We start from the raw sequence: 72089 nt of genomic DNA on the forward strand, positions 1-72089 counted from the left end.
AAAATTCTTTAGAGGTTCTTTTCATATGTTTGTCAAAAATCTTTTACAATATTCTTATCAAATTTGCATATCGAAGGTTATTAACATGCATGAATGTAAAAGTTATTAATATGAGTGGAACTTATTCAATTAGGTTTAAACACTGAGCTATCTGTGTGGGGTCCATCATGTTGTTCAATACAACCTATGTATCAAGTGATTCCCATCATGATGATGGAATTCCCGAAAAGTCAGGTCTATATAATCATTAGGCAAGTCAGATTGAAGAAAACAACAGACATCCTATTTGACTTTAAGTTGGATACATGACCTCATGGGTAGTGGTGGCTGGGATTAGATTGTGCCAGAGTCTAATGCGACTTGAATTGAATTGAATACATGACCTCGGGCATCGAAATAAATTAATGAATTCTGAATCTGAGAAGATCGACTATCTATCCAACCACTGATTGTGCAAAACTATGTGATTTGTGGGGAAATGTTAATCCTTTACAAAAGTTTCTTTTGTCTTAGAAACTAGGATTTTTTATTACAACGACAATAGTTGATATTGCTTATCAACAAAGCAATACTTACAAGAAAAATTATAAGGTAAAGTGCTGATTTTATCATTTTGAGAATAAGAATGCAGTACAATCAGCATATAAATAAATGAAGCAAAATAAAATTACCTACGATAGTTTGTACAGACAAAGCTACCGTGGGTGGTTGATGATTGTCTGAACTTGTATGGTTATAGTTTGGCCAACAGGTCATGGTCTAGTGAAATCACTAGAGACTTGCGAATTTGGGATCTAATGACATAGTCGTGGAGAAACTAATTCCGATTTACTACAAATGATGTGCAAGATAGAAGTTGATGAAACTAAACTAAAATTATGTTAATTAATTTAGACTTGTTACATCATTGTGTTGGATTGAGGTAGAAAAGCTAAACTAGAATACACTAGTCTAAGTTAAGCATTCATGTAAGATGAAAAGATAGGCAGGGTTAACTTAAATAAGAGAAGTGTTTTTATTTATTTATTTATTGGTAATAGTTCGATCTCTTCAGTTTCTATTACTTCTATAGAGTTAGATAGGTGGTGGGCTCACGTATAATTGCATTAGCTTGCAAGATTGATTGGTCGATAAATCAGTGATCTTGCCATATGTTATGCAAATGCCTTGCATTTTGCAGGTTACAGTCGACCGTAGATCACCATGATGTTCACAGTAGATCGTGACTCTCTATGATGATTCATGATCAAACATGAAATTCCACGGTCAATCGTGACTCCCTGTAATGGTTCACGATCGACCATGGGTGTGACCGTCGAGTTTCGCATGAAATAAGATATTTAAGCCCGATTTTCTTATTAGGGCTCAAGGTTAATAAAAAACTAATACAAGTGTTTTCTCAAGGGACTAGGATTGGTCAAGGGAGAGTTTTTACACTTGCAAAGGAACTTGAGAAGCATTTCTTAAGAAATATATAGCTTTTCTAGAGGTGTGCATTGCAAGGGGAGATCAAATACATCTATAATCGAATAAAGTGAGTCTATACAACTCTAAGGTTGATTATAGTGGATCTTTATTGCTTTGTGCCTTCATTTTTTTCTTGCAAGAGTTTTTCTATTTACATATTTGTGATTGTTTGCTTTTAGTTTTGTTATCCTACATTATTATATTGTTCTATTTTCGTTTATCATGCTTCCATAAAGCATACAATTTAGCGGTTGTATTAGATCCGAATTTCTAACACCTGGAGTTTGATATGAATTTGTTGTTGGTTTGGGTTTATATCATTGTGGTGTGACATAGAGTGGGTTCACTCACAACGCCATATTACAATTCTAATTCAAAATGAGGTCAGCTAATTAATTAGCATGTTGCCATATCTATTTATATTTATAATTTATAGCAACTTTCTTTTCTTAATATGCTACTTGTAAGTTTTGGAATGTGAGAGATTAATCATATCTGGTCATATGTCAGTGTGCAATACCATCTTAATGCTATGATAGGTTATACGTACTCTTTTAGAGTCTTTTTGTACACGTGGGATGTATTCTACAATCATGTGTCGATGGGAAGAATGATTGTCTTTAGAGTTTCGATCGTGCATATGTCCCTGAGTATGATAGAACTCCTGCCATGATATATCTCTATCAAATATGCCCTTTCGATCTCTCTTTGCCCCTCCACAAGCACTTTTTTGATATTTAGTACGATGGTGTTGACATAAGGCAGCATTCCATTAGACGTGTTTGGCCACCGGACAAGTATAAACACATTCACCTACCAACTTTCTTTTTCACATGGTGGCTCACATGATGGTTTGATTAGCCTTTTTCTCATATGTACTGCTTTCTCGGTAAGATGGCTGTTCTTACCGAGTTAAATTTGACATAGGTCCTACAAGTAGAATTGTACAATAAGCTTTTCTACAGATTTTGCAGACCGAAGGAAACTAGAAGGCAGAGAAAATAACCATTTAAGGGTTGGGAACATAAGCCATGTGGGTAGTTCTTTTTAATACTCTGGCTAAATGTGGCATCTTTACATGAATGCATGCACTTCAAAATCATCGACATGGACGGGTTGCTCAATTCAAACTGTCCAAGTCCTGGTTCACAGCCCATAAATCAGATTGATTGGACGTACTTAGGCTCTTATTTCAACTACTTTTTACTTTATTAATCAACCATTAGCTGTCCACCGATCAGCAAGTCATGACAAATATCAGTCTAATTATTAGTTCATCAGCCATATAACATGGGTCCCATCATTGGGACGGTGTAATTTGTATTGACCTAGTGCACGAGCATGAATCATCACTCTGTAATAGAGTACTTATTGAAGCTTTGAAGCTTTTCTTGATTTTCTATTTATTTTCACCATTAGGGTTTTTTTTTTTTTTTTTACACACCCACTCACGCTACACTGATTTTTCACCACATGAGTATTGGAACTCATGACCTTTAGTTCCGATTAAAATTATGTTTCTATTCTCATCACACCTAGAATGATCCATACAATATCTGAGCCACTGAAAATTTAGGCCCACCTTGAAGATCATTGGAACTAACATCAGGCCAATCTATATCCATCGGCTATCCATTGTTTTTCTATATACATCTGATGAGATGATCTGCCTGATTGTTCTGCTATATGATCTTCAAAATGGTAGGTACCTTCTGAACGGCCCAGATTTTCTATGAACATGACACGTTGGCCGCATGCAGTGAATGGATGGAAACTTTTCAGTCCATGGAGATGGATGTGAGGATTCCATCTATAAAAAATCCCTTATTAACAGCCGACCAACTTATCCAAAACAAGCTAAATGCATAAATAAGATCACTAATTAAAAGGGGGACCCATCTACCTGCCTCTAATGTGAAAATTCGCACACACGTGCAAGATCCAACCCGTCCATCAGGTGGGTCCAATCACATAGACGTCCTTGTACAAAAATCAGGCCGGTCCACTCAGCAAACGGCACAATATTAGAAAAGGATGACTTAAGCCCTAGGTTGTTTTATCCATCCAATATTGCATAAACTATTAGCTCACCTAATAAGCCGATTGACCCAAATTTTGAGTAAGGCCATGGGACCCATCTAATAGATAGATTGGATCTTTCACACGTGTGCCATGTAGGCACGTGTATTGGAGAGTAGATGGGCTCCCATACACGCGTGTGTAGCCTTAGGAAACATCATCAACGAATAATGACAATAAAACCTCCCCTACAATCAAAGGGCGGACCCATCCATTCATACGCTAACCCATATACATGGATTAGATTTCAAGCGTATAACGTGCAAGGCATGTTCCTTGGATTTAAATATTTTAAGCTAAGCCTAATGTCATTGTTCACCACAATTTTAACAAATTGTTGCATCTCATCCAATGTGTGGGTTTTTTTTTAGGTTATCCAATCGCATAGGATTCGGCCCGCTATCTGATAGGAATTTCGCTTCAAGGCGGCCTGCCCGACTCATCCGTTGCAGGAGCTTTTACCAACGACACGGGCCCATGGTGTTGAGGCCTCTACTGCTGGTCGACATATGGGCGGCGGGCGCATGCACCGCATCATCCAATGTGTGGTTTGGATGCATGCATATCTTCCAAATCCCTGGGCCCACTACGAACGGATCATAACCTTAAAATCTTTGTGATACAAGAATTTAGGAATATGATCATAATTACCATACATTTGAAGTTTGTGGCCCACCATGATATGTGATTGCCATCTAAAGGTCCATTGGCTAGGGCTGTAAACGGGCCAAAGATTTAGATGGTCCAAATTGCTTTTCATGTATGCGGGGCGTATATTACATGAGACACCATCGGTGGTGAACAATCACCATATTCTAAAATTATGAAACGTCAGACACGTATCTGCCTAGAGTAGACGGGCCGGGCTCGGGCCAGAATCAGACTTTTGAATAACCCGGCCCGACAAAGTTAAAAATCCAGGCCACGTCATCCGATAAGTATTTCCGGCATTCCAGATCGTTGGAAACTTCTGTTTGGTTTGTACCAACGGTTCTAAACGATTTGATTTACCACCATCAGAAAAATAAGGACTTGTACCATACACCGAAGAGTATGGTGGATCATACTCATGCACATTTCCTCTATGCATTTGGCATACGTGTAAATCAAACAAGGATAGTTTGAAATTTCTATCCGTCATGGATGGGGTATAGCAGAGAAGCCATACAAATTGGATGATCACAACCGTCCATTCACGCCTTCTGAATTTGAACTTTGGACAATTTCATTTGATTTGATGACCGTTGATCACACAGTTAGGACTGCCCCATTATTATAAATTTTGATCCATGCTCAATCCTCGGCGGTACAGATGGCTCGATGGGTGTGTGTGTCCATGTATAAGATGAATGCATGCATGTGTATGAACCAGCATACTCCAGAAAATATAGCAAGCTCCGTAGAAGATGCGGGGATTGAATACTACCCCACAACGACCCAGCTAGGGACGGACGATCCTGTCAGGTCCTCCATGGGGCCCAATGTGAAGTATGTGTTTCATCCACGCCGTCCATATATTTTTAAAAATCATTTTAAATGATAAGTCCAAAAATTAGGCCGATCTAATGGTCAAGTGAACCACACCACAGGAAATAGTGTGGATTGAATACCTACCGTTGAAAACCGCTTGGGGGCCACAGAAGTTTTGGATCAAGATGATATTTATTTTTTCCCTTCATCCAGTTCTATATCTAAAAAATGAACATCATGGTGGGCCTTAGCAAGGTTTCATTGGTGATAGTCATTGTCACCACTGCCTCCTGTGGTGTGGTCCACTTGAGTCTTCGATCTGCCTTATTTTTTGTCTCATTTCCTATAATGATCTTTCAAAAAGGATGGACGGATTTGATAAATAAATATATCAAGGTGGGCCCCACAGAACCCCTGACAGGACCGTCCGTCCCTAGCTAAGTCCTGGTGGGGGTAGTACCCAAACCGCGCTCCGATCGAGTTGCCTACTGATCATGGATGTTAGTGCCCCACAATTTCTTCGGTGCATATGTGTCTCAATTTGGAAAGATCCGAACCGTTCATTTACAAAGTAACGTCGTAAAAATACTATCTAATCAATAGGGTACAAATGGATCCTTAAAAAACAGAAAGAAAACAACCGTCACTCTCCTTGAAAAAAAAATTCCATTAGTTAGATGGTTAGGATATTTGAATCAGTATTAAATTTACTATTTTCCAAAATTTATTAGACCATATTTTTGGTTCAGATCATCATAAAAAATCCACGTGGACGGTATATAATATAGACTCGAGAAAATTCAGTACTCTGTAGGAGCACCAGATCTCTTCCAGCAGATAGAACCAGCTCTTTAAATAAAGTTCAAACTTCAAAAAGCAGAGAGAGAGAGAGAGAGAGAGAGAGAGAGTTGAAAAGAGTGCGTGCTACCACGAAGTAGACAAAAATAAGAGCGGCCCACGTTAGCATGAGCCATGTTAACGTGCACCAACTGGGCTTAGAATCCAAGATATGAAAAGACAGAGAGAAAGGAAGGTAAAGAGCTGTTTGGGTGTTTGTCATTTCCCATTCTAATGAGGAAACTCTGCCCAAATCTCGACCGTGAAGATGGTTTGGACACCGTTCTTGAAGTCCCCATTCCTGAAGAAATGTTCACATACGCCACTCATGCCAATTCCAAGCCATGGCAATGCATGAAGACTTGGATGCGCTCTCACGTCGACCGTTCATCATCGTCCACGCTCTTCGGTGGCCGTAACGCAGAACTCCAGCTTTTGCTCGGCGTCATCGGCGCTCCTCTCATTCCTCTTCCAATCCGCACCGACCACTCTCTCAATCACAACATAAAAGACCACCCCATTGTAAGATTTCCAATCTCATGAATGTTTTTGGCTAATATGGGAATCCCATCTCCCATTTGGAAGTCCAATTTCCAAATCCAATTTCAAATTACATGTTTAGATTCCCAACTGAATTGCATGGACGATGGAAATCAGCTTGTAATATCTTGGCTTCATGAAAATCTATGTACATAGACTTTAAGCGCATATGATTTTTAATTTAATTTTACATTCTTTTAATTTATTTAAACAAATTGGTAGGAATCTTCGATAGCGAAATACATAGTTCAACAATATATAGCTGCAACGGGCGGCGAGAAGTTGCTTGATTCGATTCATAGCATGTATGCAATGGGAAAGGTTACTATGGTCGCGACAGAATTTCGCACCGGCGATGCTAAATGCAACAACAACAACAGCAACAACAACAAGTTGGTGAAGGTTAAAAGAGCCCGGCATGGCGAGGGAGAGATCGGAGGGTTCGTGTTGTGGCAGAAGCGGCCTGATCTATGGTGCCTAGAGCTTGTGGTGTCTGGGTGCAAGATTAGCGCCGGCAGCGATGGTAAGGTGGCGTGGAGGCAGACCCCATGGCACCAATCACATGCTTCTAGGGGACCGCCGAGGCCCCTTCGCCGATTGTTACAGGTACTTTCCTTAATTTTTTTAAAGAGCTGCATCATGCTTATGGTCATTTCATTAATATCATTTCATGATCCTTGGAGATTCTACTAGAAATAAAAATCCAAAAATCACATCTTACTCTTATATTACATTTAATCATGTTTGTTCTTATAATTACAAAAAATTATTCATGAGTATCATTTCATGATCCTTAGATTCTATTAGAAGTAAAAATCCCAAAAATCACATCTTACCCTTATATTACATTTAATCATGCTTGTTCTTATAATTACAAGAAATTATTGTATGTATAGATCATACACCATTTTTGATGTACTGTCACGACCATGTGTGCAATGATGCATAGTTTATACACCTAATAATTCATTATACAATATTTACATACACCCACCTGATTGATTTGCTCAGACCATCGTTCATTTCAGGAGTTGAAATGGTACATTAATTTCTTAATATTTTCATTCCCAAAAATGAGAGAATGGGTGTGAGTAAATCAAAAAGGTGGGTGTGCTACCTACAAATTTTACCTAATTTACAGACAGAAAAACGCAAATTTCATCAGCATTTTCTCTCTCCTCCTGTTTTGGTTAGCATATACACATCTTCTTGGGTGTATGTCCGACCCCAATTCACCATAAGAAAAGCCAACAAACAGATTTTCTACTAAAATGGCTGATAATTGAGATATTTTATATTATGGTTTTAATAAATGCACCATTCCAATTCCAAAAAGTAGAAAAATGGGTGCAGTTTATCAAAAGCATGGGGTTTCAAAAGTATAACTTGTGCATTTTATTCCTAGTGTGGTGAAGGGGGTGTATGATTGACTTTTGCACTGATTCCTATGGTCCAACGGTCGTAGCCAGACCTACTGGGATTTTGATTGGTGGGGCCTTTTATTTTATTAAAGTTCCATGATCTAGTCAGTTTAATTTATGTATGCCTCCGTATCAAGTGTCATGCACAGCCAGAGTATCAGGTAACTTTGGAGGGTTTATTTGATACTCTGGCAGTGTATGAAGCTTGATATACAGGTACTTGGCGTATATTAACTCGAATAAACGGACTATATTGTGAAACCCATTGTCACGGATTCATAATTTCAAAATCAGATTTCTTGAACAATCTTAACCTTTGATTCATGGTCACCTGTTCATTGAAACAGGACCATTGAATACTTTTTCATTTTTAGTCCAATCAATGCCACCAATCTGATAACCATATAATTAAATAATGTTAATTTTTAGTTCATCACCCATCTAAAGTGGGACCATGATTTGGACAGTTTAATTCCAATTAGTCGTATGCCACGTATGCAATTTTAAAGGAATTTCTAAATGCCTGAAATAGATCCTGCCTTTAATCAAATTCTTAATTGGTTAAGGATTATTTTATACTCTGGCAGAGTGTAATGGTTGATGAGCAGGCAATCAAAAATTGTACATGTGTTATTAACTCAAATTGAACAGTGTATCAACCATCACACTCTGCCAGAGAAATGAAGCTTTCCTCATTGTATATGTATCTAAATCATGGGGTGTACATCCACAGGGCCTTGATCCAAGATCAACAGCCAACTTATTCTCCAATGCTGTTTGCATTGGGGAAAAGGCAATAAACGGTGAGGAATGCTTCTTGCTCAAGCTCGAAGCGGAGCCGGCGATGCTGAGGGCGAGAAGTAGCAACAATGTGGAGATAATTCGCCACACGGTGTGGGGCTACTTCAGCCAACGGACAGGCCTTCTCATCCAATTTGAAGACTCCCATCTTCTCCGAATAAAGGCCCCCGGCGACGGCGACGAGAGTGTCTATTGGGAGACAACAATGGAGTCGTCGATCGAAGACTATAGGCCAATCGATGGTGTTAACATTGCACATTCGGGCCGCACTGCAGTCTCATTGTTTAGGTTCGGCGATAACTCTGAAAACCATACTAGGACGCGAATGGAGGAAGCGTGGACCATCGAAGAGGTCGATTTTAACATATGGGGATTGTCCATGGATTGTTTCTTGCCGCCGGGGGACTTGAGGAAAGAACAAGGGTGCGATGTAATGGCGAAGGATAAGCGTCCTCCTTTCGTGCCTCTAGCCTCTAATAAGATCATCGGTTCGTCTAAGGTCGTGGCCATCAACATGGATGACTCATATTCAATCGGTGGTGATGATAAAGAAGAGAGATAAAAAAAATAATAATTGTTTTTTGTTTAATGTATATACGTCTATACTTTTTATACAATTTAAGTTCAATAGAAGCATATAGTTTCAAATTCCATTGAACTTCTAACATGTGCAATTTTATTTTATTTTTAATTTTAATAGCAAAGCTATAATAAGATCATACCATACAAAATGTTATATTAGTTAATGTGATGTACTTCCAAATTGTGGTTTGCCGAGCTTCCGAAGCATGCTTAAGGTTACATTTAGATGCAAAAGGAATTGAATTGCAAATATTCAGTTTAATCAGGTGGAAATGCAAATATAAATAGCGTTTTTTAGTATTCAAAACAAGCAAATAGACCTCAAATTATCGTTACGCTGCTTTCAGTCGAACTTGAAAGTATTGGGATTGTAATTTGGAAAGTATGAACGCTGAGGGCTATTTTGATAGACTTCCAAAAATTAGTTATCTCTTTTTAGTTAATCATAATCGTACATTAGAAATTGTATTTCTTTTTTACAAGGATTGAAAATAGTTTTAATAACCAACACTTTTAATTTCTAATATATAATTATGATTAACTAAAATGAGATGAACTCATTTATAGTTGTCTACCAAACAAGCCGGGAACTTATTATGTGAAATCCTACTTGTTAGTAGAAGTAATTTTCATGTTTGCATGAATTTTTTTATTTATTCTAGACATGCTCTAATAACATTACTTACATCAAGGACTTCTCATTCAAGTTATGAAATATTGTTCGAAATCAATAAATCTCGAGCATATTAGATTACTTACATCAAGGACTTCTCATTCACTTGTTATAATCCAATACTTGAGAGAAAGAGAGAGGTGTGTTTAAAAATGTTTCGTATCCTTTTTTTTTTTCTTTTAATTTTTATATTCATTCACATATCCCACGTAAACATTTACACCCATGACATTAATATTGAAACGTAGTGCATCTACCACTAAGTCATAAATTAAGAACTATAAATGCTTTGTAATTTGTTGTAAAGTACTTTACGAGATTTCAAGTTTTTTTTTTAAAAAAAAATTTACAAAAGAAAATTGGCATATCCATTTATAAGCTTTGAATGTCATTCCCGAACAATATATGATATCCAATACACCAATTTTAACGCTTGGTCCTATCAAACACTGCATCCAAATGAAGCTTAAAAGTGTTTTTGGACTACAAAATTAGAATAAATGCGAAGCCTATTTGTAATTTCTCATCAACCCTGCGAATTGGGATCATGGATTCCCAACTTACTTGAATAGTACCCAACTTGGCTGAGTCGACTCAGAGTCACAACTCAGCTTGAGCCCAAATGAGCCGGGGAGAGTTGCCGAGTTAAAAGACCCATGATTGGACTCACCTAAAGGTGAGATGGTACTGAAATATCTTGTCACATCAAGAGAAATTTGATGTCCATTTCAATAATTATTTTGTCCATCCTACTTCACGATTCAATCCCATAATGATTTTCCTTTGTTCACAAGGGAATCGTGTTACCTTCTTTACTTGCATAGCCAGAGAATTGCTCCTACAGGCACTTGTACCTCACTATTTATGGTATAGACCTTTTTCAGTCGTCCAATAAATTAAATGTTGAGTTTTGTATAATTGAGTTTTAAAATCCTTATTTGCCTCTCTGATTTAAATTTCCTATTAATTTTTGAAATCAAATGTTAAATCAAATTAAAGTTAAAATCTGTTTTTATCTTGACTCTATTTATACTGAATCTTATAACTGTTACAAGTAGTGAAGACAAAAAGAAAAAAAATAAAATAAAATCTTTTCACTATTTCTATGAACTCTAATTTGGATACCACTGGATAAGTTATTTTTTAACTTATATTAAGTTATTAAATTACTTTTTTACTTAAGTTAATTTAGTAAGCATTATTGTAAAAGTAACTATCGGATAAAAGTTAATCATCTTAATTAGTTTTTTTAGCGTTTTAACTTATCACTTTTTTTTCTTCATCTTATATCTCTCAGCATGTATCAAAGAAGTTTTCTCTCACCATCCATGTAAAAGGAGACCCCATATGATGGACTGTCCACATCGAAGGTGTTTACATCAAAGGTGGGGCTCATATGATTGATGAGTCGATGACCTTAGATTAATGTGGGCCTACATAATGGATAGTCCACATCAAAGGTTGGTGGCCTATACTGGTAAATAACCCACATCCAAAGGGAGAGTAGATTGTCTGTGAGTCTTTGACCCTATGCCCGGGGCCATATAGAGATATCCATTACAAATGCACTCCATTCATCAATTTTGAAAGATCAAATGACAGGACAAATTTAAAACTCATGTGAGTCTTAACACATGAAACAGTGAGGATTAAACATATCATTTGCATTTCTCTTTGCTATGGCCTACTAGAGTTTTGGATCAGGCCAAAAATTGAGCCTATGGAGTTTCAAGAGGTGACACATCATTGGACCATTAAGACACATGTTCGAAAGTGCTTAGATAAGCATTCTACTCTCTCTCTCTCTCTACACATACACACACGTGTGCAATTGCACACGTGTTATGAGCGTCTAATCTGAACGGTACATGTGATGCGGAATCCCATGAAACCCCAAAGGACAAATTTTCACCCTAATCTAAAATTTTGGTGGGCCATAGCAAAGAAAAATGCAAATCAAGGGAGGAAACCGTTTTTGTTTTTCATAGCCCACCAAAGTTTTGGATCAAAGTAAAAATTAGTCAAGGGTTTCATGAGGTGTTGCTTCAAGTGGACCGTTCAGATTTTGGAGTCATATTAGGTATGATGAGTTCTCCAAAAAGTTCGCACGAGTTCCATGCGAACTGGTGCGCAACTATATATATATACATATATGATAATTGACGACCGGTGGTTCAGCCTAGGTCTGTGTAGAGGAGTGCCCACATGCAGGGATGGTCCCTTGATCGGAGCCATCTGTCCTCTTGGTGTCGCCTTTTATTTCATGCGCTCCAATACTCGCATATTGACGGGCTCATAGAGCTGAATCAGGAACATTCAAACGTTTTCTTCTTTTTTTTTTGCCTTTCAGAGCTCCAAATTCAACTAGGCATATCAATTCTCAAATTCATCCATGCACACCATATGGGACCAATGGGCCCACTCTTGAGGAATTCAGGGTCGAGAATGGCTTTTAGATTATTATTATTTTTAAATGGGATTTGAGGCTTTTGAACTATGATGCATACCGAATGTTCGAGGAAATGACAAATGGAGACGTGTATACCATATGTTTGATGTGATAACTAACGGAAACCTAGATTTTTGTTGTTGTTTTGTGATCCATGTGATTCCAACTCCATGCTAAAGAAAGAACACTTGTCTAAAGTATGCTTACCATCACATGCCATGCTTGCATGCATTCGGATGCTCGATTGAACTAAATTTGTATGTTGTTTGTGACAATCCCAATGAGTGAAATAGCCTTGCTTGACACATTCCATCAACCGAGGGGCTTTTGGCATATTGGTTAGGTTCTATAAAGACAAATGGTCCATTTGAAGAGCCTACTTTTAATTCGTCCCACCCACTTTAGTTAATGTAGCTTTTTTTGCAAATAAAGATGAGATTCCTCTCTTTCCACATCTCCCAACATAACACATGGAAATATTTATACATGTGCATAAACATTGAGTGTTTTGTAAAATGATTAAGAAATGCAACTCCATTTTGCATATATCCATTTAGTACTAAAATTCATTGGGTGAGACCAAATTCGTAGTGGAAACCAATGTTACCTAAAACACTAAAACCTCCCATTTTTTCTTTTCCGGATCGAGCGATCCAGATCATTGTTTTTAGTGACCCAAAAGTATGGCTCTATGTTCTTACTATTGATTAAGTTAATGTAAATTTATATTAATAACAGGCATTGCTTCATATATAAAGTGCAATGTGAGTTCATATATAAAACTATATTGCATAAACAATGTATGTATTGGAAGGATGCACATGGCTTTATCCAAGTGTTGGCAATGCTTGGGGTATATAATAATAACATTCACTGCTCCATACACAATGTATTTATTTGAAAGGATTCATGTAGAATGGTAGGTTATAGTTGCAAAACTTCAATTGTCATTGCTTGGGGTTTTCATTGCTCGAGTTGTTTGTGTGTTTAATGTTGCTCACATACTCGTGTTGAGATTTCTCTTTCAACTTATTTTTATTTTTATATTCTCATTTGAGAGGAGAAAATTATTGACAGAGGGACAAAATTACGAAATTCTTCCGTAGTATTATTAATGTGCGGGTAAGAAGGAACAAGATTGGAAGTGTGGTGGTGGATGACGGAAGAGTTGAAGAGAAAGAGCAGGTATTTGATACACAGCAATTAACTACCACAAATCCCTCTTCATTGACAGTGGGTGGCCAAGAACTACTCTTGATGACCCAGAGTTTGAGTGCCTTTTTGATATTGATGCAGCTTCACTGAAGAAAATTAATCTTTTGATTTCATAAATAATTTCTTTTAACCTTCTGTAAGATAACTTAAAAAAAAAAGAAAAAAGAAAAGAAAAAAAAAAAAAGAGGCTGATTTACCTCGACGTACGGGGGTGAGGCACAACTCAACTTGAACCCAAACGAGTTAGGATGAGTTACCTAGTTAAAATATACATGATTGGGATGAAGAGTATTTTGATGTCCAATTCAACAGTATTTTGTCCTTCGTACCTCATGATTCAATTCAATAATGATGTTCCTTTGTTCACAAGGAAATCAATCATTTAACCTTCTCTACTTCCATAGCAAGAGAATTGCTCATACTATTTGTGGTATTTTTTAGTCTTTTAATAAATGAAATGTTGAGTTTTTTTCTTCAAAATTTCCTTCCTCAAGGGCTTTAAAATTGTGTAAATGGTGGGGTTCTTTGAAAGTAGTTCCATTATGAGTTTTGCCTTTGTCCCACATAGATAGGAACAAGCATTCTAAGCACTTTATGAGGAGAGATTGTTGCTAAGGGCCTTGAGTCTCTTAAAGAGACTATGCATCATGGGGCATTGGGGTGAGTGTGCTCTCTGTGCTCTCTGCAATTTTTCTCACATACCGAGCCAGCCAGTTCGACTTGGGTGCAGGTGGTCTGCTTATCTCTATGCATGGAACTATATTCATCTCTTAATTTCCTAAATAATTTCTATTAACCTTCTTTAATATACATTTTCAATCAAGCTTCAAAATGTTTCCAACTAGTATTCTACTAAACCTATGTAGCCCACTCTAGTAGCCACGCTAGCATTGTCTAGACCCAGTTTCAGGAGATCTCTTTTAAAGCTGACTACCCAACCTTCTTTAAGATACATTTTCAATCAAGCTTCAAAATGTTTCCAACTAGTATTCTACCAAACCTATATAGCCGACTCTAGTAGCCACGCTAGCATTGTCTGGACCCAGTTTCAGGAGATCTCTTTTAAAGCTGACTACTATCTTTATGCGCTCTCCATATGTCATTATCTCTGACATGGAACTTGCCTCGTTTCTTTGATGTCTAGACCAGGTTTTGATTTTGGCTTCGCCTCCTTTTGCTGGGCCTTTTTACCTTATATATATATATATATATATACACACGGAAACGCTTACCTGCGAACCAGTTCGTACTTACTACGTATGAACGTTTTTGAGAACCCATCCTACGTGATTTGGATCCAAAATCTGAACCGTTCATGTGAAGCAGCACCTCGTGAAACCCCCCAGGCCCAAGTTTTACTTTGATCTAAAACTTTGATGGCCCGTAAAAAATGAAAACATTTTCCTCCCTTGATTTGCATTTCTCTTTTCTATGGCCCAACAGAATTTTAGATCAGGGTGAAAATTTGTCACATGGGATTTCATGGAATTCCGCATCACATGGACCGTTCAGATTAGACACTCATGACACGTGTGCAAAGGTGCGCACGTGCGTAGGTGCGTAGGGGAGCATGACTCTCTCTCTCTCTCTCTCTCTCTCTCTCTCTCTCTCTCTCTCTCTCTCTATATATATATATATATATATATATATATATATATATATATATATGTCTGTGTGTGTGAGAGAGAGAGAGGCATGCTCACCTACGCCTATGTTAATGCGCACCATTACACACGTGCCATGGACGTCTAATCCGAATGGTCCATGTGATGCGGCATCCCATGAAACCCGAGGGACCAATTTTCACCCTGATCTAAAACTATGGTGGGCCATAGCAAAGAGAAATGCAAATCAAGGGAGGAAAACTGTTTTATTTTTTCATGGCCTACCAAGTTTTGGATCAAAGTATAAGTTGGGCGTTAGGAGTTTCATGGGGTACTGCATCACATGGACCGTTCAGATTTGGGACTTACATCACGTATGATGAGTTCTCAAAAAGTTTGCACGAGTTCCATGCAAATTAGTGCGCAGCTGAGCATTTTATATATTCTACTAAACCCATTTTATAGCTTCTTCTTTTATTTTAACATTATATTAGGGGTGAAAAAAAATAACTACTTTCATCTCTTCATTTCCAAACATGCTTTATACCGCCGACAATAATGTAGAAAATGCAATGTGTCAATAGTAACTCAAATGAGGAATCAACTATTGCATGTGAGGCTTACCATGGTGTGCGAATGACATCTCGAGTTAGGCATGGGACCACTCAGCTCGGTAGACTCGTACAAGCTTGACTCGATCCGAATCGAGTGGGTGAGTCTATTCAAATTGAGTAGACTTCGTCCAATCTGAACTTAAACCAAGTCAAGTTTAGGTTACCCAGTAACTTGACTTGACCCGAAATCCAACTCGGTATTGACTCAACTCGATTCGAAACCTGACTCGTGTGTGTGTGTGTGTGTGTGTGTGTGTGTGTGTGTAAAACTCCATATTTGACATTTCATATCTGAGATGCTGTGTAGTTGATGGAGAGACTGCAATTCCGGCATTGCAACTAGGTTTTGAGTTGTGATTTCAGCCCGTGGATACTCACTGTACCTGGCCCGACTTGATGCCAACTCGACTCGGTACTTGTGACTAGGTCAGACTCGGACCGAGTCAAGTATGCTAGACTTGTAATAAATTGGGTTGAGTTCAGGTCATGTCTATTTCAAAACCAGATTGAGTCGGGTCAGCCCTAACTCGATTCGACTCAACCCGATGCCTAGCTCTAATGACATCTAACTTGTTTGGGTTGTCCCAAAAAAAATGAGACTCCTAAAAATTCAAGCTCATTCAATCATCATGTCGGCCAACACATAAATTTGAGAACAAAGTTCTCAGGTTATCCCTATTGTATCCTACTTTATGATTATTGTCTTTTTGTAATAAAACTAAATTTCAAAAATAAAAGTTATTTTTAGAAAGTAAATAAATATATTAATTATTTAAACTTTTCATAAATTGTGTGTATAGTCAGTCGATAAGAGAAGGGGTTTTTGCTTTTTTTGCACCGTTTGCGCACGCGGCGAGTAGGCTATAAGGCTACTTGGGCACTTTATTAGACGCACTTCGCACATGGTTCAAATTTTTTGGCCATGGTGCAACTCAACTACCTTGAAGTATTATTAACCTTAGTGTTGATTGAGAGTGACTGTGACATGGTTGTACATGTGGCACATATGCCACATGTCACACATATGGCAACAGTTTTAAATTGTTGGATGACCTTTTTCTGTTTAAAAAGTTACAGAAATAACTACCATAGGATGAAGAACTTCATGAACATTCAATTGCTATAAATCCTAAATATTAATCCAGAATTGCATTCTTCTCTCTCTATTGTGCAGTACTCTCAAATCCAATCTCTTACTGTGTTTTTCCAATACATTAAAAAAGCATGTTGGTGTCAAAACTAGATATATGTTCAACACTTAAATGTATAAATTTTTGTGTTGAAATTCGGATTGAGAATTTATTGTATTCTAAATACAATTGCAAATTTCTTTCATTTATACTTACTGGAACTACTAGAAAAAGAATAGCAAATCTGTCTTTAGAAATTGATTATTCAAGTCGAACCTTGAACCCGATAGATCTGATTATCTCATTATATTTTTTCTATATTCTCTTTGTGTTCTATATTGTTATTTCTCTTACATGAATTAATCCTATTTTTTGGAGAATTCAATTTTCATCATAGGGTTGGATGCCATAAACCGGTCTACCTAGTTGCACAAAATTCTCATCTACAACGGGAAGAGGAACCAAACTTGTAAAATAAATAAATAAATAACCATCCATTGTAATGTCTAAAGACATCATGTGATGACCCGTAGAACTACCTATCTGGTGTAGATGAGGGCCCACTTGCGGAGATGGTCCCCAGATTGCAGCCATCTGTCCTCTTGGTGCTGCCTTTTATGACATGTGGTCTGATACTGGCAAATTTGTTCATGGAGCTGAATCTGGGCCGTTCAAAATTTTATTTATTTATTTAAGTTCCACATTCAACTAAGCATATCAATGGTCAAAATCATCCATGCTCCATATGGGCCCAGTGGGGCTAGTCTTCTGAAGATCTTGAGTGGGAACTTGAAACTCCTTCAACATGGAAATTTGGTTGGATGAAGAAGCAATGGCCTTATCATCAACGGTGGGATTCTATTTCAAAGGGATTGTATGATATCTGGCCCGCATCTTTGAACAGTATTCTTAGTCATTGAATTTAGATGGGTGGAGCCCATGTATCTTGTAATCCAGACCATTGGCTTGCTTCATCCTGTTATAGAGAGGATGCCCTTAAAATCTCCATGGAAGATCCCATCAACCACTAGTGCCTCTTTCAGCTGATGTGAACCGTTGTTTATGTCTCTTCCTAACCATCCAATAGTGGGTCACAAATCAAACCCATTGAGAAGGTCATCAAGTCATAGTCTATCTAGATCAGACGCATGAGAGCAAAGGTCCAGATCACTGAACTTGGCCCCCTTGAGATCGGATGTCAAACACACGCTTGAGATGTTGGCACGTGTAATGGAATGCACCTTAATCTTACTTCCAACTAACTGAACTGATGACTATTCCGTAAAACACTCAAGAGAAAAACTTTTGATACTCTGGTAGAGAGTGCTCAATGATACGCAGGAGTTAGAAATTAGTTAGGAAATTGAACGTTTAGCATGCAAGTAATTCAAATTTGTGTCGACCGTCGGATTGGTGGACATTTATTGGACTGCCAGGAATGAAAAGCATCCATGGTCCTATTTCAACTAACAATTTATATGACTCAGAGGTTAGAATAATTCAAAAAATTTTGAATTTTAGAGTTAATGTCTTCCATCTATTCAATTTCTGAGTTCCTGCGTATTAACTTTCATACTCTGGCAGAGTATCAAACCGTTCCGCAACAACACTCATCTATCCAGCTCGTGGGAAGGGGTTAACTGTCATTAAGAGAAAATAACATGGACAAATCGGTCTTTTCATCTAAGCCCCCGACTCTCTCTCATCTAAATCTGAGTAGCCTCTTCCTCCCTCAACTGAAACGGAAGGTAAAAAGGTAAGATTTTTTTATTTTTTATTTTTTTCTTTATCTGTAGTTTTGTTTTATGTAATTTTTTTTTCTTTAATTTTCTATGTTTTTGCTGTGTCAATATCAAATCTTGAGGAATTCAGGGTAGAGAATGGCTTTCAGTTCTGTTTTTGGATTTTTTTGAAAAAAATGGGAATTGAGGCTTTTGAATTGTGATGCATGCCGATTGTTCGACGAAATACCAAATGGAAACATGCACTGTTTGCCCCACATGCATACCAAATGCTTGATTTGATAACTAACAGAAAAAAAAAAAAAATATATATATATATATATATATATATATGCAATTTTTTATGTTGTTTTGTGTTCCGTGTGACTCCGAATCCATACCAAAGAAGGAACAATTGGCTAAAGTGTGCTTACCATCACATGCTATGTGTGCATGCATTCAGATGCTTGATTGAGCTAAATTTGTGTGTTGTTTGTTACAATCCCAGTAAGTTAAAGAGCCTTGCCAGACACGTTCCATCAGCCGCGGGGCTTTTGTCATTTGATTAGGTTCAATCAAAGCCAAATTGCCCATTTGAAGAGGCTACTTTTAATTCTTCCCACTCACTTTAGACAATTGAGCTTCTCTTTTTCTTTTTTCTTTTTTTTTTTCTATTAAAGATTCGATTGTTCCTCTCTTCCCACATCTCCCAACATAGCATGTGGAAATGTAGGGAAATATTTATACATGTACTTGGACACTCGAGTGTTTTGTAAAATGATTAAGAAATGCAAGGGCATTATTAACGCAGGGCATTTTCACATTGGGCTTGAGTGAGGTAGCTCGTGGGATGCAAGGACACACTTGGGGTGGGTGACCCGTGTGATTTGGGGCCCATAAGGGAGGTCTTGTATTCGAAACTCTTTATTGGGAGTTATTAATACGCATTTCGCACCGGGCTCGAGTGGGGTAGCCTGTGGGATGTAGGGACACACTCGGAGTAGGTGACCCATGTGATAAAAGGATTTGAAGCCCACAAGGTCCTAACTCATAAGATGTGGGGCCTGGGCTATGAGATAAATGGATTAATTCATCATGCCTAACAGTTCAAGCTTTTAAAGCAAATGGTTAATTGTCCTGTATCAATTATGCACATATGCATTTTGATACTATGAAGATAATTTGTGAATTTAGGTTATTCCCACTTAAATTCATTGGGTGAGACCAAATTGGTGGTTGAAGCCAATATAACCTAAAACACTGAATCCCCCACGTTTTTTATTCCAGATTGAGCGATCTAGATTACTATTTTGTATGATCTAAAATCATGGCTCTATACTCTTACTATTGATTTAGTTAATTCAAATTTATATTACCAATGTCGACGGTCATACTTTTATTGATTTAGCTATAATATAACACTAAGCATGTGGGGTCTATAATAATAGCATTCAATGCTTCATATATAAGGTGTAATGTGAATTCATATATAGAATTATACTGCACACACAATGTATGTATTGAAATACACATTGTTATTGACAGATGTCTTAAATCTGTATTTGTTGGTTCGATGACATCCAACCAGCTTCGATGTTATTGAAGGTTTATGTAGATTCGTTTGCGGAAATGCAAATTCTGCGATTTTTGTTTCCTATTTCGTTTCTACTTGTTTTTAAGTTTATAAATAAGGGTGGATACGAGACTAGGGTGTATTCTAAGAGGTTCTAAGTATTTCTAAAAGGGTTCTAGAGTTTCTAAAGGGACTCTAGGATTTCAAGGGGTGGAGAAAAGATGAAGTTTGAGGATTGCTCAAGCCAGGTAAGTCCTCTATCTTTGTAATTTGTGCTTTCATAATGGAATTTTGTATTGCTTTGTGCTATGATTTTTTTCCCGCAAGGGTTTTCCACGTTAAATCTCTATGTTTCTTGTGATTATTTGGTGCTCTTAGATTGCTATTCTAGATCCATATCTATGTGATTCTGCTGGCCAAAACCCCAACAAGCACACATGATCCTATCCAAGTGTACCATGTATTAGAGGAAGTAGCATAACATATAGCATTTCCCGTACCGTACACCAAAGCGACCCACGATCGAGATAACCTTGGTCAATGCGGACCATATAGTCTGTTTGTTTGTGTCCCCGTGTGTATGAGAGTAGACTAATTATGTGTTTAGACCACCTTGCTACTAAATTTTCTTGGCTATATAAAGTAGTTCCCACTAACCCCGAGTAACCATATGATATACATATGTGAGAGTCTGTAGAAAGTGAGCTATGTACTAATTTAGCCAACTAGTAAGCAAGTTTAGGTTATGATTTAAATGGAAATGTGTTGTAGATCCAGCCAATTGACAGACCAGGCTACTGTGATTTGCACCACACAAACGTACAACTGTGCAGCTGAAAACATGTTGCAGAACTGTTCTTGGGCATCAGAAATGCCCTTTTACTGGTGTTTTTTGTTTTTTTTAATAATCTCATTGTTTGAAGTTTTTGATTAACAAACAAGATAAAAGCTTGGAATTTGTACAGGAGATTAGGAAATGGTAGGAAAGAGAATGACAGAGATCAAGGTATTACATAATGGTATCGGTTGGCTTATCAGTTAGTTTGGAGGCTGATGTAATACAGATCCGTATCAGCCGATACAGCCCTGTAATTGCTGAATTTTTTTTACAGAAAGACTCTCAAAAAATATTTGTAGAAATTCTAAAATACACAAGGATCCCAATTTTTTTTATATATATATATATATATATATATATATATATATATATAGTTTCGTGAGTAGATAAAGATATAATATTGTTCTCGCCAATAACTAGAACTGCAAAAAAAATAGGAGAAAGATAAAGAAAACAGTTGAATTTTTCAATGAAACTTTAGAACATGCTTAAATACACAGATTTACATATTTAGAAATAAAACAATTACAAAAAAATTACATTACCTAATAAGTTTTCATTTAATAGGGCTTAAAAAGGATGCGTTGTTGTAAGAAATCACTTTAATAACAATTAAAATTAGTTTATATAATATAAATGCAGCCAATATATAATAATTATGACATGTAAAAGTTAAAAGAACTAAAAAAGTATGCATCTTTTAAACGTTGATGTTTATTTTTTTTTAAGGGATAAACATACATCAGATCTCATCAGTAGGGCCATCATATTTTCACTATGTATCATTGAATTATATCAAATAAATAAAACACGCAATTAAGCTAAATAAAGGTGTAAATTTATCTTAAAACTCTAAATTCAAGTTTTGTAACCCACATCAAAATTGAAATGTTCTTATGATTTTCGTGGCATCCATTCATCCTAGCTTTTCACGTCAATGAGTGGATTGGATTTCACATAAAAAGGATAGCAAACCCCCCATGATATTTGAACGATTTAATGCTTGGACTTACCGTCTCAACTGTTTCCGTTGGTGCAGCAAATCTAACTCTTGAATCAGCATGAATTTTTAGGTCCCAGTCTAAGCGAATGGTAGGTCACCTGATGGACGGGTTAGATCTCATATATATGAAGTCGTTCTGTACAGGTAAACAAAAGTGATGCCCACTGCAGTGTTAGTAGGCAATTCACGTCCGGGCATAGTTTGGGTGGAGGATCGGACGTCAATGGATCCCTGACTGTGGGGCCCACTGTTTATGTATGTGCCTTACATCCACACCGTCCATTAGATATGATAGATCATCTTTGGCCATGATCCGAAAAATGAACTAGATCCAAATCTTAAGTGGACCATACTACAGGAAACAGTTGTGATTGAATCCCCACCATTAAAAGCTTCATGGGGTCCACCTCAATGTTTATTTGTCATCCAACTTGTTGATAAGGTCACAAAGACCTGGAAGATACCACACAAATATCATAATAATCAAAAACTCTTGTGGGCCATGAGAAGTTGTTAATGGTTGATTACCATTGTTTCCCGTATTATGTTACACTTGATATTTGGATATGCCTATTTATTGGAGAATGCTCAAAAGTGAGTTTTTAAAACAGATGGACGTAGTGGATATGAGTCACATACATCACGGTGGGCCTCACGGTCAGGGATCCCACCCAACTCAACGTATCTGGTTGCACTTAAGCCGCTACCGAAATCCCACGAAATCAGAAGCGGATTATGCAAGACCCCAGACTCACTCAATACGGTACGGCCCATACCATGGGACCCACCTTGATTGACATATCATTTCACCCGTTATTTCAAAAAAATGAAGTAGATCCAAGTCTCAGATGTACCACACCATAGAAAACAATGTTGATTAAATGCTCACCACTAAAAACTTCCAAGTACCCACCGTAACGAGGATTTTCCATCCAACCCGTTGATAAGGTCAACCAGACCAGACGGTCCAGATCTGAATGGAGGGAAATATATAAATATTAATTTTTATGACCCACAAAATGTTCTTCATGATCATCCGCCATTGTTTCCAGTGGTATGATCCACCTGAGATTTTTATCTATTTAATATTTTATATTACTTCATTAAATGATCTGTAAAAGCTGATAGACGGTGTGGATATACAAAAAAACGTATCAAGGTGGGCCCCACACGGCAAGGATAACACCCATTAATAAGGAAACAGGTTGTGTACTGAGTATCTCAGTGCACTATAGTGTACTAAGTAGACTCTGTGGGGCACATCATGATCTATATGTTATATCCACGCCGTCAAAATAATTTGATAAATCATTTTAGGGCATGAGTCCAAAAATGAGGAAATCTAAGGCTCAAATGTACCCCCCCACATGAAGCAGTGAGGATTTAAAGCCCACCGTTAAAAACTTCTTAGGGCCACAGAAGTTTTGGATCAAGATGATATTTAAATTTTCCCTTCATACAGCTCCATGTGACCTTATGAATAGGTTGGATGGAAAATAAACATCATGGTGGGCCCTAGGAAGCTTTCAATGGTAGGAGTTCAATCTCCACTACTCCAGGTGGTGCGGTCCACTTGAACCTTCGATCTGCCTATTTATTTTGTTAAAGCCCTAAAATGATCTTTAAAAATGGATGGACGGAATGGATAAAAAATACAAATGACAGTGGGCCCCACAGAGCCTCTACCATGACTATACGTCTTTAGTTAGGTTGGTAGTACCCAATCCATGACATTCTCTTCGTGTCTACGATTTTTTTTAAAAAAAAATAGAATTTCGTTTGCTCGAGTTTCGCTGAAGAGGGGGGTTTTCGAATGAGGGTTTCAAAACCCTAAAGCCAGCCTAAATCGAGAAGAAATCCACCAAAATTACGGAATTTTCACTGAAATCTGCAACATCGATCTTCCAATTGAAGAAATAAAAGAAAATTTTGCAGTTTTTCTTCTTCCGAGTTCCGATCAACTAGGTATTACCTTTTTTCAGCCACGCCTTCCAATTTTTTTTTTTCTCCCGATTTTTAGGTATTTATCGGAAAAAGAGATAGTTAGCTACAGTATTCCCGTGTTGGTTGGTGGCCACAGTCGATATTCTCAGTGATAATCCATATTATTGACAATTATGGAAAATTTCGCCAATTTTTCGCCGATATTCCGTAGAGAAACGATAACTTGGGGTGTCGGTGTCGCCAGTGTAGCGACACCGATATTATGGGCGATAATGTCCCACACGTGTGGATATATACACACACACATAAGGAAAAGGTTCTATGCGGTCGAGCTCATGGGAACTTCCCATGAGGTCGAGCTGTGTGGGGCCTACCATGATACATGTCGAACATCTACCCCATCAGCAAGATGCACCATTCCATGGTGGGCCTAGGGCTTAAAAATCAAGTCAATCCGTGACTTTTGTGGGCCACACCACATACAAAAGTTGAGAGGGGTTACCCTCCATTAAAACATTCATAATCATTTGTTTGGCCCACTGAGAACTGGTTCACAAATCCAGCCCATCCATTATGTGTGCCCCTCTTGGATGAGGGGTCAGACCAAGTTTCAGACGCATCCAAATTTCATGTGGGCCCCACCAAGTGCTTTTATATGTTTTAGCGATGTCTTCACATGATTTTAGATGGTATGGCCCACCTGAGTTCCATATACAGCTGATTTTTGGGATATCCCATAATTTAAAGGGGACCCATCAAATGCGCAGTGTTGATGTTCAATATACATTATGGTGGGCCCCACACAGCTCGATCTCATGGGAACTTCCCACACACACACACACACACACACACACACACTTTGAGCAGGATGTTAGCTAAACGTCAGGATGCAGGCATCATTTTGTGGATTTAGGCTTTAAGAAGACCCTGAAAGGCTTCTTTAGGTCATTGAAGGTTATTCGGCAAGGTGACCCCCCCTCTCTCCCTTCTTTTCCATTGTGGTGGGGGGAACTTTGAGCAAGCTGTTAGCTAAAGGTAAGGATGCAAGCATCATTTTGTGGATTTAGGCCGAGCAGAGCGGGCGCCCAAATCTCCCATCTCCAGTTCATCGAGGGTGGACAAGCTAAGAATGATAATAAGACCAAGGAGCAAGTCGAGCTAAGGGTAAGGATTTTTGGATGTCAAGCAAGGGAAGACTACAAAGCACTTGTTGGATGTGGTGGTGGAGAGGCTTGAAAGGAAGCTCTCTAACCAGAAAAGTTGGTATCTCTCATTGGGTGGTCGAATCCTCGTTAAAGCTGTTTTGGCTACGTTGGAGGGGCATTGTCAAACCTTCATGCCCCTATTCAACTGCATAAAGTCTGTTTTGACTAGGTTGGAAAAGTTGAGACGCTACACTTTGTAGCATGGAGTGTATGGTAGGAAAAGATTTCATCTTTTGGGGTGGAAAGAGGTATGTAGAACTTATGAGGAGGGAGGGGCTGGTGTTAGGGACTTGATAAAGATGAATTTGGCTCTTTTGGAAAAATGGCTTTGGCAATTTGGTATTAGGGAGGACTCTTTGTGGATGATAGCAAAAAAGTATGGGTGCCAAGAAGTGGGGTGGAGTGTTGAGGACTCATTTCTCTATAGAGCTTCGTGGGTCTGGAAGGGAATCGCTAGACTTAAGCATATGTTTAGTGCGGGGATTGACTTCTTTATTGGCAACCGGGAAGGAGTTCATTTTTGGGAAGATGTGTGAATCAGAGAATCCTCTCTCCAACCAGTGTTCCCTCAAATAGCTTACCTCTCTATGGAAAGGAACATTATGGTATCTGGCTACTACTCTTACTAAGGAAAATTTGTGGTCAAGGTGTTCCGTATCTGTTATGATACGACCGTAAAGGTCGATACGTATAGGTAACGGCCATGGCTGTTACATGATATGGGGGTGAAACTGGGCAATTGGTTTTTTAGGGCCGTATCAGCTGTTGGGGCCATAATGGCCATTACAGGGCATAACAACCGTTACTCCCATAATGTTTGAAAAACATTAACTTTTTTCAATGTAAATCCATTTTTTCATCATTTTTTCCATTCTCATTCCAAAAACTTTCCTAGATCATTTTACAATAGATTTTGAACACTCGTACTATAATTCTTAGGGGATTAAAATAGTAGATTGAAACGATTTGGGTGAATAGAAGCTTCGATGGCCATTTTTTCAAAAGAAAAAAAAAAGTGTTATATATGCATTTTTTTATTTTTTTTTCAATTTCTAATTCTAATGCTTGATTGTGATGTATAAACATTAGAGACGCATAACCACTCCCTACATTTTATTAAAGAAGCACATAGATGTCAATATGGTTATATAACAACGTGAAAAAAAGTGGTGTATATGTTTTTTGTTTTTTGTTTTTTAAAGAGTAATAATGATTTTATTAAAGAAGCACAAAGATGTCAATATGGTTACATAACAATGTGAAAATTTTATCGTTATACACATTATAGTTGCAAGTGCTTAAGATGTACAAAAACATGTCTACATAACTAGAAAAACATTGAAACTATATAAATCACCTGAATAAAAGATAAGTTATGGTGTCCTTGTTACATATGCTTGAGGTATAAATCACCTAATACAGGCGTTGGGCACATAATTTTTTAGAAAATGGTGTTCTCGTTACATATGCTTGAGGTATAAATGAATTCTTTGAGTTTTTTTAATTACTTGGTCAAGTTTATGAACATTAGTCAGGACAAGTGTTTCACATGCATCTGCTCCCAATGTATGAGTGTGGTAATGAATAACCAAAATATCAATTGTATAGCGCCCAGATACCCTCTACTCACCAAAATGTACTTCGCCTCTGATTTTAAATGGGCTTAGCTTGTTAGTGTGCCCAGCTCCCATTTATTTCCCGCGGTCATGGTTTGTAGACTCAGTGCCTTGGATTGACTCTTTTGGTCTCGAGTCCTGTCGTGACTCCCCGAGTCAAGGGGTGTATCCACCCTAGTCGGGGGTGTGATATCAAACTGCATTGGTTAATAGTGAATCTGTGTTGACTCAGACTAGTCGTATCAATCCTGTCCGAGTCTTAAAACCATGCCGGTAGTTCCATCTTTCTTGTTTTCTGTAGTGCTATCTTGATGCCTGAGTTTCTTGCAACCGGTACATCTTCAGGGAAACATTTTTCAACACTGGGAGCTTTACCAGAATGTCATACTCGTGCATACATACTTTTGGCCAGTTTGTTCATTCTCGGCCTGCCTCTAAACGACGTGATTTAATTTTGGTGAGACAGAGAATCCAATGCTCATCATGGCACCACCCAGTCTGTATGTGGCCAGGACATTTGCCACTGAGCATGTAAGTATGCTTTGTCTGTTGCAAATTTTCTTTTTTTTTTTGTCACTGTTGCCTTCGTATGCTTCTCCACAGCACTATTGTGACATCACTATCACATGTGAAATCCCTATATAACATATAGAGCATTGCTTAGATCATGAGTGCCTCTCCATGCACGCATCACCAGTGTTGTCAAAATCATTACCGTATCGCAAATTCTAATAGGGATTGAATTGCATCAAATCACAAATCATATCATAACATAAGTGTTTTTTTTTTTTTTCTGATTTCTTAAAAAAAATCAAAAAATCTGAAAAAAATATAAATAAATCAGGCAAGATTAAAAGTCATCAATCATCCGTTGCCCATCAAAATGTAGCAAGAAAAGTAATACATATCACGATATTATCAATTGAGAACATGAATATGGTATGCATATCATGATAGTAAAGGATTCTTTTGTTTTGTCTTTGGTTTCTTTTGTTGTCTTAAAAAAATTTACTGTAAAAAACATACCAGAGTCCTTTAACCATTTTCGTTCCTTAAGTTCTTTGAATATCAAAATCCACACCCCCCCCCCCCCTTCTCTCTCTCTATCTCTCTCTCTCTCTCTCTCTCTCTCTCTCTCTCTCTCTCTCATGTTTCATAAGCAAGATGGTAAAAATAAAGACGAAAAAATTGAATAATAAAAAATAAACAGTTTTTCGAGTAAAATTTTGAGCCCATTTATGCAGTCTACAATTCGATATGGTTGGTATGATAATTGTATGATTATTTAAGATTTGCAGTATGATTATGCGACATGAATCGTCGTGAATCATACAATTCTGATAACAGGTGACCTTACAACAATATTTGACACTCTAGAACTTGTGTGGAACTTCAGAGCCATGGATCACATGGGCCAACTGTGTAAATGACCTTGGCCCTGAAATTAGGTTGGTGCACTCATCAAGCAGCCAATGGTTATTTGGAACTACAACTCGTAGGTATCCACAACCCTTTTTCTTAAGACCTTTACAGTGTTTGCTTCCAATACTGGCCCTTCCAATTATCAAAATGAGTTGTGAAAATGGGTTGTGGGTTAACCTACAACTGGTTGTAGGTGATCATCCACCATTTCTTTTTGTACACCTAGCCCATGCCTACCTGATGAGCTGACTGACCAAACCATCTACATTATTGGTTCACCTCATACATGGCCCCTGCATGTGGATGTGGGCTTGAAAAGCTCATGTGATAGCTTTAACTAATCTATCTGTTGCTCTCTTTTCTTGTCTCACTTGCTATTTCAACTTTGTCTATTTACTTGTGTTCGTTTCAGTTCATTTCTTACTTGTCTATTTACTTGCTATGTCAAGTGATCTAAACTTGTATCCATCCATTTGCTGGTGTTTGTTCTCTGCATGGCAAACTCAGTTGTTTTTGTCTTTTAAAGAGTAGTCTGTAGTGATAAGCATTCGCTTCAGAGTTCTACAATGTTAGAATCATGGTGCAGGACTTGGTTCTTGTTCCAATTTAAAAACCTGACTATTAGATCAATTTCTCCAGAAGGAATTATCTCCTGATGCCTGCCCGCTATACAAGTGGGACAATGTTTCGGTCATCTGTACTATTGCTCGGCTGGGCCCTACCATGGATGGGGAATGCTCCGGCAGTCTTCCAGGTTGGAAGATGTCATGGTTGGCCGTTTTGTTGACAGTTTCTTTCTTGTAATGTTTGTAGTTGACTGTTAGGAGGCTTGGGATATTTCCATCTGTGAGATTTTTGGGGCATCACACATTAGACAAAAGTCTGGATCACCTAATCATGGGCCCCACTTTGTGGGGATTGGATGGTTCAGGAAAATTCAGATGGTGATTTATCGGGACTCGCAATCTTCGATCAGTGCAGATGATTTCTCTTACATTAGCCTATTTTGGTATTTATCCAGTGCAGTACCCCATCATGTAATGAGCCACTTGCATTCATGGAGTCAGCTGCAAGTAAAAAGTGGAGAATCGGAGGGAGCTCTAAGCGGAGAAGGCGTGATCTTGGATGAGCAGACCTTAGAGCAGGACTTACAGAGAGCAATTGAGGAAGAGAACTATGCCCGAGCAGCAAAGATCCGAGACAGCCTCCGCATCCTCCATGAGGACAGCAAAGCGTCCATCCTTGCTGCAAACGCTCGTTTCTACAATGCGTTCAAGAACGGTGATTTGGCAGCCATGCATGCCATCTGGGCGAAAGGGGATAGCGTCTTCTGCGTGCACCCTGGCGCAGGTGGGATTTCCGGTTATGATCTGGTCATGGGGAGCTGGGAGCTTGTGTTGGGGGCTGACTACGAGTTCCCAATCCACATCGATCTGAAGAACGTTGAAGTCCATGTTAAAGGTGATATCGGGTATGTAACATGCATGGAAGTGGTTAAGACGAAAGGCAGCAGTTGGGGGAAACAGGTTGCGACGAATGTGTTTGAGAGGGCTGACGGGCAGTGGTTTATGTGTGTCCACCATGCATCACACATTGACCTTTGAGGTTTGCATTTTGATTGTAATGGCAACATGTCGAAATTCGCTGCTTTTATTTTTATAGAGGCTCTTTTTCGTGTGTTTTTGTTATGTGGGCCATTTTCATGTGGTGCATGTTTGCATTATGGGTGTGGCTTGATAGAGGAATCATAAGTTCTAGGTCTCTGTATGGAAGTCCTATGCATTCTCCCCCTCACGGCAAACACATCTGGTGATCAGGACTGTTGATTTGCTGGACTGTTGTGTCAATGCCACAGGCCAGATGTAATGCAGGGCCATTTTCACACCGGGCTCGAGTGGGGTTGCTTGTAGGAAGCGAGGACACACTCAAAGTGGACGGCTTGTGTGAGTCTGTACCCATGTGATGTGGGGCCCATAGGAGGGGGGGTTTCGGCCGAAGTCTTAACCCATGTGATGTGGGGATGGGCTATGAGATGAAGGGATTAATTCACACTCTATAAGTTGGAGCTTTGAGAGCAAGTGGTTAATTGTCTTGCACCAAAGTATTAGAGCGGAGGTCCGGGCTCGAGTGGGGGTTGCCAAAAATCAAAGTGATTAGATGACTCTGACCATCCATCCAACAACTTGAGAGTTTTTCAGGTTGGATGTGGACCACTTCTCTAACCATTATTTTTGCTGGTTGGATGTGGACCACTTCTCCAACCATTCCTTTTGCTGGCCAACGGTTGGATAGTTGCCATGCTCTGATGATCTTCCCTTTTCAGTCCAAATGCTTGCAGTTTGGTGATGGAAACCTTGGATCTGATGGGGGCCACAAACGCAGATGCAGCTCGGGTTTTGCAGTTCAGACAGGTGGGACTAGTGTTTCCATTGCGTGCCAATGATTCCAACCTTTTGATGTGTCTGGCATGTGGTCCATCCATGTTGGGTTGGTGCAACAAACCAATGGTCTGCTTTACTGATTCATGGACCCCACTTGTCAGAACTGAAAATGCGTGTGATACAGGGTAGATGATCCTATGAATTCATTCCCCTTGAGTTAGATGGGATGGGTGAGATGCCAAATTCATGAGAAAGCCTTGTAAGTACACCTCATAATTGGGACGCTGAAACAAAATAACATGCTTGAGGTTTCATCTATTTTTTAAAAAATTATTATTTAATGTGGGGCCCACCAAAATTTCAATGGTCAAGGATGCATGTCATTCGCCCATTTGAATTTGAATTAGTACTCCATTTTCAAATGATGCATAGCAAATAACAGTAATGCGCAGGAAACCATGTGGGACATTTGTGTGGGCCCCCACTGTGTATCCTCATGGGTTCATGGATCATGTAAATATATGTTGATTAATGGTTCATATGATCTGAACCAAGGTTTAAATTAAAAGAAGCCATCTTTTCACGGGTGGATCGGTCCAGAAAACTGGGCCCACCACCATTTCTGCACCAACCCATGGCATCATCATATAAATCTATAATTACATTAATTAAAATTAGTTAGAAAATCATGCAGAATAAAGGCTGATGGTCCTGTCCAAACTGTCAGTTCCATGGCTGGACAGGAAAACCCGTGCAGCCCAGACTCCAGATCCAAAACAGTTTTTTTTTTTTTTTTGAATAGAAACCTAGCCCAGGTAGGCCACTGGTTGCCAAAATCCCACTACAGAGTGACCACTAGGGGTGCACATGGTTCGATTCGGTCCGGTTTTGGGGTGAAACTGGAACCGAACCATTCCTTTCGGTTTTAGGATTTTCGGAACCAGAACGTTAGCACCCTAGAACCGATTCATGTTGTGATCCGTTTGATGAATGATTTAAATAATGTATATGATGTGAAAAAATACATTTATGAAAGCAATCAAAGGGTGCATTGTAAACCATAAATCATGAGTCCTATATATAACTAAAATATATTGTAAACTCACAATCCAACAACTCCAAAGTTCAACAGACGGAGAGAGGGAGAGAGAAGATGATCCTTCCTGTTTGTTGCTTCACATGCGGGAAGGTGATTGGTAACAAATGGGACACGTATCTTGATCTTCTCCAAGCATTACACTGAAGGAGATGCTCTTGATGCGTTGGGCTTGGTCCGCTATTGTTGCAGGCGGATGCTCATGACCCACGCCGACCTGATTGAGAAGCTCCTCAATTACAACACTCTGGAGAAAAGTGAGGCCGCTTAGATGAAATGGTGGCGCTTATCAATGTGATCCTTAGCTCATGTGACTTTGGTGGCCCATTGTATATTCATTGTATATGCGAATATTAGAACCGAGATTTTGACTGGCAAAGACAGGAAACCTTTTGCATCTGACCCTTGATTTGAGTATCAATGCAAAGGAAATTAGAATGTCTTTTGTGGACCCTTGATTGAGAGGAATATGGTCTGCTAATAGCATTTTTGGTATAAAAAAAATAAAAAAATAAAAAATTATAAACTCACCGTTCCAGGTTCGGTTCCACTGTTCGGTTCCAAGCTCGGTTCCACGGTTCGGATCACAGTTCGGTTCGGTTCTACATACCCCCAAACTGGAACCGAACTAAACTAAACGGTTCTTTAATTTTTGGAACCGGTACACTCTAGAACCGGACCAAACCAGACCGTTTGGTCTATTTGGTCGGTTCCGGTCCGGTTCCACAGTTCTACCAGTTCGATGTGCACTCCTAGTGACCACTGCTGCTTCAAAACCGTAAAGAATAGCCTGGCTGTTCTGAGGTCATGACACCGTTTTCAAACCTTGGGTTGAAAATCTAGACACCGTTTTCAAACCTTGGTATAACACAAGAAGCTTTTGAATTTTGAATTTTAAATATCTAAAGGATATATGAAGAGATTTTAAATAAAGTTGTGGCTGTCATCTGATATATGCAATTTGAATTTTAAATATTAATACTAGCATCTTTTAAGTTTTTCAGTTTTTGTTTTTTTCGTTTTTCAATCATGAATAACTGCTCAAGCTTCTCACCCCGTGTTTAGCCCGCATGAAGCTCATTAATAAGAAGACCACACATGGCCGCTTAAAATCAAAGACAGATCTAAAGCTTGAATAAACAATTAAACACCAACATACGAAAACTTGAAAATGGGCAGCCCAAAATTAAAACTATGAGTGCCCTCCCTTCATCCCCTCCTTCCTCCCTCCCTCCCTCCCTCTACATACATAGCCCACGTCTTTGCTACAATTTCTACTGTCTCTCTCCCCCTTTTCGTGCCTTTTCTCTCCAATCCTGTTTGTATGTGCATTGCACGTGCCACTTTCCCTAGTTTTGATAATAGGGATCTGATAATAATCAAAGCATTTGGAGTGATGAAATTTCTGAAAGTGATCAGAAGAACATTAAGCAGATTACCACCAACCTAGGTTGTAGAGGTGATTCAGAGCATGCACATGATATCCCGGCACCATTCATCAAGTGAGGCCCAATTGGAACATGCCCTAGCCCTAAAATCATATTGGCCCACTAACCAGTTGGTGCAGAAAACTTGAACGGCTTATATACATTCAACGCACGTGTGGCCCATATGATGTGCGGACCTGGGCATGTGGAAGGTGGGTCCCACCTGATGGCTGCTTGATTCATTACACCCCTGGAGCTCACTAGCTAAAAACAGCCAGCTGGTTAGGAGGCATAAAAGAAACTGTAGATCTTTCCACTTCATTAATCACATACTACTATTGGATACAAAGTTTATTTGCTCCATACATGGTTGATTCTATCACTGTATGTTCTACATATACAAAAATAGAATGGTGCCATCTCATCTGTACTCTTGTCATGAGATCCTCACTCGTGCCTACATGGCATATGTGAGAGATTTGGGCCATTTGCCAGGACAAGCTTTGCAGCCAATGTGCCTTAGGCCAAAAATCAGGCCACTCCAGCCACTACATGGCTGCACATGCATTCTGAATGTGGACCACTGGCCATACGTTTTGTAATCATCCACTTCTATGTTGAAGTGGACCCAACTGATGGTGGACTGGATTGATTTTGGGCTGAGGCACATTCATTGCAGGGGCCTCAACGAGGAATGGCTAGATCTTGTTGCTTTGGCAATTAGTGACTGATGATCATACCAGGCCCACTATAAGACAGCTTGCTATATGCCTCGAAAGAACTAGACCCTCCCAACAGGAGATAGAGGTGGGAATGGGACATAACTTGCTGGAGCTTCCACCAGTGTTCTCTTTATTCTATTATCTTCTGCTGATCTGGGCTCTTGGGAAGTCTTTTCATCCAGAAAGCTATGCACTTGGGTGGGATTGTTGGGATTTCTACCATCTATGATCGCGATGCAAATGGAGAAAGCTTGTAACAATGAGATCGACGCGTTGAATTCGACCGTGTATAGCCCCTCCTTGAAAGCTGCTAAGCTGAAGACATGCCTGTTTTCCTGAGCTCCGCCCTGCAACAAGAAGGAAAGAAGTGTCAACTGATAGTGTTAACGCAACACACTCACCTAGAGCCAGCACAACATGAAAACGCAAGACACATCACATAGATGGACCATGGCCCAAAGTCACACTGCTTGGGTGATCCTAACCATTCGACTGGAAAAATTCAACCAATGGTTTGCGTTTACTCCAGATGTCCTCCATTTGAGTAGTTAGGATTTTAATCCACATGTGCAACTTTGGGGTCCAGCTCATCCACCATGAGGCTATGAGTACAAATGCTGTACGCGTGGGCCCCATTTTGCACATGTGATCTTAGCATTCTTCACTGGCCTGAAGTACCTGAATGAAAAGATCAACTTGGTCAGCATCATCACACAAGTAACAAGCTTCAGGTGAGCTTAGGCTCTTCCTTCGTCGATCCTGGTCGCCGAGAATCGTTAGTGTGCAGCCCACATCCCAACCTCCACAGTCGCATGACCCGCCTGATTTCCATCGATTGATCAGAGGTGATGGCTCTCCTTTAGCTGGCAGCCCGTGAACCCCATTTGGGAGTATGACCACAATGCTAGAATGTCTTTGACTTTCTAACTTTCCCCCCGTCTGTAGATTTTCAGCTTGGTAGCAAGAGTATCTCTCTTGTGGCAAAAAATCGCCTAGCCCCACCTCTGATTGATCTCTAGAATTATCACTTCTTTCATCACCATCAAAGCTTTTGTCCCTCTCATTCGGGGCCTCGATGATAATGGCCACAAGCTCGCTGTTAGGTAGAAAATCAAGATTCTCATGAGCTGCCTCTCTCAGTTCGGCACCTAATAAAACGAACTCTCTCACCTTGACATGATCCTCAGAACCATCAGAGGTTGACTTTGGATATCGAGAGTCTGAAACCTTCATCTGACCAACAACATTCGAGACATACCCATGTCGTTTATCCTTACTTCCTTGGCCCATCCATCCGCCACTTTTCTTCTTAACTTCATGAACAGAGTACAACGTGTAAATCCATTCAAAATCATCCTTCCCAGTGCATATCTTCTTCTTTGTGGCTGCAAGAATGTCGCTGTCGTTGAATGTGAATGTAAATAAAGGCAGCCCATTTTTACAAGCAAGTTGCAGGAGAGCATGCATGGTTGATGGTGAACGTTTCTCATCTTGAAGCGGGCCATGGGCATCAGCTGGCACCCAATTTGAGAAATTTATGCTTCTCTTCGCGAGTGGGCCAGTTGAGGAATTCAACCCTGCATTAGATGGCTTGCAGGCTCCATGTGTAGATGTGGGTGCTTCATGTGCATGGTGAGCAGGTGGGACTGAAAGCAGGCCAGCAAAATGAACACCGTTCGATGCCTTGGGCTTCAATAGAGGATCAAGCAGCCTTCTCAATGGGCTAGACTTGGCTCTGCTGCTAGCATTTCCTTTCTCTCTACTTGAATTTGCTGAACCAGATTTAGCAGCGGATGATGCAGAATTCACTTGCCGTGTCAAAGCCTCTTTAGAACTGAAACTTCTGTTCATCCTACTCAAACCCACATTTGAAAGACGAGTGGGTGATGGATCTCTTACCGCTTCCTTGGATGCCTTTGCTTCTAAACTCAATGCATCATAGGATATAACTACAGATAGATTCACAGGCTTGGTGGTAGACTCATTCTCTTCTACATTTTTAGTTCCATATCCAAAGGGAGGTGTTTCACCTGAATCTGTGAATGAGCGACGTCTGTCTGACGGAATTTTTGTGCTTGGCACGTCAAAAGGACTACCTGATCTGCTGTCTGACCATTCGGTGGCTTGAGAACTACAAGGGAATGGGCACGAATGCGGAACACCCGGAGACAGACCAGCGAACTGAAAATGGAAGTCTTCTGAAAAGCTCATGCGATTTACTTCTGTCAGCTGTTCATAATCGAATGCCGTGGACTCAAACCTCAGGCTGTTCTCAGGTTTTCTCTCCTGAACATGGGAGGCTGCACCATCAGAATGCTGGGGTAACCCTGACCAATCGACTGGAAGGAAACCGTAGGCATTGGGATTGCCTTCATCAGGAACTTGAAAGGCCACTTCTTGGAACTGCTCTCTCCTTTTGAATTCGCCTTGTTGGGTCTTTGTTTTTCCTTTTGTGCAAGCTGAAGAAGTATCATAGCTCTTCAAATTCGACGTAACAATCTTCGAACCCGATTCTTTTCTGTTACCCTTTTCGGCCCTTAACCCCGGTAGATCCCTACCAACAGACACATCTGTTTTTGGGTCTGATTTCAAATCATGAATAGCTGCATCATGTTTGGTACGCTTTCCATCTGATACCCGAGAATGGCCTTCTTTCGCTGACAATTTCAGATGGTTGCTGCTCAGGGAAGGAGATTGTTTCCTTTGAATGAGAGAGCTAGAGCCACTCTCACTTTGACCCGATTGAGTAGACGATCCAAAAGTCGAGAACGGTGATGAGGTATCACTACTGGATGTGGAATGCACATTTCTTCTGCCAGAAACTCGCTTTTGGTCATACTTCCATCTTTCAAGACGCCCCCAGTCAAGAACACCAAAGTTCAAAGCCTTCTCCTGGATGTTGTCTGCTTTCTCCGAACGTTGAAGATAACCTGGGAGATTCGACATGTACTTGACAACCTCTTCATCTTCAATAGTCTTCATCACGAGACTTTGTTTTTGGCAATTCCCTGAAGATTTCAGTAGAGCTGAATGCCGCTCACCTATATTCTCTATAATTCCAGAACATCGATCCATATACGGCCGATCGACAGGCCTCAAAGCGGCACCGTCCTTGTCATGCAGCTTTAAGCTTCTACTTGCTCTTGGAGAAAGAGTCTTTTCCTTGAATGATTTTGAGGTTTGATGCTTTGAGCTTGTCTTAACTTCAGCATAATTTCCCATTCTGATGTTGCCTGAGTTTTCAGCATCATTTGCCTGTATCTTCGATGGCATGATATTAGGCAGCAACTGTGATACAGCTCAAACAAGGTTCTTTTCCAGCCACAGCTTGCCAATGACAAAAGCAGTCATCTCAAGCCACTTCATGTCTGCTGCCACATCCTTGACACTTGACAGATGCATTTCTCATCAAACTTCACATTCTGATATGATTCACATTGCTGTGGATTCTCCTGCCGGGGCAATAAGATATTCGCCTGAATTTGGAGTTGTTGGCAAGCATTAGTCAAATCATATATACATCAAACATGGCAACTCGCACATGGAAACAAACAGAACTTCCTTTCTTATAACTAACATTTTGAGGAAACTGTAGCATGTTAACTTCTAAGATGGATTCCACATAAAGTAGAACTCTTTGACCTTCTAATGTATGTAAGCAGTGAATAAACAAGCATCATTGAAATGTCTATCATTGAAAGCACCATGGTGGTTAGCAGCAAGTTTAACATATCAGAACTCTTGTAGATATCGGTTTTTCAAAAAACCAATATGCATTCGCTGTATCAGTTGATATATCGACTGTATTGGTCTTCCAAGAAAAAAAATGATATGTATCATCCATATTTTGAACCATGGCGAGTAGTGGACACAAGAAAGAGAGACAACCGAGACTATCCACATAAAAATAGATTTAAAAAAAATAATAAAATGAAATCAACAAAGAAACATGAGACGAGAACATGAGAGAAATTAATTTTTCAGAGCCCAATGAAGAAAGCAATGACGCACACGTATTCCAACTTTCCAAGTAGTAGTAGTAGTAGTAGTTGCAGTAGTAACATTCTTCATCCACTACAGGTTTATACAAATCTGTAATTAGGTTTCTACAAATCTATAGATAAATAGAGTGATTAGGTTACGTTAGATTGCCAAGGAACGAAGAACAAAGAATGTCAGCATCTCTCCTCTGCTAGGGAAGAGGTGATTTGCAACAAGTGTGTGACATCCATTCCACAGGTAGGGCGCCACAAGAATATACGTGTTCGAAATATCAGGCCAATCTGTTCATTGGGTGGGCCACATTTTTATGATAAAAATGGACAACTTAATACGTTCTCATACGTGTCGTCCACATGAGATGAGCAGACCAGCCTAATTATCAAACAGGTTTGCAGTGGGTCACACCCAGTGTTATCAAAATCGTACTATTCATGTCATGTAAATGGTCCCAAAAATTATTTCTTAAAAAAAAAAATTTCATTTTTTTTTCAATTTTTTCTTCTTTCTTTGTAGCCCTTTGCTTATAAAACTCTCCTATTAAAAATAACCCTAATTTTTTTTTTCCTTTTGAGGGAAAAGAAGAGATTTGGAGATTTTGATATTCAAAAACTCAAAACAAAGGAATCAAGAAGTCTTTTTATTCACAATGGAATCGAATGCCATTTTTCCTAACATGATTCTACACTAAAGAAAGGAACAAAAGAACAAAATTATTAGAGGACTCTTGTATGTTTTTTAAGAAAAATTTTTTTGAAAGACAACGAAAGAAAACAAAGAAAGAAGACAAGAATCCTTTACTATCATTATATATATATATATATATTCTCACTTGATGATATTATGATAGATATTACTTTTTGGATACATGTTGATGGAAATGGATGATTGATGAGTATTTAATCTTTTTCGATTTACTTATATGTTTTCATATGTTTTTTTTTTAATATTCTTTTAAGAAAAAAATCTTACAATTTACAATACGATTTGCCACGATATGATTCAATCCCTAAAACGATTTTCAACATGATAATGATTTTGACAACGTTGGTCACACCCAACTAATGGTGATATCACACAAACATGTGCCCCAATCCTCCACTTCAACCTGCCTTCGCATTAGCAGTTTAGCACTTATCTCATCTCATTACGTAGCCAAAGAAATGTCCAATCCATCGACGGCATGCCCCATCCTTTTTTATTCAAAAAGACGATTCACAACTGGCGGTCCATCAGAAATCTACGAATGCAATTGAGTGGCGAAAGGGCAAGTGAAACAAATGCCAAGACAAGAAGGGTGGTGAGGTGGACAGAGCCAGAAAAAAAAAAACATTTCTCAGAAGCTGGAGATAAGATAAGATAGGCTGCCATTCTCAACCCCCTTAAATCCTCGTACTTGGAGACAAATTCCATCACCTATTTCCTAATTTACCCTCCACTATCAAAACCATATCAGTCATCTCACCACTCTTCCCACAAGGTCATTTTGGTCAATTTCATAAGTACGCACTTATTCGAGAAGCCAAGCTCAGATATATACTGAGAATTCTTCGCTGTGAGATGAGATTGAAATTCAAAAACAGGACTTCATCTATTTCAAGACATACCTAATTTACCCTCCAGTATCAAAACCATATCAGTAATCTCATCACTCTTCCCTCAAGGGCATTTCAATCAATTTCATAATTACGCACTCATTCAAGAACCCGATCTCAGATAGACTGAGAATTCTTTACTGGGAGATTGAAATTAAAAAACAGAACTTCATCTATTTCAAGAAATACCTAATGTACCCTCCACTACCAAAACCACATCAGTCATCTCATCATTAAAAAAAAAAAAAAGCCAAGCTCAAATCAATTCCAAATCCATCAATTTCAAGAATACCTAATTTACCCTTCCCCACCAAAACCATATCAATCATCTCATTGCCATTCTAACAAGGGTATTTCGGTCAATTTTCATAATTTCGCACTCATTCCACACCCCGAGCTCAGATCGATTGAGAATTCTTTGCTGAAAGACAGAAATTCAAAAAACAGGAATCCATCTATTTCAAGAAATGCCTAATTTACTCTCTACGAAAACCATAACAGCAATCTCATCATCATTCAACAAGGGTATTTTGATCAATTTCATTCTAAAAGCCAAGCAACTGTGAATTCTCTGCTGGAAAATCGAAATTCAAAAAGGAAAAAACAGGAATCCGAAAACGCGAGAAATTATTTTCCTCGAAAAAAAGAAGAAGTAAAGAGGGAAAAAAAAAAAAACACATACCGTATGCGGATTTTTCTCGTGACGAAGTGGAAATGGCGTTTTCTTCTCCGGAGAGGAAAAGGAGAGAAGAGAGAGTGGAAAAAGTAGAAGAGAAGAAAGGAATTGGGAATGGAGTGATGTCTGCAGCGAAAATGAGATCGCTTCCGCCTCGAAATTCGGATGCGTTTTCTCCAACGAAAGGGAAGAGAAGGTAGATGAGAAGCTGTTGGATGTTCGTTGCTCTGCTTCTTTCACTCGCTCTCACTGCAGTCTGCAGAGGTAGACGAGGTTGGAAGATGAGAGCAGGCGATCTTTTTCTTTTTCTTTTCTTTTATTTTGATCGGACGGTTGAGAAAAGGTTAGATTTAAAGTGAAAGGGAGTAGATCGCATTTGCGGGCGGGTCGAATCGAAAGTTGGGAGACAGGTTTGAAGCAGGAGCGTTTTGTGGGGCCCAACGGGGGATGGGGCGATGGAGGGGACACGTTGCTTTTTTGATGGTGTGTTCAGCACTAGGGTGGGCCATCTGGGGTGGGGTCCACATGGGTTATGACGTCATTTTGACCGGCTGCTGGTGTTTGGGTTGGGTACGGTCCGCAGCATCGGCCTAGGGGCGAGGGCGCTGGTAAAAAAAGCTTTTTTCTTTTTTCTTTTTTCTATGTAGTCCTGGATCCAAGGCTTTGGACAGTGTACTCGGGTTTTCAATTATTACAAGTGGGGCCCACGGCTTGTGGGTCCGGATAACGTCCGTTGCATCCCACCGTTGATGTACTATGCCTAAGGAAATATTCTCGACACGACACGTGATGCCGACATGATCAAGCGACGAGGGACCACCCGAGTGGGTTTTATTCATTTTTAGGGCGTGTCTGGGCAGTGGGATTAGGTGGGATGGGATTCATCGTCTTGTGCCAATTCCAGGCTCCATTTTTGGGAAGAATGGAAAAGCTTGGAATCAGATTAGGTGGAATTGCATTTGGTCCGCGCCAATTTCACTCAATGTTAGCAAGTTGTGTACGTCCTATCATGATGTGTGGGCTTTATCCACATTGTCCACCCTTTTTTCGAGATTATTTTAGAGCATGGCCCAAAAAATCAGGTAAACTTAAAGCTCAAGTAGACCCCACCATTGAAAGCAAAGGGGATTGAATACTTACCGTTGAAAACTTCTCCGGGGCTACATAAGTTTTGGATCTACCTCATTTTTAGGCCCATGTCATAAAATGATGTTACAATATGAACGGTTTAGATATAACACGTGTGTTATTTTCAGTAATTTCAAATGATGGTGAGTATATCCATTCAATGTACCACCGTATTACTAACAAAGCATCGCACTAATCTTATCCCGTGGCAACAGGGAACAACCTCTGCCATGGGTAATAAATATGTTTTTTGAATCCCATCCCACGTACTCCCTTCTAATCCCAACGCCCAAACGCGCCCTTATACAGTTAAGGGCCTGTTTGGCCGGGCAAGCTGGATTGGATTAGATTGTATTAGAAGGGATTGGAAGGAGTAATCCTGGGATTGGCCGGGCGTGCCAAACAAGCACAATGAAATTCTGCCTGGATTGGAGCAATCCCATGGGATTGCCAGCAATCCACTGACATCACCATCATTACCTTGAAATCCACCAAATCCCTCCTAATCCCATCTAATCCTGTGATTTTTGCCTGGGACATGTTTGGATGAACAAATTGGAAGGGAATGGCCGGGCATAATCCCGGAATTAACCTTGGCCCGCATCCACTCTATTACAATCTAATCCCGTGGGATGGGCCTGTCCAAACATGCCCTTAGGCAGATAAAAGGCTCAAACGGACCAAAGCAGCAAGTAAGAAGCGGTGATAATCGCACTTACTGCTAAGAGCTTCTTGAGGATAATGACGTTTTGTTAGCTTATTTTAACCTATAAACCCGCAATTAAAGCATAACCAAATGTCAAACGGGCCACACCATGGAAAGTAGAGGATAATGACATTGACGGTTGAAACCTTCTTTAGAGAAGAAAAATTGAAAAACGATGGAGATGTTAAAAAATAAAAATGCTTTCTTATATTCAAAAAATTAAAAAAAATAAAAAAAATATGAACACTCGGTGATGATGCAAAACTAATACAGATGAATTTTATTTAAACATAAAAAAACATCTTCTCTGAATCTTGATTGATTGCATGAAATCTGAAGGCAATATTTTCTGCATTTTGACTGATCTAAATCTTGACTGATTGCAAGAATTTTGGGGGACTGAGTGCATGAAATCTGGAGGCAATATTCTCTGCATCTTGACTGATCTGAATCCCGTCTCATTGCATGAAATCTGGGGGACTGATTGCATGAAATTTGGAGACAATATTCTTTGCATCTTAACTGATCTGAATCCTGTCTGATTACATGAAATCTGGGGGACTGATTGTATGAAATTTCTCTGCATCTTAATTGATTTCAAACACCACCAAAGATGACCTGAGTTGATCTGATTTGATTTGAATATGAGATATGATCAGATTTGATTTTTTTATGGGAGTAACCATCCTGCTGGGTCTAGGTTGTGCTAATACTCTCCCTCAAACTGTGTCGGGGTTGGAGGCAGAGTTTGGTCCGAAAGTAACTGAGAGTAGCCTTTGACATTGGTTTAGTGAAGAGGTCTGCTACTTGATCATTAATAGAGATGTGTTGAGTGATGAGAAGTCCAATTGCAACTCATTCGCGCACAAAATGATAATCCAACCCAATATGTTTACTACGAGCATGAAACTCCGGATTAATTGTCATATGAAGAGTACTAAAGTTGTCGCAATAGAGGATCGGAGGAGAGGCAAGTGGAATGTGAAGATCTTTTAGAATAAATGCCATCCACGTGAGTTCGATTGCAGTGTTGGCCATGGCTCGATATTCCGCTTCAGTGCTGGATCAAGAGATGGTATGTTGTTTCTTCGCACACCAGGAGATGAGATTTCCTCCAAGAAATGTGCAGTATCTAGTGGTGGAACGTCTTATGATGGGGCAGCCCGCCCAATCTGCATCTGGCTTACTGTCATGTGGTTAGAGGCTCCTGTGTCTAAATCCACTCTGTTTCAGTGATGGTGTTGTCCAAGGTGAGAGCTGCAAGAGCTTGTGGTATGTCATCATGTTGAGTTGGCTTTTTGGGCACCCACCAGCATATTTTTTTAATATGTCCCACCGTGCCACAGTACTGGCATTTTTCTTCACGGTAAAGATCTCGTTTTGCAGGGGTCATACGACGTTCACCAGGTGATGGAGGACGTCTTTGTTGAGAGCCCGAAGTAGGGCTAGCAAAATAAGCATAGTTTCGTTCTTTTGGTTGTTGTGCCTGAAATCCTCTCCTAGTTGATATGAATTTTTATTTGTTGCCATGATATCCTGAGGAGGATTGCTGGAAGCGCTGTTGTTGTTGCCCATAAAACGTCATTTGAGGAGTGAATGAGTTTGGGACATTTGTATGATTAGAGAACAAACTGCATCGCTGATCAATACTTTGGAGTTGTGAGACCAACTCAGAGTATGAAGGCCTTGGTGGCTTTAGCATGGTAGTGGTGAAAGTTTCATATTGAGGGCCAAGGCTAGTGAGAAGGAAGAAAACTTTTTCTTTGTCTATGACAGGTTTCCCGATAGCTGCAAGAATATCACATAAACCCTTGAAGGTACGAATATGTTCTCCAATAGTTTTGTCATCTTCTTTGCGAAGTTATCTGAGTGTGAATTCACGTTCTTGTGAATCTTCTACATATTCATTCTTGAATGCGGCCTAGACAGTATGGGCTGTGTCTAAGCCAACAACGAGGCCAAGCGTTTCTTCAGAGAGTGTTCTAATTATCCACCCACAAATAAGATAATCTGTCTTTCGCTAGGCAATGTATACTTCGGTTAATCTTGGTGCAGAAATTTCCGTATCTGTGATGTTATTTGAATTTGGTATGGTATATTTGGTGGGGGCAGGATCTTCATGAGTAAAGTGGCCGACCAATTCTTGGCTTTTTGTAAGAGCCAACGCTTGTTCACGCCACAGGGAATAATTTGTGGGACTGAGTTTGAGGGTAATGAAGTTACCAACATTGAGAGATAGGGAAGTCATGGTTGCAGGGAGCTATTGAGTTGTTCCGTGTGTTCACAGAAGGCTTTGATACCAAGAAGAAAAATTGAAAAACAATGGAGCTATTTTTATTTTATTTATTTATTTTTTTTTAAAAAAAACATCTTCTCTGAATCTTGACTGATTGCATTAAATCTGGAGGCAATATTCTCTGCATCTTGACTGATCTAAATCTTAACCGATTATATGAAATCTAGGGGACTGGTTGCATGAAATCTAGAGGTAATATTCTCTGCATCTTGACTGATCTGAATCCTGTCTGATTGCATGAAATCTAGGGGATGATTGCATGAAATCTGGAGGCAATATTCTCTGCATCTTGACTGATCTGAATCCTATTTGATTGCATGAAATCTGGGAGACTGGTTGTATGAAATCTCTCTGCATCTTGACTGATTTCAAACACCACCAAAGATGAGCTGAGTTGATTTGATTTGATTTGAATCTGAGATAAGATTAGATTTGATTTTTTTTTTTTGTGGGAGTAACCATCCTTCTGGGTCTGGGTTGTGCTAATACTTAGGGCCCAAACAGATATTTCTTTGTCATTTAACATTTAACTCTTTGTTTTTATAAGTAAACAAAACATAAACCGCAACTTCATCCAAAACCTCCAAGATCCAAGAAGTTTTCAACTATAGATGTTGAATCCCCTTATGTAGTGTGGTCCACTTGAGCTTTGGATATTGATGTAGAGCAAGTTGCAGACACTTTCATGGCCAAAATGAGCTAGAGAAGGCCCGATCGGAGGCGAAAGTGATTAGGACTATAAGAACCCTACAGCAGATATATCTCACAAACTGAAATAAATTATTCGACATACAATATATAATTTTGGTATAGAAGAAGCTATTTTAGCCAACCAACCCATCTATGCCGGATTTTCCATGTCGGATTTGCGAAATTCCATCAAATTAATAGTCAAAAGCCTATTTTACTTTCATTTAACTATTTATAATAAAATTTAATACAATCATAACTCGTGATCCTATGAACTTTATGAGTTGTGCTCAACATGAAAAGGGCTTAGAAAATTTAAGATAATAATGTGGTTAGGCTAAATTAGGCATTTATATTTTTGGACATAAATAAGAAGTCTAATACAAATCATGACCATCTATAAATAATAAATTTACTAACAGCGAAGTATGAACTGATGGTGGGGTGTACTAACAAGCTAACAAAAAATAAAGATAAAAAAAAAATTCACTATTTTAGAGGGTTTGATTACGAAACTTTTTCTTAAGTTTGATGTCACTATTTAAATGATTATAAGTATATTTTTATCATCAATCGATTTAATTTCATATTTATTAAATTTTTTTTTTTTTAATTTTTTTCCAGTGAATCTAAGAAATATTTGTGAGTAGTCCAGAGAAGCTCCATGAATTTGGAGTAATTATCCCCCTTCCTATCCTTCAAATTTAAGCCTGTGACCTAAAAGTAAGCTAGTAAAAAAGAAGGACAAAAGACATAAAACCCAGATTCCACTATGAAGGTTAGTGGTGGCAAGGTCACTACGCAATCCACATTGACACTTTCACTGAGTGTTTACCACCAATAAAACAAAAAGGTGCCAATGGTCGTGGCCGGTCAGCCTGGCCCACCCCACGCAGACTTGGCTGTTGGACCTATTGGCTTGGATTATTGGCTGCGCCCGGGCCCAGCATGCTTCGCTAATTAAACTTTTGTGCCGGCCTTGGTTCACTTTAAGCTTGACCCACCTAGCATATGTAGATTTTTCATTTCCTGTATATATATGCAATTCCAATTCATGGTCCGGCAAACCATACATATTAAATAATGTAGACAGTTGGTTTTGTTCTCTTAATTTATATTTTCGTGCATGTGTGGCCCACTTGATAAACGGATAAATGAACAACATTCAAGTGAAATAAAAAGTGTTTTATCAATCTTTTGGCGTCATCCCAAAAAAAATCTGCATGTAATCCCAGGCGGCAATGATAGGAACGTTGCTAATACGAAATGTTCTTTGTCGACGTGAAAGACCATCATATCTTAGAGTGCATCGAGAGTGACACAACAACGACCCACATCTTATTGAGAGAGTGATACAGCAACGACCCACATTCAACTCAAAAAAATATCTCAAGATGTGTGGTTGTGATCTTCCCATGTGTAATAATAGGAGAGAAGGGAGATCAACGGCCTGGATCACCGGCTTGTAGATCCAACGTGGAAGGATACACACGGTGGATATAATACTTAGGGCCTGTTGGGCCGGTGGGATTAGAAGGGATTCGGTGGGATGGGATTCGTCTGGTCCCGTGCCAATTCCGCTTGGAATTACATTAACGGCGTGTTTGATTTTCCGGTGAAATGGTAAACCCAGTGTAAAAAAGTAATAATTACTTCCCCTGCATTTACAACTTACCTGATTTGACTACTTACTTTTTGACACGAAAAATAAAAATATTACAAAATATTTGTGGGTCCCACTGTGATGCATTTCGCTTATCTACACCGTTCATCCATTATTCCAGTTGAATTCATAGCATGAGTAAAAAATTGAGGCATATCCAATACTCAATTGGATCACGTCGTACAAATAAGGGAATCGAATATTTATCGTTAAAAACTTTGTAGGGCCACTGTTTCTTTTGGCGTGGGCCACCTGAGTGTTGGATTCACTTCATTTTTTGTCTCATGCTCCAAAATATTGTAATAAAACAGACTGACGGAATGGATATATCATTCGCATTATCTTGCAGTTCAAAAATTAAAATTACATCTTTTGAACCAATTTCATGGGCACAAATTCCCATGAATTTTCAAACGCAGTGAAATTGTAATAATTACTATATCCCAGTTATTTCCCAGTTTTTGAAAAACAAACAGGCCCAAATGGAATTTGCATCGGGTCCCGTGCCAATTTCACTCAATGTTTGGAAATTGTGTAGGCTCCTTCACGATGTGTTGGCTATATCCACACCGTCCACCCAATTATTGAGATTATTTTAGAGCATGGGCTAAAAAAACAGGTAAATCTAAAGCTCAAGTGCACCCCACCATAGAAAGAAATGGAGATTGAATACTTACCATTGAAAACTTCTTTGGGGCCAACTAAGTATTGGATCTACCTCATTTTTAGGCTCATGCCATAAAATGAGGTTACAAAACAAATGAACAGTTTAGATATAATACATGTTTGTAATTTCTAATAATTTCAAATGATGGTGGGTATATCCATTCAATGTGCCACCGTATTATCAACAAAGAATGGCGTTCATCGAATCCCTGCTATGGTAATAATTAGGGGTGCACACGGTTCGGTTTTGTCCGGTTTTGGGGTGAAATCGGAACCGAACCGTTCCTAACGGTTCTAGAAAATTTGGAACAGAAATCGAACCGTTGGCACCCTAGAACCGAACCGGAACCGAACCGTTAAAACCGATTCGGTTCCGGATCGGTTCCACGGTTCTTGGCTTTTTATAATCCAGCCCAATTGCAAGCCCATGTCCATCCATGTTGTGGTCCATTTGATAAATGGTTTAGATGTTGTATAAGGTGTTCAAAAATACATTTACGAAAATAATTATTCTAGAGAAAATAATTATAAAGTATGCAAAAATACATCGGTTTGGTTCAAGGTTCGATTCTACGGTTCGATTCTACGGATCGGATCCACGGTTTGGTTCTACGGATCGGTTCACGGTTCGGTTCGGTTCTACATACCCCCAAACCGAGAACCGAACTGACGTCACTGGTTCTTTGATTTTTGGAACCGGAACCAGAACCGATGAACTCTAGAACCGGACCAAACCGGACCGTTTGGTCGGTTCCGGTCCGGTTCTACGGTCCTACCGGTTAAATGTGCACCCCTAGTAATAATTATATTTTTTGAATCCCATCGCACCTAATCCTTTCTAATCCCACCGCCCAAGCGGTGTACGTTGTATAAATGTGAAAATCTAGAACGTCCTACTCAGAGCTGAAGTACTTTGATTTAATTCCTGATGAACATGTGTGCCGTAAACTATTCTCGCGATCTAATGCTGACCTCTGTGGGCCCAAGATCCAAGCCGACCATCAGATGCGTCACATCATGTTAGCCAATGGTACGAAAATCAAGCCCGTCTGTGAATCAAGGGCTCACAATACAGGGAAACAGTTAGCGTGGTTCGTGTTGGGGTCTACCTGCCTGTTGGAAACGATCGGCGTTCCCTCCAACTGGTTCTGTGTTTCGGCATCTCCAGGACGGTTGGATCCCTGCAGCACATCATGGTGGAGCCCACAGAGGTCGAGTACATGGTAAGCCCTCCAAATCTCCCATATCGGGAATCCTAGCCATCGAATGTTAAAGTTGGGTATGGTTTGTTCATCATGGGCCATCAGATTAACGGCTTGGATATATCAACCATGGGCCGCACGTGTACAAAGTTGGTGCACCACAGGGGAGTTACACCATATTTATAGATCCAAACCGTCCGATTTTTCGTTCTTTTCCTTGAATATGGATCACTGATGTATTTCTTGATATTCCGTTGTCAGGCTTGCAACACGCCGATCTAAGGGTTCAGATGATTACGAGGCATGGTCCCAAGTCCCAACATAGGTCCTGAGGATACTGCAGATATCCTCGGTTGAGGATAGTAAAATGCTTCCTTTTCTTTGACAGAGGGTGACGTGGCGGTGAACATATGACAGAAAGAATGGCGTAGTGATTATCCGTACTGAGTGCATTGCATGTTAATAAAAGAGAGAGAAAAGCTTTGATACTCTGGGGAGTGTGATGGATGATACGCAGTAGCTTCGAAATTGCATATATAACATACAAGAAATTCAAGTGAAACTTCCTACATATCGGTATCATTTTACATGTATCGCTAACCAAAGATTACATTAACTTGATCAATGAATATCAGATTAGTGAATATTTATTGGACGGTTAAGATATACAATGGCTCTTATTTACAATTGTCCAAGAATCAGAGGTTTGAATTGTTCCACCAATCTGATTTTTTGTTGATAAATTAGGGACAGTTGATTCCAAAATTTAGTCGGTTTAAATTGAGTTAATACATTTGACATATATAAGTTCTAAGTGCCTGAGTATCAAGCATTGTACGCAGCCAGCGTATCAAAATATAAGCTGTTTGAAACACTGGCAGAGTACAAAGTTTCATATGCAGGCACTCAGTTATTCCATGCGTGAAATATAATAACTGAAAATAAACCGACTAAGCTGTGAAAACCAATTTTTATATTTCAAAATACAAAAAAGGAAATTAATTTAAGAATTATAATTTATGATTTTCAAACACTTTAAAAAATATATATATGACCGTTGGATTTTCAAGTAAACGTCCAGTAAATATACACCAAACTGATAATTGGATGGCAAAAAAATATAAAATTTTTGTCTACGATACATCTAAGCTGGGATCCATAGTTTGGACGGTTTATTTTGAATTAATTTTACCTCAAGCATGCTATTTGTAAGTAAATTTTAGATTCACGAGTATCATCCATCACACTCTGCCGGAGTATCGAAGTTTTTAACTTCTGCCGATTACAAAATTAACCTCGTCTTTTGCGGGGAACAACATTTCCAATGCCGTCATAAGTCAAGTAGGGCGATGGCATTTTCGTAATTTGATCGTAAGGCGGTGGGTTACGATATTGGAAAATGTGGTCCCGTAGTCATACAATGCGGCTCTGATAATCTCTGATCGTGTATGTTTTTTATATGACCGGCAGTGCTCTTGCTCTCTCTCTCTCGACACAGTCCTTGGTCAAGGTTACATAAAAAACAGTGTCTTTGATCAAGATCTGGACCGTCAAATGTTAGCCCTAAATTTCTAACGGTCCATCATGAGGCTTCAAATAAATAAGAAAGTAAGCAACCATACACTTTTAATGGGTAAAGTCCTGCCATCAGATTGCAACCGTCTCGGGCGCTACTTGGGTGGATCCCTCTGTGGGGCCCACCGTGATGTATGTGCCTTACATACACACCGTACATCCGTTTTTCCAGATCATTTTAGGGCAAGATCCCAAAAATAAAGCAGATTCAAGTCTTAGATGTACCACACCAGGAAACAGCGGTGACTGAATACCTACCGTTAAAATCTTCTTTGGGGCCACCATCACTCCATCCATCTGTATTGGAAAGACCAGGTAGGACAAATTTCTTAGAATCAATCAAATCCTGAAACGGTGGGGATTGATCAATCCGCAGCAGTTACTGAGGTTTTGTATCAAGGATGATATTTGTTCCTATAGTTCCTGCATATGGCAATAATTCTACGAATAATTTGGATGGCATGTGAATATCATGCTAAGCTCTGAGAAGGTTTCAGCTGTGGATGTTGTTGTTTTCATTATATTATTATTATTATTTATTTTTATTTTTTTACATGGTCCACATATGTTTTGTGGATCTTTTTGTTTTTAAGAATCATATCCTAATGTCTTTCACAATGGATGGATGAAGTAGATTTGTTACATGGATCTCTGGACCCACACAGCTCCGAACATGGAGATATATATATCTCCGCCACTTAAGCTACTAAAATTAATTAAAATAGTCCTAAATTATAATATTATAAAGTCATTAATATTAAAATTTTAAGTTATCTCTTTTAGGATACTTTTTAGCTTTTTAAGGACAAAAACACTCCTATGCCGCCTGTCTTCTATGGTAGTTTTTTTAGGAAAGTTAGAAAGCTTTTGAGAAGAGTGTGCAGGTCTAGTAAATCAACAATTGGGATCATTTCTCGTCTGATCTGATCTTTTGCAGGCGTAAATTAGACCACCACCTAAAGAAGGATCTTTCATATCCCTTCGAGCTCAAGAGAATCTCAATTTTGAAAAATATGTACAACACAACTAAGTGTTTATATATATATATATATATATAACAAGAACATTTTTTTAAAGATTTTTGGCCAAACTCTTTAACACATAACCTATGCTTACCAAATTTAAGTTTACATTGGGATACTGGTGGCTTTTGTGTGTTTTGATTTTTTATAGATTTCAATGGTGGGAGTTGTGAAAGGAATGAGGATGTGGTGGTTATATATATATATATATATATATATATATATATATATATTATGAATGGTAAAAATTTGTGAAATGGATGAATTTTATAATGAATGAATTTTAAAATAAAAGAATATTATTGTAATGGATGAATATTGAAATAGATCAACGGTCATAACTATCATAACAAGAGAGTTATGACCACTTTTGTTGGATTGACGATCCACAATCCTTAATAAACTTTGGGCTAACTTCTAAGGAATGGTGTCCGAATTAGACGATTCTAAAGCAATTTGAAAGTTTATCAAATTATCTTTCCAATGAGTACAAGATCACCCAAATCAATATATGTAATGAGAGAGTTATGACAATTTTCGTTACATCAATGATCCATAATGAGTATCAGCGATACACAGTTAATATCAGCAATCCTCGCTGAATTTCGGCGATCCATAATGAATATCGATAATCTACAATTAATATCAACAATCCTCATTGAATATTGATGATTTGCAGTTAATATCTATGATACTCACTAATATATTGGCGATCCATAGTAATTATTAATGATCTACTATACAACATTCATCCATCTCAACATTCTTCTATCTCGACATTCATCATATTAATCCATTACAATATTTTTCCATTTCAAAATTCATCTATTCCAATATTCTTTTATTGTAAAATTCATTATTTTCATAGACTCCTACCATTTATACACGCACACACTAAAGATTTTTTTTTTTTTTTTTTAAAACACAAAAGCCACTATTATTCTAACCTAAACCTATTATTGACAATCATATCTTCTACATCGAGAGTGGCTGAAAGTCTTTTTAACAAAAAAACACTCAGTAAACTTGTTGGAGTGGAAGGAATGATGCCGGTCGCTCACTGGAGTGGGTGTCATAGAGGTGGCAATGATCCTAACAACCAAAATGGTCATCTCCTATGAAAAAAAAATGGAGAAGAAAGAGAAAGAAAATACTCAAGGACCTTCTTGTGCAATGGACTTACCTATTAAGCTAATCACATATCTTGTATGGAGCTCATTGGATCATCTTGTAGTAGATCAAAGTCATCTACATAAAATGTGTTTTAATTTTATCCATCTAGCCAAGTTTGAAGGCAAAAGTCATCATGGATGGACCACATCGGAGAAAATAATTCATAATGAACTCATAACATTAATGTAATCGTAGATCACAAAGAACTCCATTTTTTTTAAATGACTTTATTATGTGTTTACGATTGTTTAATTAAAGTGAACGGATTAGATTGGTCAAATAGTGACCCCAATCATTAGTTTAGTGGGGTCCATACCCTATTTTTAAAAAGGTTAACTTCCCTGGTAAGCTAATGCCATGAGAGTGAACAATTGATAGGGACATTTTTATCCTTTCAAAAGTGAAATAGTGCTTAGGAGTTTAAAAACGATATGCATTAAAATAATGATATCAACATTTTTATTATATCATAATTGAATGTTATTTTATTTAATATACTGCACCTTCATTGACCATATAACTTACCCTTGCTTGCATTGAGCTTGGGATTGGCTGGGGATTTGAGGGGCTAATGTGATATATGGCTTTTATGCAGTGTTTATTCATTTTTTTCATATTATTTTAGGCTATAGTCTTAAAAAAGGTTGTACATTCAATGTTATTCATTTTTTCATATTATTTCAAGCTATAAGCTAAAAAATGATGTAGATTCAAAGTTCAAGTGGACCACACAAGTAGAGATTAAACAGATCATATCGTTGAAAGCGGCTGAAAGTTTTGGATGAAGTCGATATTTGTGTTTTTCCTTCCTCCATGCCTACGGCCTAATGAACCGGCAATGAGTAGGTTATATGGCAAATAAACATCACAATAGACTTTAGAAAAGTTTCAATGGTAGCACTGCTGCTTTTGATGTGGTCAACTTAAACCTTGGATTCACCTATTTTTATTCTCAAAATGATTTAAAAAAAAAAAAAAATAGATGAACGGTGTAGATAAAATCTCTACATTAAGGTGGGTCCTGGAGAGCTAGCCTATCTCGAACCGGGGACAGGCGTGGTAGCACCTAGGTCACTTTCTGACTGGGGAGTTATCTGGTACCCAAGCAGCATTAGATGGTAGATGCCTACACATTCAAAATTTGTACACTTCGTCTGTATCAACACATACTAAAGTGATAAAATGGTAGAACCCGGATTTGAGTTGAGTGGTGAGCTCTTTTGGGAAAATGATGTGGCGAGGTTTGATTGGTGGGGTCACGTGCTATTAAAAGTGGGTCTTTTCTTTTCAAGGTTCTGCTGCAGCTGAGTACTACTGGACCCACCTCTCACATCATACGGCCCCAACATGTTGGTTCACCACCGAAGTAGGTGGTGAGCTACAAAACACCTAACTTGCCACCACTGAACCCACGGTCAGTACGCATTCCGATTTCCCGACAGAGGGACGCGGATTAGCTACTGCTACTGAAGTGACGTCACTAAGTTCTGTGGGCCCTATAACGATGTTTGTGTTGTATCCACACTGTACATACATTTTTATAAATATTTTAAGACATTAAAAAAAGAAAGAGGCAAATCTAAAGTTGGAGTGGACCCGCCACAGAAAACAACGGGGGAGTGATTTATTTGAGATCCAACCAGTTCATAAGTTAAAACATACATTAAAGAAGGGAAAACACTAATATCAGCATGATCGAAAACTTTTATAACCCTTAAAAGTTTTTAATGGTGAGCGTTACTCTCCGCTGTTTTGTCACTCTCTGCTGTTTTCTGTGGTGGGTCCACCAAAACTTTGTATATGATTCATTCTTAGGTTCATGCACTAAAATGATCTCTAAAAATGGATAAACGGTGTGGATACAACACATACATCATGGTGGGGCCCACATAATTAGGTGACGTCATTAAGTAGGAGTCTCACTACTCAACTTGCGTCAATGGCCATTTTTTCCGATCAATTTAACACGAGGGAAAAAATAATGATACGTATCCGAAACTATAGTGAGACTAAGATGAAAAAGGTTTGTTGGAAAATGCTACCGTTGAAATTTCCCCACGTCTACAATAATGTTTATATATCATCCGTACTGTTCACGACGTCATTCTTACTGAGATGAACAGAACACATAAAAATATTAGCATGATCTAAAACTCATATAACCCTGGGAATATTTCAATGGCGGAGATTCAATCTTTATTATTTCCCTGTCTTGCACCTCCCTTGAGTTTTGTATCCGCTTCATTTTTCTTCCCATGTCTTAAAATAATATGAGAAAACATATAAACGTAGTGGATTTCTCACAAACATTGCGTGGGCCCCACTTATCTTACGGTCGCACGAACTTCTTTTCTCAGGAAATCCACTAGTCCTTGAAATCTAATTGGTTAGCCAACTGTAATCTCTTTTCCGTGTAGCATTGTTATAGGACCACTGAATATTTTTTCATTTCTACGATAAATAAATATCCATCAGATTATCCGATGGTTCTACAATCAAATAAGTCTCATTTTTTATTCATGATACATCTAGGACACATAATTTAGACGGTTTAATTTGAATAACTTGTATGCCACATTCAATTTCTAAATAATCTCTGTACCAGTGTATCATCCGCCACACCACCAGAGTATCAAAGCTTTTCTCTTCCCGAGAGTCACAATCGAGTCATATCCTATCCCACTAAAACACAACAATCCCAATTAGTCTCATTCCCCTATCAACGAGAAAAAGTTACATGGGATCAACGCTCCTCAAGAAGTGCAAGTAGCTTTCGATAATTAAAACTTATATCAGAAACCCATCATGCATGGACCCACCAGGTGGGCCCCACTTTGATCATTTCAAATATAAATAATGGTATTATTCTGCATCATGCCTGTGTTTGATGCCAACGAGGATTTAAAAAGATGATGTAAGGAAAAGGGGTGCAACTTATTTTATAAAGCAGATGCCCGTTTTATTATTTTATATAGACTTTTGCTACACCCCAGTGCATGCGACAATATGGCAAAACTGTCTAAGATCTGAGCGGTCCATCAGGTGGACCACACTGGCAGATACTTTTATTCCAGATTTCATGCCAGTTCATTCATCAAATGGGTCACAATGTATTAAAAAAAATGGATGGATGAAACAAGCTTTTTCTTGCAGTGTATTTGTTTTATACGGTATGGCTCATCTGAAAAGTAAACGTGCCAGATTATTGGATGGTGATATCCACCGCGTGGCCCACTTGATGGTCTGCTCGGATTCGCACGTTTATGCTACATAAGCATGTGGACTAACATATAGCAAAAGTCCATTTGTTTTTACGGGCTGGTTTGTTTGTTTGTTTTCTTTTCATTTTCTTTCTTTATATTTAGAATAAGTTCATTTTTACAAAGTTTTATGTGGGCCGAAAAGACATCCGCTCCATCAATCATGTTCCACTCTTCTTTTTCTCCATAAGATCAAAACTCAGGCAGACCCTGAACTCAGGTGGGCCACCCCCATGTAATATCAGCACTTGGATTGCCTGTAGACAAAAGTCATCAGGGATATCCCTGATGACCCGACTCTTTGGGGCCCACATTGATGTTTCTGTTTTATCCACGCCGTACATACGTTTTTTCAGATTATTTCAGCAAACTAGCCCAAAAATGAGAAAGATAAAAATCTTAACTGAACCACACCACAGGAAATAGTGGTGATAATGATGCCCACCATTTTGGTCCAATTGAAAATTGGATCTATGTTATTTTTGGGCTCAGGTACTTAAATGATGTGGCAAAACGCATGAACGGCATGGATAAAAAATATACATCACGGTGGGGCCCACAGAGTCGGGTCACCTGGTCTCCAAGCAATCCGTCCTCCGTAAAATCATGCTTAAAACCTCTAAAACCACGTTTTGGAATGGCCTGCCTTTTGAGGTGTCCATTTATCCTTACGAGGCGCATCTTATGAATGGATTAGATGGAATTAAAAAAAAAAAACAAATTGGCCCACACACGATCTAGAAGGTTTCAATGGTGGGTCCCATTCCAATGTATACCATGTGGTGTGACCCACGTGTTTTGGATCGGCCTGATTTTTGGCACAGAGCATGAACTTGAAACGGGGCACTTTATGGACGGAATGGATGGCGCCCTACATTCGGTGGGCCCACGCAATCTCTATTTTAAGAGAAAGATAGAACGGCCTCCAGCTTAAGAAGCAAGTATTCTAATTCCATCCGGTAAAAGACGCGAGGGTGTGTCTTTTTTGAGTACTTGTATGGTCCTGCCGCATGATGACGTGGATAGTGTCATGGTTCGTCATGTTCCTATGTGGGGCCCATCGTTGGGTGATCCAGACCATTGATACGATGGGAACCTTTGATGGACATTCCAATGTGGGAGTTTTTTTTTGGAGAGTCCCCGCTAGGCACGAGTCACTCTCCAGGAATTAGTTACATGTGCGAATGTGGCATACGTGGGTGAGATCAAGCCGCTCATCAGGTGGTCCTCAATGTGTGTGTTAGAGTGGTCCGTTCATCACACGTGTCACGCAAATGACGGAAGAAAAAAGCATCTCATCATGCATGTACGGTTTGGACATGATCAGTCCTGGGAAACTAAAAATGGTGGGGGCCACCGGAGGAGCGGCTCCTGCACACGTATGCCACGTCGTCAAAGTGTGCCGGTGAGAGTACACTTTCACGGGAGCGGATTAGGTGCAGCCCCGGCCTCACCAAAGACGGTGCGTCCCTTGCAGTGGGACCCACCTTGATGTATTTATTCTATGTCCGCGCCGTCCATCCGTTTTGACACGTCATTTTAGGGCATGAGACCAAAAATGAAAAATATAAAGTTCTTAGGTGGACCATACCATAAGAAATAGTGGTGATTAACCATTAAAAAACTCCTGTGGGCCACAAAAGTTTTGGATCAAGTTGATATTTATTTTTTTCCTTTCAACCATCTTTCTTGACCTTTTGAACAGTTTATATGGAAAATAAACACTATGAAAACATACGGTGGTCCCTAGAAATTTTTTAATGGTGGAGTGTTCAATCACTACTGTTTCCTATAATATGGTCCACGATGGACGGCGTGGATATACGATATATACATCAAAATGGGCCCCACGTTAAGGGCCGCACCGTCTTTTGTGAGAACGAGGCCGCACCTAACCGCTTCCAACTTTCAAATGAATATTGATTTATTTCACTCACACGTACCACGTGACCTTGTCCGAGTAAAATGCTTCGTAACTTTTTTTTTTTAAAAACTATTATTATCATTCTTTTAAGGTAAGCTGGGATTGAATGCATTTGGACAAGTGGGCCCCAAAATCACCATTCTGGACCGTTCATTAGGTTCGGTCGGCTCTTCCTTCACTACCGTGCAAAACTCACAGTTATGGACTTACCTTCGATGAATGATCTTGCCTGTTCACTTTTAATGCCACTGACAGGATTGTTTAGATCATCAATCAGTATGGAAATTTTCAATTCGTCGTAGAAAAGAGTGGATTAAGGCAAGCGAACGGTCCAGATTGATGATACGCATTGTCCACGTGTCTTCGAAAAGAAGTTATTCTCCCTCAGGAACACGCCACAAAATACAACCTCGAAGTCTCGAAAGCGATATTGGCCGCATCCTATCAAGTTGCTAATCAAGTAGCACTAGCCTCCAAATAGGACTTTCGCAGTTTCACAACTAAAGTAGGCTTCTTTTCTGTTCTACTGTGATATGTGTGCTCGAGGGCGTACGCAATGTTGGTACTCTCTCTTCCTACACGTGCAAGATCCAACCCTCTCATCAGGCAGATCCAACCGTGTAGATGCCTCACTGCGAAAATCAGGCTGATCTGATCATCTGATGGTCTGTTTCTCTTAATCAATCAGGCTGGCCTGATTTCTACAGATGGAGCTATCTGATGAACGGCTTGGATCAGTGTGTGAGTTGGGAGTACCCCATTTAGTGTGGCAGGACAAATGCACTTGGGCATGTTAGCCATGAACCAACAACGCCTATGAGTAGCTCCTGGACCCATGTATGCTTTATATAAGGTGGGCCTTCTCTTTCTTTATCTCTTTTGATTATAATCTAGACTTTTAGAAGAGAGAATACGACAGTAGGAGGAAAATTCCAGCGTGAGATGTGTTGCCTTTTGTGCAGGAAACATGATTAAAAGACTCGGCGAGTGGGGCCCACTCGTTGGATCCTGAACAAATCATGTCATTAATTGAATTGTGAGATGAGTTATGGGACGTGGATTGCATCTGTCCTGCACTGCCTTGATGGACTGCGTTCAGCTAGGGATAATGTGGGGGCCATTAGTATGTATTTGTTTCATCCATGCCGTTTGTTTATTTTGTTAGATCATTGAATGGCATGAGTTAAAAAAGTATGCTGATTCAAGGGTCAAGTGGACCATAATATATGAAGCAGTTGTGATAATAATGCTCACTTTGATGTTTATTTGCCATCCAACTTATTTATAAGGTCACGTAAATTTGAATGAGAAGAAAATATAAATATTAGGTTGATCCAAAACTTTTATAGCCCTTAAGAAAGCTTTCAATGACAGACGTTCGAATCTTAATATTTCTTATCGTGAGGTCCAATTGAGCCTCCAATCAGCAACCTTAACTAATGATGTACGTTACACCGATAGAAAAGCATAGGAATGGAAATGGAAGCTTTTGATATATGTAGGATTGAAGATCCAATTATATTTATATAGTTTAGTCTAACTAGAACAACTTGCACAATATGAATTTGGTAATCCTAATCTAATTAAAATATTATGTATATAATACAATTGTAGCATACCACCCTTTACACGATTCTAGATGAATCACAGTTTTACGGAGTTCACTGGACCTTGATCAGTAAGGCTCCACTTATAGAATTCTTATATGGACATAATTAATTAAACATATATATCATGGTGGGATCCACATAGCTCCTAGAGGCTTGAATCCACCCAGCAGGTACTGGGCAGAAGGAATCCAAGGCCATTTTATGCTATGACGCATGGTTAAAAGATTCAAGTGACTTGGACTGACTCATTGGGTCCTAAGTGAGTCAGGACTTCCTCTAGTCAAGGCCGAATCAGCTCAACTCTCCCAAGTTGAAGGGTGCCTTAAGGTATCAAATAGGACGGAGGCTTACTAAGTCCCAATTGACTTAGAAGGGTCTGAGTCTTAAAACCATTGTAGGAAGGTCAGGCTCTTTGGACAGGCTTGACTAATTAGCTTGGTCCATGGTCAGGGTCAGGCCTGAGTCATTTTGGTCCAACCTAGCTGGGGTACGGCGCATTTTTGAGTCCCACATGGTTAGGAATTCAAGAGGGAGGCATTTTCGAGAATGAATCACCTAGGCCATTGTAGATGGAGCATAGTCCAAAGGTCACATTGATTAGATGATTCTAGCCATCTACTTAGTGGTCAAATATAAAATGTAAAATGATCAGTGGTCCAAAATACTCCAAATTCAAGTAGGCAAAGTTAGATGGTTGTCAGTGTAGCTTTTGGTTATGGTCCTTGACGTTGGCCCACTATCTGAAAAGTCCTTGTGGCAATGAAAGTATGCCAGGTAGACAGTGGATGAGATTTTAAAAATGGTGATGAATTATTACTAAGAGTGCAGGGTCAAAATTTCAATGACCATGTTGTTAAGGTTATCAAGTCAGCATGATTTTAGGGGGCGCGGAGGTGGGTGGGACCCCTGACTGTGGGCCCATTGTGATGTATGTGACTGCATCCATGCCGTCCATCTGTATTGAAAGATTATTTTCGGGTACGGTTCAAAAAATGAAGCAGATCCAAATCTCAGCTGAACCATAGTACAGGAAACAATGGTAATTGACAATTAAAAACTTCTTGTGGGCTACAAAAGCTTTGGATCAAGACAATATTTGTGTGGTGTCTTAGTCAAGGCCTTTGTGACCTTATCAACAGGTTGGATGGCAAATAAACATTCTGGTGGAATCCATGATGTTTTTAATGGTGAGGATTCAATAATGACTATTTCCTGTGGTGTGGTTCACTTAAGATTTGGGTCAGCTTCATTTTTGGGACCGTATCCTAACATAAGCTGTCAAAATGGTTGGACGGTATGGATTTAAGGCACATACATCACTGTGAGCCCCATAGTCAGGGGTCCTACCCAAGCAGCTCCCAATTTTAAGGTATACACCATCCATACCGAGGCCCAAATTTAGGTGGTCCAAATGATGGGGATACATCTGACAACGTCAATAGAGAAGTCACCGACATTTCAGAAACTTTAGAGGTGGTCGGTCTAGGCACGGGCTCTATGGGGCCATCATGATGTATGGGTTTTATCCACGCCATTCATCCATTTTTCCAAAACAATTTTAGGCATGAGTCTAAAAATGAAGCAGATCCAAGGCTTGAGTGGACCACACCATAGGAAGTAGCAGTGATAATGACTCTCACAGTTGAAACCTTCCTAGGGCCCACCATGATGTTATTTACCATCCAACCTGTTAATAAGGTTACATAGCCGGGGTTTAGTCTCCCTGTTTGTTTTTTTTTTTTTTGGGGGGGGGGGGGGGGTTAGCTTGTTAGTAAACACCCATGTCAGTACACACACTCCATGTTAGCCACCCTCCGCTGGGGATCGGTACCAAGACCTCAAGTGTTGAAACGAGATATCTCCGCCCAGTCTACCATTTGAGATCCAGCTATGGATCTGGGTGTAGCTGGGGTTTAGTCCCTGCCTCTACAGTAGGCTCTGAGAAGTTTTAACACTGAGTCTTGGGTTCGAAACTGTAGGTGGTGAAATCCCACTCTTGCGTGCATGGGTGTGTAAGGGCATTCAATCCCCACCAAATGGCCCACTTGAGCTTTAGACCACTTGAGCTCTAGATCTGCCTCGTTACCTAGAATGATAGGTAAAAATAGATGTACAATGTTGATAAAACCCTGCATCACAGTGGACCCCATAGAGTCCTTGCTTGGACCGATTCCGTCTAAGCGGGGGTAGGATGCAATCCACTACCCATTAGGTAAGTTAAAAAACACTTATTACCTATTTTCATTCAATTACATATGTATAGTTTAAAGTCGCTTATAAGCCATGCAATCAATGATCAAAAACCATTCATGGCTCATTGATTTAACTAAAAAAAAAAAAAGAAGAAAAAGAAAAGAAAAGAAAAGAAAAGAAAAAGAAAACACTTAGAGAGTACTATTCCAAGCATTTGATAGTCAACTCTTTTCTTTGTAGGGCTGGCCTTAGCAGAAGCAGGACCAGTGCTGAGTGAGGCTATAAGGCAACACACAAGCATTAAAAAATTATAAATGTAGCAAGCAACCCAAATTAAGCTGTCCAACTCCAAACATGGATTCCAATTTAGATGGACCTTAAACCAAATAATTACATTGATTTTGTTTTCTAATTGGCCCATTATCACACATTTAATGGACAGTTGAGATGACAAGAAGTTAATTAATGACCCCAAATCAACAAATATATTTCCATAAATCAGAGCCCATACCTAATTGGGTCCCAAAATCTGAGAAGTTCAACTTGAGTTTGTGGCCATTAGGATTCGGGGTACTTGGATTATCTAGAATCCAATCTCTGGTGTATGGTTTTGATGTTTTGGGCTGGTGGACATTATTTTAATGGATGTCTCGTTACCCCAAATTTAAATATTTATAATGAAAGAGAAAAACTATAGTTTTCATTCCCCATATCCACTAGCAATTGTCCCTCTAAAGAGGGATGGGCACTCAAAAGGTGGTAAACAAATGATAATATAATTAAGCTAAGGTATTTTTTTATAAAGGTGATGGCTTATCAAATGTGGGGTCCACGTGATGGAAGTGTTGGTAGTATGGTTGACATGGGCAGCCCATTTTCCTAGCTTGCTTAGATAGCTAGATTCACCTGACTAAACTAATTTTGAGAGAGATGGGCATTCAATAGTAAGGCCTAGACGAGGGATGGTTTAGATCAATGGTTGAATTATGTGTAGGATGGTTATTATGTGCTGGCTATTTCTTGAGACATTGATGGATGGTTAGGATCATCTGACTAAGGTGATTTTTAAATGGGAAAGATAATCAAGGGTGGGACTCACATGATGGATGGTCTAGATAAATGATTGGACCATTTATAGTATAATCAATTCCGTAGGCATTGTTTTTTAAAAAAGTAGGAGTAAGGGTGAAAGTGTTTTCTAAGAGGGATGGGCAATCAGGGATTGGACCCACACATCAGGATTAAATCTTTTGTAGTATAATCAATATGGACCATCCTTTTCCTGTGATTGAATGGATGGCTAGGATCATCCCATTTTTTATAAAAATAAATTAATGTGGATGGGCAATCAAAGGTGGAACCCAAATAACAGATGGTTAAGATCAATGATCAAACCATTTGAAGTTGATCGTCCATCTCCCTAATAAAGTGTGGATAGGATAGTGATCAATAACCTTCCATCTCCCTAACCATTAAATGACTGTTTGGATCATCTGACAAAGAGTTTTTAATGATGATGGGGCGATCTAGAGTAAAAGCACATGGTGGATGGTCTAGATCAATGATTAAACCATTTTTAATATGATTAATATGGATGGTCCATTTTCTTAAGTGTTGAATGGACTATTGGGATCATCCAAACAAAAGTGTTTTTTTACATGAGTGATGGGCAAACAAGGGTGGGATCCACATGATGGATGGTCAATTGTTAGACTGTTTGTAGTATGATCAATAAAGGCCATCCATTTCTCAAACCATCAAATGGCTGATTAAGATCACATGAGAAAAGTAATTTTTAAAGTAACGGGCAGTCAAGGGTGGGACCCACATGATGGATGGGAAATATCATTGACGAAATTATTTGTAGCATGGCCATTATGAACCATCCATTTTCATAGCCATTGAGAATCATACAACAAAAAAGTAAATTTTGAGAGGGATAAGCAATCAAAAGTGGAAACTTCATGATGGACGGTTAATATTAATTATTAGATTATGTTTGTATTAGGATCAATAACACGTGTCATTTTCAGCTAATAATTTATTCAAAATACTGGTATTACAAGTTCCGAGAATCCCAATAACTTCAACCAAGATTGTATCCATATATAGTGATGATAATTCCCATTAATTACAATACACATGTATTCATTCATATGCGTTCCAATCCTTACTTATCGCTCAATGTATATTGCATGTAAGATTTCTTTGGTGCCCCCATCAAGGCTCAAGCAGCTTCCTATATATTAATTATTGTGGCCCCGACTTAGGTTTGGATTGACACGAACTTGATTGAACCAACCTTAGCTCATGTCGGGTTAGGTTGGGTTGTCAAGGTCCTTGGGTTTGGGTTCGAAAATGCCAACCCATTTAAATTCTAGTATGCTTACGTGAGTATAGAGGACTTCTGGTTAGGTTTGGGTTACCTCGGCTTGGAATTTGGGTCGGGTCAAGTTGTGGGTTGGGTCAACCCAACCCAGCTCGCCCGAGTTACAACCCTACCTGATGTAGAGTAGGTCGTGGATAGCTTCATGGCCAAGATGGAAAAGAAAAAGATCGATCGGAGACGGAGGTGTTCCAGACCGTCAGAACTTAAAACGGATGTATCTCGCAAATTGGAATAAGCAATTAGATGTACCATATATGATTTTAGGGTAGGACGAATTAGTTTAGATAACCAACCTGAATTTGTGAAAATATCATCAGATCGACAGTCGAATTTTTTTTTTTTTTTTTTTTTTTTACTATTTATAGTACGTTTTAGTTTAATTATAACTCTTTATCCATTGGGCTTTAGAAGTTGTGCATAATATGAAAAGTGCTTTGAATAGTTACGGCAACAATGTGGTTTGGCCAAGTAAGACACTGATTATTTTTGGCCAAAAAGCATGCGCACTAGTAGGAATCACAATAGTCTATAAATAGTAAGTTTACTATTTATAATAAGTCAGGATTTGTATGAATTTTAGTTATAGTTTAATTCCAAAACTTCTTCCATATCTTAGTATCTCGCTCGACTCGGCTCGAGTTAGCTCGGATTGACTCGGCTTGAATGGCCGATTCGAGCCAAGCCAAGCTAATTATTTAAAGCTCGAGTTGAGTTCAAGCCAAGTTTGACCAGGGGGCATTTCAACTCATCTCGACTCGAAGTTCGAACTCGAGCTCGACTCGGCTCGATTAATAAATATATTAAATATTATATTATATTATATTATATTATATATATATATATAATATTAATATAAGTTTTGAGTTTAAACTTAAAAATAAAAAAATAAAAAAACAAACCCTAGAATCTCTACCCGACCGCACGCACCCCCTTCCCTTTCCCTTTCTTCTCTTTCTCTGCCCACTGCTAGTCGCATGCCCGCCCTGACCACCACCACCAATTTTCATTTCAGCTCCCCAATAGTATGATTTCAATCTCTTGAGATCTACTTCTTAGATGAGAAATCCAAGAAATTTGAGATGAGTTCTTCTCAGATTTGTTAGAGCTTTAAGGAAATCCAATGATCTGATTAGCTACAGCTCTTTACTTAGATTTCTGATCTATGTTCTGCTCTATTTCTTTTTTAGTACTTGGATTTTTGCTAGTGGAAGAAGATCAAGAACATATCGGTTCTTATAGGTTTCCTCTTCTGATTCGAAGCTTTGTTTGGTTTTTTCATCAGGTTTTACTTTGATTTTCCTAAGATTTTTGAACTTTTCATCAATGGAGGAGGATCAATAATAGAATCCATTACTCTCTCACCCAGCAAGCTCAAGCTTGACTCAAGGTAAACTCAACTCGACTTAAACCACTAGCTCGACTCAAACTCGACTCGACAACTTTGGCAAACAAGCCAAGCTTCAATGTTAAGCTCGACCTCGAGCTCGAACTCGAGTACCCCATGAACAAGCCAAGCCAAGCTTGGCCCACCTCGACTCGACTCAGCTCGATGCCCACCTCTAATCATAATTCTTATAAAATTCTTCTAAAACCTAATTTTTAAAAATAAAAATTCTAAATAAGCTTGGTAGATACGAAGTAGTTATCCTTGAGAAAGAAAGTGATCGCACCTTATCACATTAATCCCTACGGCACTACCAATGTTACACTTTCCAAAAAGGCCTTGGAACATGAAAAGAAGCTGATTGTTACACCAATTTAGGTACACATGGAACGCCATGTGTACTCAAGAGGACTTATGTGATACCGTATCTTTATGCGACGCAGTTTTTAATCTTGGCCTAGTGGGGCCCATGGTTAGGTGATCCAAAGTAGTAGTCTATTGGGTCCTACCTTAAAAGGACAATGCTCCAGATATTTGAGAGTAGAAGATATAACCACCCCAATATTCAAGACTTTAGTAGCTGAAAAAAAAGAATTTATTGCATTTATTTTTTCCAACCATCTACTTGCATCCAACGGTTAAGATTGTCCAATCAAAAATACTTCCAGGCATAATCCATCCATGGTGGGAGAGAACAAACAATGGTTTGGGTAAACAAGCCACCTAAGTGGTTGGTATTGAAACACAAGCTTTCACATCATATAATTATTCTTGCTAATAGTCAAACGTCGTATTAGTTGATGTGACAATGTGATGCGACATGTCCTTTTAGAAAAGATATCCCCTCGGTTACTAAAACATTTCCACCCTTGTTGAATTGATGTTTGACATATCCTCTCATTGGTAAAAAATTCTACCCATGTTGATTTCATGTTTGAAATGGATATAATTGTAATATGAGGTTGTGAACGGAAAGATTGCCCAGCTTCTATTTCGATAGTCTTACGAGTATTTGGACAATAATATTAAACGTGATATAATTAATATCTTATATTGCATAATAATTATATGTCGGAAAATACTATAGTTTTTTTACCGTCCAATTTTATGTTTGGGATCAATTTCATCCCTTGATAGATACATTTATTACATGAAGTCTGTGTGTGTTGGATTATGGAATTGTAATCAATGCACAACATATGCAACTTGAATGTCACATATAGAAGGCATGTATGGATGAGAAATACATTTATTATGTGAAGTCTGTGCTTGGTGGATCATGGAATTGTAATCAATGTACAACGTCTCACAACTAAGTTCAGTAACATGTGCACATATGCCGCTTGAATGTCATGTATAAAAGGCATGTATGGATGAATGACTTGGATAAAACATGCGCATCAACATAAGGCCCATAATTGTAGTTGATTTTGAAATCCATTGAAAATTCTATAGTATCCACTATTGACATTGGAATATGTGATACTAGAATTAGGCCAATCTTTTGTGCATTATCAAACACCAGATGAAATTTCAACGGGCCAAATGCAATTCCATATACCATCTGATCCATCTAATACCATGCGCAAACAGGCCCTAAAGTAATTAGGAGATAGGTGACTGTTTTCACTCTTATGTCCATATTACAATCCTCTTATAAGAGATAGGTATGGCAGGCAAGTGGATACTTTGATGGTGCAATTCATGACCTTATTGGTTAATCATTAATGGGTTTCTTTTTCCAACCATCCACTTGCATCTAAAGATTAAGACTGTTCTGTTAAAGATATTTCTTGGAGTAGTTATGGCAGCACCAAAACAATTCAATGGCTTAGGTAAGCAGGTCATGTCAATGGTCAGTGTTGAGATGCTAACTATATAACACATAATTCCTTGTGTTGATGCTCAAAATTCCACAGTTAATATAACAATGTGGCTGCAACATCGCCTGGTGTTGGATTTTTTTCTTCACTTAGTTAAAATCACAATAAAAATATCTCCAAATTCGTTACTTTGTGTGTACTTATCAACATATGGCTGAGATTTTATCTGCTTTTTGTCATGAGTGGCCCACACACTCTTTCCTCCCTTCATATAACTCACCCAAAAACTCTCTTGACCTCAATCTCCCTCCTTTCCCTCTCTATGTGCAATGCAGGTGCCATGCCTGCTTGTGAGCCTTATAGTTCTAATGGTGATTTAAAGTAGTTCTTTTCAATTTGATTATTTACTCTCTACCAAATTAATTATCGCGATTCAATTCAATCCAAACGCAAAATAAATTGGTGGTCCACTCAAATTGATACATTCATTAGGATTGTCGATGGGTCAGATTTGGGTGAGGTCTTGGTGTATCATACTTATATGTGCTTGAAATTGTTGTGTTTAGGTCCGGGTCCTACATTTGATTTCTTGGATGGTTTTATTGGGTTTGGGTACTGGTCCAGTCTCACCACCCTGTCTCTGGGGGACCCATTTCTAGATAGGATATTGTTTTCTTTTTCCATATTGGGTATTAGAAGGGTTGTCAATGGGCGAGTCTCAAGTGGTCAAATTGAAATTTGAATAGGCCCAGCTCGAACAGATCAAAATCCAGGCCCATGCGAACCCTAGGCCGTTCCGTTGACAGCCCTAATATTAGGCCACAAGCTTAAAACTGGGTTCGGATCTAGTTAGGCTCACCATACCAACATCATAAACAGCTTAGAACGGTCTATTGCTCACAGAGCACTATAAGTGATAGTGCTCCTAGTTGCATGGGGACGCTTAAACAGACCAATCTATAGATCTAAATCAGGTCCAACACATATTTGATGGGCTAGCTTTAAAATATCACTGATTTGATAAATATTAACCATTTGGTCAATGGCCTTAAATATGAACAGCCAAGATCACTTACACGAAATAAAACCAATCAACAATTTGACCCATCTTTAATAATAATAATAATAATAATATTATTATTATTATTTTAAATTTTCACACACACTCATACCCACACACACCACAATGAGTAGTTGAACCCATGACCTCGGTGCTGAAACTCCAGTAAGTTCACCACTACGCCATGAGTAAGGGCCTCAACTTAATTCACCTATTTACTCTTGTACGAATAAAATATTTAGATTTAAGTGCATTTCTTTTATTCTCATCCAGACACAACTCGGTAAGTCATTTATACTTGAAATGGGAGCCATTTACAAGCTCCCAAAAAAATGCCCTTATAGTGCTCCTCATTGCAATTGTTCGCTTGGGCTGTCCAATCGTTCAATTTCAATTGTACATTAAGTTCCGAACAGATTTCATGTATTACTACGGAACTTCATAATGATATAATGAGCAGACACTGCCGGCTATTGTTATTGCCCCGCGAGCAAGAGAGGGGCTATCCGAAGTCCAAACACCGCCCAAAGATCCGAAGGAAGGTTCTTTCTTGCAGCAAGGAGTGGGAATCAGAAATTTAATCGTGTTTTTATTGCAGGATGTAATAAGGAGCTTTGATTGAAAAAGAGTATTAAAAGCATGGATTTAACGCTCCGAAGTCACCAGAGCAAGGAATGGACTCCAGGGGACCGAGATCGATGGATATACACGCCAGAGATCCGAGAAAATTGAGAAACTGAAGCTTAAGTGGCCTGAAAGTTAGTCAGAATGCAAGATCACAGGGTTTCCACCATCCACTCGGCTCGAAACTTCATACATGGCCTGAGGACCATAAATTAACCGTACACGTCAAATTTCAGCCATTAGATCCTCGTGGAAGTGGCCCAACAGAGAGATCAGAGGACAATAACCATTAAGAAAGCATCTTGGACATCCTTGGGAGATCTGGACCCAAACTGAACTGATGGAAAGAGCACGAAAAACGGTGGATATTTGTCAAATTTCACTTCTTTTGGATGGTGCAGTAGGGAGGAACGAACGACGGACGTTTCTAGAAGGCAGAGTGGCAATTCTGTAAATATAACGAAATCCATATGCATGCATGCACGTAAGCTAGAGGTTTGCTTCAACGTTCGGTATCGACTCATCACAGGTTGATTGTGTGGCCCACCTAGAGTTTGGATCTACTTCATACTTTGACCCATGGGCTTATACTTTATTAAGAAAATGATGAGCGGAGTAGATCTTCGAAAATACCATCAGAAGTGGGCTCCACCTATTTTTTGCAAACTTTCCAAATAGAGCCATGCGAAACGTCCAGTGACGGACGTGCCATCCACTGGGTTTTTACAGTGGGCCCTGCCCATCAGTCTGATCACTGATCCAGACCGTCCATGTGACTCACGTGGTTTATCTTCACCAAGAACTAGGTGACGGAATTTCAAAAGGGAGCGAGTATGGGTTCTCGGCTGTTCAAACGCAGGTTGGACGGTGGCGTAAAATATCCCATGGGCCACGTGAATGCAAGTCCAAACCGACCATCTCCGGTCGAAATTTCGAGGAGAATCTGGTGAACGGAGTGGATCTCCTGTCTGAATTCAAGAATGGGCCCCACCGGAAAAACAGCGTAAGAAATCTATTCCTGCTACGATTCGGACTGCGAAGAAAGGACGGTTCCAACTCCAGCAACGTGCGTAAGGAGCTTCCGCTCTCTCCGAGCCGACGTCCTTTTGGCTTATAAAAGAAAGACATGAGAGAGGGAAAGGGGATCTGGGAGCTTGGGCGTGAAGCACAGGACAGAGTTTGTTTTTTTGTTTTTGTTTTTTTTCCTTTTCTTTTCTTTTGAGATTTAGTTAATCAAAATTATGCTGGGCTAAACCTCTTAGCTAGGGCTAAGAGGTGAAGCTTGTAGCGTGATGGGAGAACTATTTGCTTGTGCCTTTTGTTTAGATTGAATGGATTTTTGATTTAATTTTATTATGGGAATATTTTTAGTTTTTAATAGCATGTTGTCCGAAATTACAATAGATCTGCGATGGCTTTGAGTATTTCCTTCTCATTATTGTGATTATGTAGTTAGGAAGCCCTGTTGTTCGCCATCGTCTCCTGGGCATGGTTGGATGGTGGCACCCTTCCTAACCTTCATAATCATCTGATTGGTTGGTAATTAGTTTAATTCTATTGTTGACTTTGTCTCCTGGGCATGGTTTGGTGATGGAATCCACTCTAATTCATATACCTTTCATCTCCTTAAAATTATATCAGAGGAAGTTCAGTTTAATTTTCATGATTTTTGAAGCAGGCATAAGATCTCCCTGATCTTTACAAGTGGATCCTCTGAATCCCTAGTTTCTTATCTCCGATTTCTCTTAAGTTTTAAATTAATCTCTCACCATTATTCATCACTTTATATTGGATTTAGATTTCATCTTAGGCTAGTTCTATTTCTACTTAGTTTCAGATCACGTACAGATATCAGTCCCTTGGGATTCGACATCGGTCTCACCGAGTTTATTATTACATCATAACCCTATACTTGGGGAGTGAACACCAAACACCGCCCAAAGATCCGAAGGAAGGTTCTTTCTTGCAGCAAGGAGTGGGAATCAGAAAGAAAGCCCAATGAATAGAAATCAAGGAGACAAACCGCCCAAGCCCGAACAGACGCAATCCCGACCTTGGGGAAGGTAGCAGCCGAGGAGACGACCCTGACTCCCATAACCATACTAGAATATTCAGAATTATAGCCACCTGGCGAAGAAAATGAACAGGTTTCTGGTCCGTAGGTACCGGCGCTACAGGATTTAACAGTAGTGACCAGAAAAAAGAAAAAGTGGAAGAGGGGCCAAATGCAAATTCTATCATGGAATGGTTGGGGCCTGGACAGCGACCCCAAACAAATGGCTGTTTAGACTCTTTGCAAAAAGAGAAAACCAGATATGATTTGCCTTAAGGAATGCAGACTAGAGGAGGGGGGAGAGGTTTGCGAAAAGTGTCTTCCCCAATGGAACATTACGAACGGTAGAAACAACTATCATTAACCTGGATAATATCGACCGAGGAGAGTGGTGGCACAAAAGCACATCCCCGACATGCAGGAAGCAGATTTTGAATCCTAAACATCAGGGGACCCCCGACCCCTGGTAGGAGAAAGGCCTTCATTGATTCCATAGTGAAAGAAATGGAAAACCAAGGAGTGATATTCATAATCGTTTTTCTTCTGAAAGCATAGGCGGGCACAATAAAAACAGAAGTCACATGGAGCAGTTCAGCGCTATGTTAGAAAAGACAGGCTTTGAGGAGAGGACTGAAGACCCTCAAGCGGTTGCCTTACCTTTTTAGTAGGGCAGAAACAGGTCTGATCATAGGGGAATAGCCAAACCAACCCACTATAGCCTATAGCCTATAATCAGTGAAGGGAAGGGAAGGGCTCCTGGGCAGAATTAGATGGCTGTCATCCCGACGTCTAGTCTCTGATCACAGGCCAATAGAACTGCCACTGCCTAGAACGGCCAAAGCTGGGACCCATTCCATTCAGATGCGATCAGACATGGTTTGGGAATCCAGGGTGTGATGAACCAGGAAGCAGCAAGTGGAGAAGGAAACTGTGAACTCAAGCTGAACTCAAAGCAAAGCTCAAATCCTGGACCTGGAGCTTCCAGAAAGACAGGGAGGAAAGAAAGGAAGACTGAAGTGGATATAATCACGAAACTTTAAATAAGAAAAAGGCAAATCACAAAATCGGATGCAACAGACTCACTATGTGAGTGAGAAGGAAGCTGGGTATATTAGAGCAACCATTAGAAACTGGAAAAGAAGAGATTCTCAGACTATTTCTCAATACGGTTGCTAAGCATTGTCAATCGTCGAAATTCCAACTTCATAGCTTCAATTCAGAATGACCAGGGAACCTGCAAACGAGACGAGATCAAGAAGGAGAAAGAGGCGAGGCAACAACCTTCTTTCTTTTTGGCAAAAAACGTCGAAACGTCGGAGAAGAGGTGATAGAATAGCAAGCCAAGAAAGGATGCTGGAAAATAGATAGGTCTGACTGGGAATGACACATTCCTTGATGAACCAGTGAGTACTGAAACTATTAGGTAATATTCGAGAACAAGCCAAATAAAGCCCCAGGCCCGGACGGCTTTCAAGTGAACCTATTCCGGGACTACTTGAAACGAGATCTAGTGGAATTTAGGAGAAATGGGACGCGGGGTCAGTAAAC

The 72089-nt window shown here is 39.2% G+C and overlaps 3 protein-coding genes and 1 pseudogene across 10 annotated transcripts; 3 read left to right on the plus strand and 1 right to left on the minus strand.

The window, feature by feature from the left end:
* Nucleotides 1–5881: 5881 nt before the first annotated feature.
* On the plus strand, nt 5882–9266 carry LOC131252681 (uncharacterized). Its single transcript, XM_058253351.1, has 3 exons — nt 5882–6375; nt 6616–6999; nt 8548–9266. Exons 1-3 carry the CDS (start codon nt 6088–6090, stop codon nt 9175–9177), a joined length of 1302 nt encoding a protein of 433 aa, XP_058109334.1. The 5' UTR covers nt 5882–6087; the 3' UTR covers nt 9178–9266.
* Nucleotides 9267–13093: 3827 nt separating this feature from the next.
* Nucleotides 13094–29892, plus strand: LOC131252682 (uncharacterized). 6 transcript variants are annotated; one of them, XM_058253353.1, is made up of 3 exons: nt 13094–13172; nt 27128–27313; nt 29226–29892. In XM_058253353.1, exons 1-3 carry the CDS (start codon nt 13135–13137, stop codon nt 29806–29808), a joined length of 807 nt encoding a protein of 268 aa, XP_058109336.1. In that variant the 5' UTR covers nt 13094–13134; the 3' UTR covers nt 29809–29892. The 6 variants fall into 6 exon arrangements, with proteins under 6 accessions (XP_058109336.1, XP_058109337.1, XP_058109335.1 ...); XM_058253354.1 differs by lacking the exon at nt 13094–13172 and adding an exon at nt 13462–13504; XM_058253352.1 differs by lacking the exon at nt 13094–13172 and adding an exon at nt 18432–18638.
* Nucleotides 29893–31725: 1833 nt separating this feature from the next.
* LOC131253836 (DNA-directed RNA polymerases I, II, and III subunit RPABC5-like) lies at nt 31726–32013 on the plus strand (annotated as a pseudogene).
* Nucleotides 32014–33400: 1387 nt separating this feature from the next.
* On the minus strand, nt 33401–40518 carry LOC131252683 (uncharacterized). Of its 3 annotated transcripts, none has more exons than XM_058253359.1 (3): nt 40107–40508; nt 34509–37282; nt 33401–34177 (listed from the first exon to the last, which is right to left on the minus strand). In XM_058253359.1, the coding sequence occupies exons 2-3, from the start codon at nt 37101–37103 to the stop codon at nt 33890–33892; spliced, it is 2883 nt and encodes a 960-aa protein (XP_058109342.1). In that variant the 5' UTR covers nt 37104–37282; nt 40107–40508; the 3' UTR covers nt 33401–33889. The 3 variants fall into 3 exon arrangements, with proteins under 3 accessions (XP_058109342.1, XP_058109341.1, XP_058109343.1); XM_058253358.1 differs by having other exon boundaries at nt 34509–37306; XM_058253360.1 differs by having other exon boundaries at nt 34040–34177; nt 34454–37306; nt 40107–40518.
* Between the last annotated feature and the right edge of the window lie 31571 nt (nt 40519–72089).

Source organism: Magnolia sinica, chromosome 8 (genome assembly GCF_029962835.1).
Source record: "Magnolia sinica isolate HGM2019 chromosome 8, MsV1, whole genome shotgun sequence".
NCBI classification, from domain to species: Eukaryota; Viridiplantae; Streptophyta; class Magnoliopsida; order Magnoliales; family Magnoliaceae; genus Magnolia; species Magnolia sinica.

What these genes read in the sequence shown, in the direction of transcription:
- LOC131252683 (XM_058253359.1), bottom strand. Translation starts at nt 37,103, where the DNA reads ATGCCATCGAAGATACAGGCAAATGATGCTGAAAACTCAGGCAACATC. An exon ending in AAGTTGATCTTTTCATTCAG is followed by an intron (nt 34,178 to 34,508) that starts GTACTTCAGGCC and finishes TTCTTGTTGCAG; the next exon opens with GGCGGAGCTCAGGAAAACAG.
- LOC131252681 (XM_058253351.1), top strand. Translation starts at nt 6,088, where the DNA reads ATGAGGAAACTCTGCCCAAATCTCGACCGTGAAGATGGTTTGGACACC. An exon ending in ACATAAAAGACCACCCCATT is followed by an intron (nt 6,376 to 6,615) that starts GTAAGATTTCCA and finishes ACAAATTGGTAG; the next exon opens with GAATCTTCGATAGCGAAATA. An exon ending in CCCTTCGCCGATTGTTACAG is followed by an intron (nt 7,000 to 8,547) that starts GTACTTTCCTTA and finishes GTACATCCACAG; the next exon opens with GGCCTTGATCCAAGATCAAC.
- LOC131252682 (XM_058253352.1), top strand. Translation starts at nt 18,544, where the DNA reads ATGGACAAATCGGTCTTTTCATCTAAGCCCCCGACTCTCTCTCATCTA. An exon ending in CTGAAACGGAAGGTAAAAAG is followed by an intron (nt 18,639 to 27,127) that starts GTAAGATTTTTT and finishes GTACATCTTCAG; the next exon opens with GGAAACATTTTTCAACACTG. An exon ending in GGACATTTGCCACTGAGCAT is followed by an intron (nt 27,314 to 29,225) that starts GTAAGTATGCTT and finishes GTATTTATCCAG; the next exon opens with TGCAGTACCCCATCATGTAA.